Source organism: Adiantum capillus-veneris, chromosome 4 (assembly GCF_014529385.1).
Source record: "Adiantum capillus-veneris isolate H3 chromosome 4, ASM1452938v2, whole genome shotgun sequence".
NCBI classification, from domain to species: Eukaryota; Viridiplantae; Streptophyta; class Polypodiopsida; order Polypodiales; family Pteridaceae; genus Adiantum; species Adiantum capillus-veneris.
Genome location: NC_140934.1, coordinates 158,756,956 through 158,829,044, shown reverse-complemented (window position 1 = coordinate 158,829,044; position 72,089 = coordinate 158,756,956). Strand labels below are relative to the sequence as shown.

The window sequence follows — 72,089 nt, the reverse complement described above, 5'->3', positions numbered from 1 at the left end:
CACAATTTCATATCTATGGAGTTAGCCACCAAGCTAGGCATACAATCCTACGAGATGGGAGATATCCTACCCGCAGACAGTGCCTTCAAGGGGCAAGAAGCTTCAGTCACTCCCTTAATCGGGAAATTGAGGCTTCATGTCCAAGGCTATGTGGACAAAGAGGACTTCTTTATCTCTCCTCTCAAGCATGAGGATGTAATCCTAGGGGCACCATGGTTTGACCGCCTGGCTGCCCATGTTAAATTTCCTGAAAGGAGAATCTCCTTTAAGTTCAGGGAAAAGGACATGTATATAGATGCTAAGGAGATGGGTAACACCATCCCCATTGTACATACACCAGCTTTCAACAAGTCAATAAAGAGCTCTATTTCCGTGTACATGATTTTTGTTAAAGATTCTCAAAATGAACCTAATGCTTTAGCAAAAGAAAATAAAAGCAACCAAAAGGAATTAGAGTTATCCAATTTTCTCAAGGGGTTTCAAGATGTCTTTATTGACGACATCCCTTGTGAGCTACCTCCTAAACGAGGTAATGACGACCATGCAATTGAACTTCTTCCAGGAAGTTCACCGCCTAACAAACCTCCTTATAGAGTTTCTCAAGCTCAACAAGAGGAGATTATGCGGCAAGTGCATGAGTTAATTGAGAAGGGCATGGTTAGGCCTAGCTCATCTCCATTTTGCTCACCTGTGCTATTAGTGCAAAAGAAAGACGGCACATATCGTATGTGTGTCGACTATAGAGCACTAAATAGGATCACTATCAAGAATAGGTTTCCCGTTCCACGGGTAGAAGACCTATTTGATAAGCTACAAGGATCGACCTACTTCAGTAGGATTGACCTAAAAAGTGGCTATCATCAAATAAGGATAGTTGATCAAGACATTGTAAAGACCGCATTTCGTACTACATTTGGTCTTTACGAATACATTGTCATGCCTTTTGGCTTGACTAATGCACCAGCCACATTCAACCGCTTGATGGAGAAGCTGTTCAGGCCTCATCGAACCTTCACTGGAGTGTTCTTTGATGATATTATCATCTACTCTAATTCATTGGAGGAACACAAGCAACACCTCCAGGTAATATTTCAAGTTTTAAGAGAGAATAAATTTATGTTAATCGAAAGAAAAGTGAATTTTTCTTGCAAGAGATTCAATATTTAGGTCACATTATCTCTCAAGATGGAATCCAAATGGATCCATCCAAGTTAGAGGTAATAAAAGGATGGCCTAAACCAAGGAATCTTCATGAACTAAGAAGCTTTATAGGTATGTGTGCATACTATAGACGCTTCATAGAAAAGTTCTCACAAATTGCGGGACCATTACATGACCTAACAAAGAAAAATGTTAGGTATACGTGGTCTGCTAAGGAGAACAATGCTTTCGAAAAGCTTAAAGAAAAGCTTATCTCTCAACCTGTGCTTACACTACCGAATCTCTCAAAACCATTTGAGGTCCAATGTGATGCTTGTGGTGATTGCCTTGGGGCTGTTCTGCTCCAAGAAGGGCACGCCATAGGCTATGAGAGTCGAAGGCTCGACCCTGTTGAGCAAGCTCTAGGCATATACGAAAAAGAACTCCTTGCAGTTCTACATGCCTTAGACTCATGGAAGCACTATTTATTGGGGACTCCTTTCATTCTGCGAACGGATCACCAAAGTCTTAAGTACTTCATGACGCAGACCAAGCTCTCCGACAAACAAATGAGGTGGGCAAATTTCCTTTCGCAATTTCATTTTCATATTGCTCACATTGCTGGCAAGCATAATCAAGTAGCCGATGCACTCTCAAGACGACCGAGAGTGAATGCGGTTTCCATAGCAACTCACAATGATCTATCTTCAATGATAGATGAGTATGCTATTGATCCCGATTTTAGAGATGTGATTTCAGCCCTTGCATTAGGGAAGAAAGAAGAACCATTTACTTTACAAGATGGTTATCTTCTCTATGGCAATAGACTATGCGTTACTAACTCACTACGTGAGAAAGTAATGTATGAATCTCATGCTCCCCCATATGCGGGGCATAGAGGGATTCAGTCTACCCTAAAGGGAATTGAAACATATTTCTATTGGCCTACCATGAAAGTGAACATACACGAGTATGTTTCCAAATGTGTGGTATGTCAAAAGACAAAATTTGATAGAGGGAAGCAACTTGGATTGCTTCAACCCTTGCCAATCCCTAATTCACCTTGGGAGAGCATATCCATGGATTTTATCTTTGGATTGCCTAAGTCTATCCATGGGAATACGGGAATATGGACAATAGTAGACAGGTTCAGTAAACAAGCTCATTTTATACCTGTCAAAAAGACTATCAAAGCCCATCAAATGGCAACCCTCTTCATTTCACAAATTTTCAAGTACCGTGGCTTGCCAATGTCCATAGTGTCGGATAGAGATCCTAGAATGACCAGTAATTTCTGGAAGGGTCTCTTTGAGAATTTAGGAACAAGGCTAAACTTCTCTTCGGCCTATCATCCACAAACTGATGGCCAAAGTGAAATAGCTAACCTAACCATTCTCGATCTACTAAAAGCCTATGTAACGGAAGTAGATCAAAGATCCCAATGGGAGAAGTACTTACCCTTAGTAGAGTATGCTTACAATAACACTGTACATACTTCTACAGGAAAAGCACCTTTCGAGGTAATTGAGGGAAGATCAAAAAGTCCCTTGCTACTTAAGGTACATGGGAAGATCTTCGCTGCAGATGAGTATAGCCGAGACCTACAAGAATCTTTCCAAAAGATTAAGGATGCTATCTCTATCTCACAGCAAAGGCAAAAGGCTGCTGCTGACAAGCACAGAAAAGCCCAAGCCTTTAAAGAAAACGATTGGGTCTTGTTAAAGTTTCCCAAGGCTCGATTAAGGCACACGACGGGCAAGAATCCTACGGGCCACCAAAAGTACTATGCTAAACTAGCAAAAAGGTATTATGGTCCCTTCCAGATTCTTAGGCCAATCAATGAGATGGCCTATCAACTTAAGTTGCCCAATCATTGGCTCATACACAATGCTTTTCACGTGAGCCTCTTAAAGCCTTATAAAGGAGAGCCACCTCAAGAACCAACTATTGAAGACCCACCGGAGATCGAGGACCACGAGGAGGTGCTGCAGCCCGAGTCCATTCTCCGACATGAAGACAAGGTATTAAGAGGCGGTAAGACTATCAGACGATATCTTATTAAGTTTAAGAATTATCCTTTTGAAGATGCTAGATGGATGCAAGGCATACAATTAAAGGATAACCTAAACCTTGTCAATGCTTACAATGTTTCCCAAGAGTAAGCAAATGTACAAAATGATAAAAATGAACAAAAATTTTTGTCTTATAAGACTCTCTTTTTCTTTATTTGTGCACAAAAATGAAGTAGTATGCATGCTTAGATCAAGTTTGCGGGGACGACGTCTCCCAAACACCAAAGTAGAGCTTGTCACTCTACTATGGAAGACTGATAGGACTAATGTGCAGACATGCTTGCGGCAGCCTCAGGCTCTCAAGCGCCAAATGGACTAGTCATCCATTATGGAATGATGTCGTAGGGTAACATAGGGATCCTCTACCCGCTAAGAAAAGGACTCATGCATATGCTTTATCTTCTCTACACCATAGTCGAGGACGACTATGATTTCAAGAGAGAGGTAATGTCATAATAATCAATATCTAATTCTCCTAAATGATTTTCTCATATTAAACTGATCATTTAATGTGGGGAAGTGCCAAGGGAGAAAAAGCTAGAATATTGGTTAAGTTAGCAGACCGGCCACAGTAGGGATCCAAAGGAGGGAAAATAGGGATCCAAAGGGGGGGCCATCTGCAAAAGATCCATGTGAAACAATGGGCCAAAAAGACCCTAAGGTTCAGCCCATTAAGACTTCCAAAATGCTAAGGTTCCAAAATTCAAAGGTTGTGTCCAAAGGTCAACCCTAGGGAAAATTGGATGCTTAGTGTGTGCCCAAAAAGTCTTTCTACATCCCTACATGGGAGGGGGCGAGCCCCAAAGCTAGGGATGAGGGAGAAAGCCACACACACACACAGGCTCCCTTTACACAAAGGGAATGAGGGACACATGTCAGCTCCCTAGGCCAGATGCCCACAAGGTGTGCCCAATTCCTATTGGAAGACCCTTGAAGTGGACCAATGAGAATTAAGCTAGAGTAAATCTAGTTTAATTAACTTAAAAACATTTAATAAAAGAAACCAATGAGAATTAAGTCTCCTAGAAGACTATTGGGCAGTCTCCCAAGGGGTCCAATGAGCATTCAGGAGCCCCATGGCTTGCCTGATTCCTATTGGCCAGGAGGCAAAGGGGTCCAATGAGAGTTTAGTTTAATTATTTAATTACCTAAAGCTCTCACAAAAGGGGAAAGGGGGACACATGTCTAAAGGCTATCACTTATGCTGCTTAATTCCTATTGGCTTGACCTGGGGAGGTCCAATGAGGCAAAAGCCAGACCTATTTAGCAGCTAGGGCTCGCCCAAGAGAGAGGGGGGGCTGATTTTTGCTTGGCATTGACACACACACACTCACACTTGACCATGTGTGAAGGAAGAATACTCTATCTCCTCCCAAGCTTTAATGGAGAGCTCATCACCTACTCCAAGCTTGTGAGATAGAAGCCTACATCAACACTCTCTTGGCATGTGGATGCAAATCCAACCAAGAGCCAAGCTTCAATGCATGCTCATCTTCTCTACCAAGCTAATTACTAAGCTAAGCTATGCTAATATGAGTGATTATGTGAGGAGATGTACTTCTTTCTCGTAAGTTACTTCTTTTTCCTCTCAATCTACTCTCATACCCTGCTAGCTCTCACCATCTTCGAAGGTGTGTGAGGTCTTGGGTCTGAGAACGGGGATAATTCAAGTTGTGTTTGATTAAGTGTTTTGCTTGGTGTATGAAGCTTCCATCTTCATTGCACTAGCTAGTATTGAAGGAACACAAAGAATTGTATTGTACAATGTCTCTCTTGATGGGAGAAACCATAATACAAAGCCTTTTGGAGGGGGGACCGGCTCCATGCAAATCCGGTCCTCAACTGTTGTCAATAGCTTAATTGCTCTCTCTTTTGAAAGTATTGTCGATGCTATCTAACTAGGTGTTATGCTTTTTGTTGCTCTCTCCACCCAAGCACTCTTGTAATTCTCATTAGGAATCAACTCTAATGAAATGCTCACTATGTTCATGCTAATTTCCGCTACACATAAGATTTTAGGCCATTAAATGTTACACCTTGTCACAAAGCATACAATAATGGCTTTTGTCTATGACCTTTCAGAGAACCTTCATCCCCAAATACACAATTGATATCCAACAGCAGACATCGATATCTGCATAGGAAGCACTCATACACTCGCACTAAAAGCTCACACATACACAACACATACATATAGGCATAAGAGTGAGAGGGAAAGTGATGACGTTTGCTCAAATACCAAGAATAGGGAGACTACGACAATGCCGACTCGACTAGTTTCATTTAGAGAGTATAAAGTGATGAATGTTTTTTGGACAAACAGCCCCTTCCTTTAGCAATGCTTTCACTGGTGCTTGATGATTCATAAGCTTCATTGTAGGTGGTAACTCTTTCTCTATGCAAGATGATGGTTGCTTAATCCTCTATTATCCGAGGCTTTGGACGACCCATCCTTTTTGTCTTGTGGCTACCCCCTTCGTCGCTTGAACTGTTCATGGCCCTTTCCAACATGCAGTGCTCCCTTTGTAAGCAGCTTTAATATCCCCTCCGCTCATGACCCTCTCTCTGTAAAATAGTACTCCTCTTCAAAAACTAGCCCCTCTCATCCTTCCTCAGCCCCTTCTCATTCCCCTATCTACCTCCCTCCTTTGTAGGGCTCGCCCCCTCATTAGTAGCAAGTACTTTGAACTTGGTAAGCACAGCCCTAGCTTAAGCAAGCTGCCCCCTTGCCTGCTTGGACCTTAGTGACTTAAAGAGTAAAAATTCAAAGACTATGCCTTAAGGCTTTTAACACTTACCTTTGGAGGCTTTAATAAATACAACCCTAAGGTCTTTTGCTCCATTGGTTAACCTTGCTCTTTGATAGACCTTTTCTCATTTGGGGCCCTTTACTATTGGCCCCATGGTGAAATAGATCTATAAGCACATCTATATCTTAACCCTTGTTCCCATTTATTCTCCCACATTAAGTGATCAGTTTAATATGAGAAAATCATTTGGATTGGTCAGATATTAGATTTTATGACATTACCTCTCTCTTGAAATCATAGTCATCCTCGACTATGAGGTAGAAGAGATAAAGTCGTAGTCATTAGTCAATTTTACTTAGCGGGTAGAGGATCCCTTTTTACCCTATGATATTTTTCCAAGATGTAGGACTAATCTATTTGGTGCTTGGGAGACATAGCTGCTGCAAGCATGTCTTCTCTTTAGTCCATTTCATTCTCCCAAAGTAGAGTGAAAAATTCTACTTGGTGTTTGAGAGACGTTGTCCTCACAAACATGATTCTAAGCATGCATACTATTTAAATTTGTGCACAATAAAAAGATAATTAGTCTTATAAGACAAAAACATGAGTCATTTAAAGGAAATTTGTACATTTTCTTATTGTAATGTAGCATTGTAAACACTGACAAGGTTCATACTATCCTTAAGCTGTATTCCTTGCATCCATCTAGCATCTTCAAAAGGATAATTTTTTGAATTTAATAAGATACCGTCGGATAATCTTGCCATGTCTTAGTACCTTGTCTTCATGCCGAAGGATAGCTTCGGGTTGTAGCACCTCTTCTTGGTATTCAACTTTGGATGGATCTTCAATAATTGGTTCACTTGGTGGCTCTCCTTTGTAGGGCTTAAGTAGGCTCATTGTGTATCAGCCAATGGTTGGGCAATTTGAGTTTGTAAGCCGTCTCATTGATAGGCTTCAATATTTGAAAAGGACCATAGTATCTTTTTGCTAGCTTAGGGTAATACTTTTGATGGCCCATAGGATTTTTGCTCGTCGTTTGCCTTAATCGAGCCTTAGGAAACTTAAGTAAGACCCAATCATTTTCCTAGAATGTTAAGGCCCTTTTGTGCTTGTCAGCAGCAACTTTTTGCCTATGATACCAATGTAATGGAATTAACCTTTTAACTTGAGTTGGAGCGGAAAGTGAATAACATATTGAGCATTTCCTTGAGCATTCCTTTGTGTTAAGGCGGTTACGCCGCTAGCGGAAGCTAAATAGCGAGAACTCAACCAACAACAGAATTTGTCAGACGAGGACGGAGCTTGACCCGCAGGCACATGGAAACAACTAGGTGGGTGTCAAATCACCTACTCGACCTTCTAATGACAATCACTACTAAGGAAATCAAATCTAAGTTCTAGAATATGCAAGTGACTGAAATCCGTACTACGAACGAATGCTATACGAAACAGGATCTAGAATCATTGAATCGATCTCAAACTCAAGGGGAAGTCTATACACTAGGTAAGAACAACACCCTAAAGACTTGAACTGCAAAATCAACCTATAACCACTCCGTGCGGCAAACGCGTATGAAGACAGGCCAAAAAATACAGGTGACCGAAACTTGACCCCGATGGTACTAATGTGTAGCTCTACTCGTTGTGGTTCTATAGATATGCTGCACGCTCTATTCCGACACACGAGTTGGAAGAAAACTCACACCGAAGCTCGTAGGAACTTACCACACGTAGAAGCCGATAGCGCGCACTCTTGGTATCTGTGTGTAGCTCTCACCGTTGCTAACACAATGGCGGTGTCACTTCTCCAATGGCGGCCCCGTAGCTCGCATAGCAAGAAGATAAGACTCTCTCTCTCTCTCTCTCTCTCTCTCTCTCTCTCTCTCTCTCTCTCTCTCTCTCTCTCTCTCTCTCAGACACAGTCACGGCCCTCAAAAACTCCCTTTGATTAATAATTGAATCTCCTTTAGGTTACAAAACTTTGGCTTATATACCTCAGCCTTGGAGGTGAGAACATCTCTAAATATTTACATCAACAGGTGAAATTACTTCGGGATTACAAGCTGGAAACTCAATTGAGTCTCGTTACTTAATGAATGGCTCAAATCAAAATTAATGTCGGAAAGACATTTATTACAATCAATGGTTACAAAATGATGGGTGTGAGCAAAAATGTGGGTGTGATCCTCTGCTGGCTCAACACTCCCCCCCTCCGCGTTCATGTCGTCCCTGACATGACTTTTAGGCTTGGTCAATAGAGTCCTGTCGTCTTGAGCATCTGCAAATGTGATTCGTAGCGTAGGTTGCCGATGGTCAAGGTTGGGCCGAATATTTTGCTTTCGTGAGTGAAAAAGCCGGTGTAGAAAGCTTCTTCGAATGTTTGCATGTGGAAGCTAGGCAAAAACATAATCCTCTGGTATAGGAGGTGTAACACCTTTGGTGATGGCTGCAATGAAAGATCATACATCATATCCGTCACTGTGTCGGCCGTCGATAGTAGACTCGAGGTCGTGGCTTTATCTGGCGCGAACACTTCAATGCATGCTAAGAGAGTCCTGCAGATTTTCTTTAGCATCTGACACGAAAGGTCAGGAGAGCCAGTAAAGAGTTTGATGGTGCCCGTTAGGGTTTTCACCATGTAGGCTTTACCTATTCTCTCTCCTTCCTTTGGTCCTGGCATCCTGGGATAATTAAGCCAATTTGGCTTCTTTTCTGCAATCCTGCCATGCTCTTTCCAGTTTCTGACTCTTGGCACCGGGCAGAAGGTTGCATCCTCCCGAATCTCCTTTGGAGCCTCTACCAAGTAGATGAGGTAGGCTGGGTATTTGTTCAGCCAACCTTTCCTCCATCTAGGTTGAGAATCTACAATCTTCTTTGATTGTTCATCCTTTGTGATGTCGCCTTCGTAAAGAGCGACATACTGCTCCTCCTCTATTCTCTGTTTCGTCTTTATCACTTCAAATTTCATCAGAGGGAAAGGCAGGCTGGGTTGCATCCACTCTTCATGGAGCACTTTTGTGTCTAAACCTTGAAGTCTAATGGAGATGAGGAGTCTCCTTTCCCATTCCATTTCCGCCTTGGCACTTTTCTCTGTTGACTTTTCTATGTGGTCCTGGAGCCTTTGTTCTTCTTCTTCAGAGATTCCTGAAGTTGAGGCCACTTCTTGAACTGGGGCTGGATCTTCAATTGTGGTTGCCTCTCCAGTTTCTGGTAGCTCTATGGCTGCTCCCCCTGCTTCTTCTTGTGGTGTCTCTGTTTCTCTTCTTTGTTGCTCTTGGAGGTCTTGGAGCTGTTTGCGGAGGGCCTCATTTTCTGTCCTTAGTGTTTGGTTTTCTGATGTGAGCCTCTCCTCTACAGCCAATGATCCCTCCGCCATGTGCAATCTTTGCACTTGCTCTAACCTTAGCTCTCTTTGCAAACTTCTGACCTGATCTTCTAGAGCTGGTACGAGGGCTCCCTCTTGTTCTGTTCCTGCTCTGCTAGCTCTAGGGGTGGTCCTGAGTCTTGTGATTGTCCTTTCTTGAATTTCGACTCTTTCCCTTAGCTCAATGAGCTCATCCTTGGCTGCCTCCAGCTCATCTTCTATTCGCTCCTTTGCTTCCTGTGAACTTGTTACCTCTCTTGAAGCTTCGGCTAGTTGGAGTATCAAGCCGTCTCTCTCGTTTTCTGCGTCGTAGAGTGATGCTTTATGACTTTCAGATTCAGTCATAGCATTCTCTAACTTCTTCTGCAACTCTGCTTCCTTTTGTTTTGCTGTCTCAATTGCTACTTCCTTTGCTCTGGATCTTTCTTTAATCTTGCTGAGCAGTTCATGCACCATGTGCATGTCTTTTTCATCTTCATCTGTCAACTTGACAGCTCTTTCTGCCACCACCTCCAATGGCTTCGGCTCTTCTAGTATGTTCTGTTCGTCCATTTTCTCTTCACTCTCCATTGTACCCTTTGTCTTTTCCTTTGTCCCTTTCCGATCATCTTGTTTTCATAGGGATATCCCATAAACTGCCTCCAGGGCCTCTTCTTCACTGTATCCGATCGCTACCAGATCCTCATAATCATCTTTCTTTTGCTGAACTGGATCTATCTCCTTTTCCTTGGTCCCGGCCTGCGGCTTTTCCATAACTTCTGTTTCTATTTCTATTGTGGTCTCCTCCACAATAATTTCCGTCTTCTTCGGGCTTGGTACATCAGTAAAGGAGGGCTGATTGTCCTCAGTCATCTTGGCTTTCCCTTTGTTTGCTTGCCCGTCTTTCTCTCGAAGTTCAGTAGACTCATCTACTTCCTTCTTCTCCTTGTCGTCCTTTTCCAGCTCAGCTTTTAAAAGCTGTACTTCCTCTTCAGTATAAGGCTCGACAGGTTGCTGCTCAATTATGGCCTCCGACTCCTCATAAGCTCTAATATATTGATCATATTGATCAACATGTGGCCTGGCTGAGCTGGTTCCGACTTTAGTGGGGTCTGGCACCCACATTTCTTCAAAGTCCCCCTTTAGAGCTCTTTCCGCTCTGAACTGCTCCACCAGCCTTTCCATTCTTGCGGCTTTTTGACTTTTGGTTTGCTTGGGATCAGCCTTCTTCTTCGCTTTCTTCTTGAGCGGCTCGTCCACAGCCTCTTCAGGTTCTGAAACTATTTCTAGTTTTCGGCGTGCTCTTGTGGACGCCCTCTTGGATACTTCTTGCTGTTCTTCCTCTTCATCGGCTTCTCTAAGCCACTCATTCTGGGAGGGAACCCGTGGCCCTTGATCTCTGGCTCCAATAGCTTCATAAGCTATTCTTGTCAGAACTTCAGCTCCTCCTATATACTTTGGCTTCTCGTTGTGCATGGCAATTACTTGCTCGTGGATGTATTGAGCATAATTCACCTCTTTTGGCATGTTGCTCTTCAGTGCCCATGTGATGGTAGTTGCAATGGCATGGGGCGGTGTCGTATACTTTTGCGGTCTTTTACTGCAAATATGGAGAAATTGGTTGTACAATCGGCAAAGGGTTGCCGCTCTTTGGTCTGCCATATCTCCATAAGTTGCATTCTGTTTCTTGGACCCATAAACCTCTATAGCCTCCCTTCTTTCCCTGACAGAGCTCCCTTTGTTGTTCAACTTCAATGCATCTGCAATGAGCTGTGGAGTGATCTGTACTTCTACTTTCTCTCCATCCATGGCTGTCAATGTGGCTTTCCCATCCTTCTGAATGGATGTTGCCAACTCGTACACTCTTCTTGTATCCACACCTGATGGTCTCGAGGTGAAGAACCTGTGTAAGTCAGCCCTTTCCAGGTATCTGCTGATGTTCTCTGATCTGCTATAATCCACTAATTCTCGTGGGATCATAGGTACATCGACCGATTGCCCTTGAGGATCTCTGAAAGTCCCCTGGTAGATCTTTATTCCCTCTTTTTCTAGTACTGCTTCCTCCACCCAAGTCTTGGTTGGCTTGAGGGTTTCTGTTGGAATATCAAAAGGTTCTGCTTCTGCAAGAGCATCCTTGATGGTTGGTCTTTTTCTCTTACTTGCCGATGACTTAGCGGAATCCATGGATCCTGTAACTCCAATTTCAGAAGTTAGCGTCTTTTTAGTACTGAAAGCCGAAATGAAGCTTTTAACTATTCAAATGACTTGAAAATTGAAACATGAGCTATTCAGGGCCTAAGGGTGCAATGTAGGTGAAAAAATATGCAAACTGGGCTCAAAAACATGCTTGAGACATCATACGCGTATGATGTCTTTTGTGTCAGAATGACTTCATATTGGTTGTGCTTGTAACTGATAGTGTATACATGAGTATCATATGCTTGGATTTGAGTTTGGATCCCATTTGGTCAAGTTTTGGCCAGTTTAGTCCGGTTCAGGCTCTTGGCAAAATTTTGAAAGGGAATTGGATTTTATGATCCAAATTGGGTAAAACTTGGTGGATTACTTTCAAATGGCATGTAGAACACTTCTGTTTGGTGGTTGAAGCCCTGAGGTGCCAAAATCACATAGTGAGACATCATACGCGTATGATGTCTATTAGTGCATTTTTGGACCAATTTTCTCTATAAGCTTGGTTTTGGCTTTAGATAGGCTTATTCAGTGGATTTATCAAGTGGATAGAATTTGGACTAAAAATGGCTCTGGAGACATCATACGCGTATGATGTCTTTTTCATCAATTTTTCATGGGATTGGTTCTGTGGACTCTCCATGTGCTAGTGAAGGACTGTTTATACTCAAATCTTGGTTTGGACTTGAATATGTTGGATTTGGGACAAAAACAGGCTTTGTATGAAGGATTTTCTCTTAATTGGGCTAATGGGGTGATCCACTTGACCAAATGGTTCCAAACTTCATATGTAGCATGTATTAGATATATATAATGGATGTATGATGACAAATGAGCATTTTTGGCTCTGTAAGTGCAAATAGACATCATACGCGTATGATGTCTTTTGTGTCAAAATGGTGCTCTTTGGTTCCAGATAGCTTGTAGATGTGTTAATTAACAATCCTACAAAGTTTCAATGAGTTTGGAGTTATTTTGACAAAATTAGGACCAAAAATCAATTTTATGGCCTACTTTGCGTCTTTTTGGTTTTCCTTGGGTTTTCTAACTCCAATTCTCATGATACTTGGTTCATAGGATGTGATTAACATGTGGAATGAGGCTATGCACTCAAATGTTGAAATGGATGTGAAAATCATGCTGTGAGACATCATACGCGTATGATGTCTTTTCTTGAAATGTCGGTCTTTTTATGCAAAGAATGCTTTATGCTAGTGCCCTAAGCCCTGCTAACTAGTTTTCAACTTAAAAAGTCATCAGTTTAGCTAAAAAGCCCCCTTATAGGCATTTCAGTCTCCGAAGTCGTCTTTTTGCCTTGGAGTTGAATTTCTTCAACTTTTCTTCTCGAGAGTTGCATTTCCCGCTCATTGGATATGTTGTGAAGCCACCTATTTGGGTGAACTTGACTTTGGCTCCCCGTTCTCCATCTTTCTCCATTTGGTTGCCCGAAAGCTTCTTTTTCACCATCGGTAAGTGAATCAGCTTTCTTTTGGGTTTTGCTTGCAAACATAAGTCATCCATGTATATTTGAAGCTGCTTGTGAAGTTTCATGTAATTTGGTCGTCAATTTTAGCCGTTATGCCAAAATGACGCTTTGTGTGTCCGCCGCCGAATCGGTTGTTCCGACCTACTTTTGGTGATCCAAACCCGGAGATACTCCAAGGTTGCATTGCCCTCGATGTTGTTAAGCTTCCTGAGAAGTTTTGTGTCGTTCCGACAACTTTTTTCTGTTTGCCTCTTGCAGGCTCTGTTGACCTAGGGTTTTTCCAGTCGTTCTTTCTCGAGCTTTGAGTGCTAGAAAATCATCTCCTATACTAGGGTAACCCACCTCTAAGTTCTTGCAAGGTTTGGTTAGGCGGTTGTGCCCCTACCTAGCGTTCCTCCCCATTCCCCGTCTGCTCTTGTTTCTTGGTTTTGGTGAGTTTTCGCGACAAAAGTTAACGATAAGCATCAAAAGCTTATGGCAACGAGTCTACCTCTCATGTCTGGTGTCCTCTGAGCTCTCGTAGCAGTCGTAGAAGGCGGTAGAAGGTCGGATGCTCCTGTGTGCTCTTTGCTCTCTCCAAGAAGGTAATAGTGGAAATGAGCTTGATAGTGAAGTGAAAAATACTTAACTTCGGGCTTCCCGGATCACTTGTTACCAAATTTGACATGTGCTCCTATCTCGTCGTGAAATGCACTTTAGGATTTGAAATTTCTCAATTTGGACTCCGTTTGACCTGTTTCTGAGAAATCTGTCAACTTTGGCAAAATTCTGTCATTTCGGGCTTTCCGCAACTTTTTCAGAATTGTACCCCATTTTTACCATGGGTTGCCCTTGTCATTAGGATCATCACCGTCTATTCTTTTCTTTTTTTCGATCTCATTTCACCTGCTTTTTTATTTTTCTTTTATTTTTATTAAGAAAATCATAAAAAATAAGTACACATACACCTAAACTATGACATCACACACACACACATAAGCTTGATAATGAAAGAGTGTAAGAGAGTAAGAGAGGAGATGTAGACTTGAGTAGGGAGTACACATCATAGCATAACATAGTATAAGAGAGAGAAGGGGAAAAATGAGAGCATCTACACAAGAAAGCCCTAAATATTGTAGTCCCAAACTCCATGACACCTCTTGTGGAGTTTGGTATCTATAATTTAAGATTATTTGTTGGTGTGAAAAAATGGAGGCCCCTCTTTTACACTTATACCACTTTAGTTATGAGTGGAGCATATCACTTATTGCATGACCCTCTTAGGGTGAGCTCTCACTATTCTATTTACAAAGCAGCCATAATGGCTTATTGATAAAAGATCTAAAACACTATGCAAATATAAAATGGCCGATGAATTTATTTATCGTCGACGCCTTCTCCTCAACTCCCAGAACTCCAATCTACAATTTATTAACTCACCATTAGTAAAAATAAAAGGATAGCACATTAATTATCCACCATTACGCCCAGATATCCCAATTATAGTTAACCACATACAAAAGGAGGGTTCCCAGTCTCGTAACACGTTGCATGAAGTGTTAGATAAGCAATAGTTGCTTGAGTTGCACTTGAAATGGATGCAAGCTTTTGTGGCGTGCGTTATACCGTTCAATGCTATGCACAATCTCATATTTTAAGATGCTTTGATGAACACATTCAAAAAGCGCCTGTGCTTCCTAATTACAACAAGATGCGCACTGAGTATCTACATAAAATGAAAGACAATACTGAAGCCATCCTCAAACGCACATTAGTAGACTTTGTTCTTGCATATGGTTGCACCATAGCATTAGATGGATGGACTAATTGTCAGAAGAAGCCGATGCTCAATCTGATGCTTATCAACCCTAGAGGGTCCATGTTCATAAAAGCTATTGACAGCTCATTGAAAGAGAAGATGAGCAACTATGTGGCAAGGGTGTACGAGCGTGCAATAGCAAGGGTAGGTTACCAAAGCATGTAACTACTATCATCACAGAAAATGCATCCAACTATAAGGTTGTAGAAAAGGCTATCCAAGCTAAGTATCCAGAAACTACTTGGGTGCCATGTGCTTTGCTTCCAAAGGACATTGGTAAAATGGCTTGCATAAAACAAACTCTATTGGATGCAAACCAATTGGTAAAATTTATCAAAAAGTATCAATTTTTGTATGCTCTTTTTCGAACAGTCACCCAATAAAACTTTACATATATTTTGTGTGACAAGGTTTGCTACCGCATTCTATGTTCTTGTCACCTTTCAAGAAGTGAAGTCTACATTGATTGAAACTATAGATGATAAATGATCGGATGCATGGCTCAGTTATAAGTATCCTAGCTATCAAGATGCATCTACAAGATGTGCACAGCTTTGTAATGTGGAGAAGATTGTCACTTTGGCAAAATCATTTGTAGATCTTTTGCAAACTATTGATAAAGACTCCTTTATCTTTGGCCGAATTTATTGGTATATATTAGAGGCACCTTACACAAGGTAAGAGAGTATGTTGGCTTTGGTGCAAAGGACAGACCTGCCATAATCATAGCTGCCAACAAGCGATGGGTGTAGTATCAGAGGTCATTGCATGGCGCAACATTTGTATTGGATCCTAAATTCCAAAGGCATCAACATTTTGTCAATAAAGAGGTCATGACCAACTTCAAAACAGTGTGATCCCAACTCGTGGGACATGAGGATGTTGATTATGCTAACAGTTTCAGGATCCATGGCATATAGATGCCATTACCAAAACAAGTGCACCTCTATGGTGGAAGGAGTATGGCAGGGACAAGGTAAAGCTACAACACATTACAGTAGGGGTAATCAGTTGCTACATCAAGTGGAAGCTGTGAGAGGAATTGACCGGCATTTGACTTTATGCATACCAAAAAATAAAATCGGCTACATTCTAAATGGGCTGCTAATTTGGTGTATGTTGTCTGCAATATGAGACTTATTCATAAGCCCCAAAACATTGCAACAAGAGCAACACAAAATCACTACGGTGTCTTCCAAACCCATGAACCTATCACTTGGCTATCTCTACAGAAGTTGATGACGATGATGATATGGAATGGGAGATAGCCTCAGAATGCTCATATATGGATGAAATAGATGATATGGTTGGTGTGTTTGACGACGACGATGATTTGTGACTTAAGCCTTGTAACTTTTGCTCATTCTATTCTATGCTACTTGATGTTCTCTCTCTCTCTCTCTCTCTCTCTCTCTCTCTCTCTCTCTCTCTCTCTCTCTCTCTCTCTCTCTCTCTCTCTCTCTCTCTCTCTCTCTCTCTCTCTCAAGTTTTACAAACAATTTTGTAAAAAGATTCGCAATTATAGTGTGCGCATCTATCGCACGTGTCAATGCAAGGGTCTTGTTGTACACTATGTGCAAGCCACAAATGGCTGCAAGTGCACAACCAGAATAATCTAGCAAGCTCAAGAGAGCAAGGTTGTGTCACTCACTGCCCTATGCTCGTCTTCGTGGAGTATTCTTCTCCCTAAAGAAGAGGGAGCTACCGATGTGTCGCGCTCAACCACCTCGCCATCGTCGTGCCTTAATAATGCTCTCTCTCTCTCTCTCTCTCTCTCTCTCTCTCTCTCTCTCTCTCTCTCTCTCTCTCTCTCTCTCTCTCTCTCTCTCAAGTTTCACAAACAATTTTGTAATAAGATTCGCAATTATAGTGTGAGCATATGTCGCACGTGTCAGTGCAAGGGTCATGCCATACACTACGTGCGAACCACAAATGGCTACAAGCGCACAACTAGACTAATCTAGCAAGCTCAAGAAAGCAAGGGTGTGTCATTCACCGCCCTACGCTCCCCTTCGTGGAGGATTCCTCGCCGCGAAGAAGAGGGACCTACCGCAGTGTCACACTCAACTGCCTCGCCACCTTCATGCCTTCGTAATGCTCTCTCTCTCTCTCTCTCTCGTATACATGTTAAGTATGGAGCCTGATTTACCCTTGTAATTTTTTGTGGTAAAAGCGCACATTTGTAAGGCCCCCATTATGAGGAGAATCCATCGTGCGTGAAGGAAAATCACTCACCGAAAACCAAAATTTTCACAGCCAAGAATCAGGGGCAACTTTACGGGGCCCTGAGACTTTTTTTTCCCTCGCCGGAATATTCCTTTTTGCCGGAATATTATGGCCGGACGGCGGCCGGAAAGTGGTCGGAAAACAACCGTCGGTTGGCCGGTAGCCGAATTCAATGGCCGATGGCCGAATTCAAAACCGGACTTGTCTTCTCAAGGGTGGCCACACATGGGTGGATTGGAGGGTCCGATTTGGACTTATTCGCACAAGGGCAGCTACACATGGCTGCCTCTCATAAGAGAGGGCAGCCCTTTTGGCCTATAAAAGGAGGCCATTTCTACACACATTTCATAGTGTGAAGTTGATGCATCAAGGTGAGTGTGAGGTGGTGAGAGTGAAGCAAGGCGGGAGCTCTATTAAGGGTTTAATCCCTTTGTAAACTACTTCTTCTTTTGAAGTGCTAAAGCCATTGAGTGGCTGCTTTTCCGTGGACGTAGCCCACATTGGGTGAACCACGTATATCATGTGTACTCTCTCTCTCTCTCTCTCTCTCTCTCTCTCTCTCTCTCTACTCTATAATCTCTTGTGTGTGAAATCTATCTCTCTCCATTAAGTAATCTACTCAAATATCTATTTAGCTACGTCTTATTTCCTAACAATTGGTATCAGAGCAAGGTTTGCTCGTAGCTAAGTTATCTCAAGGAAAGGATTCCTTGAATTGAGTGGAAGTTATGGCAGAGGAAGGGAAGCTCAAGATTGAGAAGTTCAACGGCAAGAACTACCAACATTGGAAGATGCAGATTGAAGACTATCTCTACCAGAAGGACCTCTATTTGCCACTAGGCGGTCTTGCAAAGAAGCCCGCAACGATGGCAGATGAAGCATGGATTTTCCTTGATCGAAAGGCACTAGGAACAATCCGATTAAGCTTAGCGTCAATGGTGGCCTTCAATGTTTCGGAGATGAAGACCACGGAGGACTTGATGAAGTCACTTGACGACTTCTACGAGAAACCATCAGCATCCAATAAGGTATTTCTTATGAAGCGCTTGTTCAATCTAAAGATGGCAGAGAATGGTTCAGTTGCAGGACACCTAAATGAATTTAACACAAACATAAGTCAACTTCGATCGATGAAAATCAATTTCGATGACGAAGTGTGAGCTCTCCTTATACTATCATCTCTACCGGATAGTTGGGACAGCCTTGTGATGGCTGTCAGTAATTCTATTTCTGGCACAAATACTCTTAAGTTTGATGATGTTGTGGGTGTTCTCCTAAGTGAGGAAATACAAAGGAGAATCACAGGAGAATCATCAAGTGCTGCACTATCAGTAGAAACAAGAGGAAGGCCTAAGGAGAGGTTCAAAAACCAAAAGGGTCGTGATCGCTCAAGACGGAGCAAGTCACGCACAAAGTCAGTTCTTGAATGTTGGAACTGCGACAAGAAGGGCCATGTCAAGAAGGATTGTTGGTCCAAGAAGAAGAAGGAGACAAAGTCTCAAGACAACAAGCCAACATCGGAGGCGAATGTGGCAGGTAAAGTAGAGCAAGATGCTCTAATTCTCTCATTAGACAATGTGTCTAATTCTTGGATAGTAGATTCTGGGGCTTCATTCCATGCGACACCACACAAGCAACATTTCCAAGACTACACCAAAGGTAATTTTGGGTATTTATTCTTGGGAGATGATGAAGCTTGTGAGATTGTTGGCAAAGGAACAATTTCTATCAAAACTGTTAACGGAAATGAATGGAAGCTTAAAGATGTTAAGCATGTTTCTTCTCTTCGCAAAAATTTGATCTCGGATGATGAAGGTCACAACATTGCATTCGGAAACAAATGGTGGAAGATCTCAAAGGGATCTTTGGTGGTTTCCAAGGGAGAAAAGGTCGGTACACTTTACTTGTGTACTGTTAGCACGCAACCTTCAGCTTGTGCAGCAAGTACAGAAGTTGACAGTGCGGTGTGGCACTACCGGCTTGGGCATATGAGTGCCAAAGGAATGCAAATCCTTCAAACAAAGAAGCTTCTACCAGGTTTGAAAGAAGTGGACTTAGAGTTCTGTGAAGATTGTGTTTATGGTAAACAAAAGAGGGTAAAATTTCAAAAATCAGGAAATGAAAGAAAAAATAAAAAACTTAAGTTGGTTCATTCTGATGTTTGGGGTCCTTCAAGTACGCCATCACTTGGTGACTCATTGTACTATGTAACATTCATAGACGATGCGACTAGAAAAACATGGGTTTATGTCATGAAGAATAAATCCGATGTATTTTCCGTATTTCAAAGGTGGAAAGCCTTTGTGGACAATGAAACAGGTACCAAGGTTAAATGCTTCACATCCGACAATGGAGGTGAATATTGCAGCCAAGCTTTTGAAAGCTTTTGTGCTAGCAATGGCATTCGGAGGCAAAGGACAACCCCAAGGACACCTCAACAAAATGGGATTTTGGAAAGCATGAACAGGACAATCATGGAGCGAGCACGAAGCATGCGGCTACATGCTAGCCTACCGCTTGAGCTTTGGGCGGAAGTTGTAAGTACGTCTGTGTACTTAATCAATCGGTCACCCTCAACGGCATTGGATGGGGGAGTTCCAGAAGAGGCATGGACAGGTAAACAGGTGAATTATGCATTTCTCAAAGTGTTTGGGTGTGAGGCTTTCATGCACATAGATAGAAGCCTAAGATCAAAGCTAGATGCAAAGTCCAAAAAGTGTTTCTTCATTGGCTATGGAGAAGGTGACTTTGGGTATCGCCTATGGAATCCTGAAGATGATAAAATCTTAAGGAGTAGGGATGTAATTTTTAACGAACAAAATATGTACAAAGATTACTTGGAAAGAAATCAAACAAAAGAAACAGGTGATGAGTACATGGAGCTTGAGGACGGTTAAGACTCAAGGACTGCAAACGGTGACAATGTGCAACAACGCCAACCAAATGAGGAGCCTCAACCTATTCCCCAAAGATCTACAAAAGCAAGTAGACCTCCAGAAAGGTTTGTTCCTTCCTTCAACCATCTCTTGATCTCAAATTCTGGAGAGCGGAAATCATACGAAGAAGCTATGCAACATGAATCCAAAGAAGAATGGACGAAGAGCATGCAAGTGGAGATGGACTCACTATATCGCAACCAAACATGGGAATTGGTTGAGTTGCCTAAAGGTAAGCGGGCACTTCAAAACAAATGGGTGTACAAGGTGAAGGAAGAAGAAGGTGGGAAGAAAAGGTACAAGTCTAGGCTTGTGGTAAAAGGTTTTTCTCAAAAGAAAGGTATTGACTTCAATGAAATATTTTCTCCTGTTGTAAAAATGAACTCAATTAGGCTTGTCTTAAGCCTTGTGGCTGCTCATGATCTAAATCTTAAGTAAATGGATGTAAATACAGCATTCCCTCACGGTGACTTAGAGGAGGAAATCTACATGCTTCAACCAAAGGGGTATGAAGTAAAAGGTAAGGAGAAAATGGTTTGCAGATTAAAGAAGAGCTTGTATGGTTTAAAGCAAGCATCAAGACAATGGTACTTGAAGTTTGATCGATGGATGTTGGATCATGGATTCACAAGATGCAACTCGGATCACTACATCTACACGAGGAATTTGGGAGATGGGAAATTCATCATCCTAATGTTGTATGTTGATGACATGCTGATTGCAAGTGCTAACATGCAGGACATCAAAGACCTAAAAGAGGAGCTGTCTAAATCTTTTTCAATGAAAGATTTAGGTGCTGCAAAGAGGATACTTGGTATGAAAATATCAAGGGACAGGATGAAGAAGACAATAAAGCTATCTCAAGAAGATTACATCAAGAAGGTACTAGAAAGGTTTGCAATGCAAAATGCAAAACCAGTTTCTACACCTTTGGCTGGTCATTTTAAACTAACGAAGGATATGTGTACAAAGACACAAGAGGAGATAGCCTATATGTCTAAAGTTCCATATGCTGCAGCGGTAGGTTCTCTAATGTATGCTATGGTCTAGACAAGGCCAAACATTGCACATGCAGTGGGAGTTGTGAGTAGGTTCATGGACAACTCAGGTAAAGAGCATTGGCAAGCTGTGAAGTGGATGCTTAGGTATCTAAAAGGGACAACAACAAATGCTTTGTATTTTGGAGGAACTGATATTTTTCTAGAAGGGTATGCTGATGCAGATATGGCAGGTGACAAAGATACTCGAAGGAGCACTACTGTCTATGTGTTCACGGTTGGAGGCACAGCAGTAAGCTGGGCTTCAAAGCTGCAAAAAGTGGTTTCACTTTCTACCACGGAAGCAGAGTATGTAGCAATGACGGAGGCAAGCAAAGAAATTATGTGGCTTCACAGATTCTTAGAAGAGCTTGGATTCAAACAAGACAATTGTGTCTTGTACAGTGATAGCCAAAGCGCTATCCATCTTGTGAAGAACTCAACCTTTCATTCAAGGACAAAGCACATTGAGGTGAGATATCACTTCATACGCACTCTTTTGGAAGAGGGACAGCTAAAGCTAGGAAAGGTGCATACAAGTGAAAATCCTGCAGACATGTTTACAAAGGTGGTCAACAAGGAGAAGTTGAGCTTTTGCTCATCTTCAATCGGCATTCAAGGATAAGAAGCCGGAATGGAAAGCAGTCACAGGTTTGGTTTGGAGATCAGTCTCCAAGTGGGAGATTGTTAAGTATGGAGCCTGATTTACCCTTGTAATTTTCTATCGTAAAAGCGCACATTTGTAAGTCCCCCATTATGAGGAGAAGCCATCGTGCGTGAAGGAAAATCACTCACCGGAAACCAAAATTTTCACGGCCAAGAATTAGGGGTAACTTTAGGGGCCTCGGGGGCGAAAGCCCCCGATACTTTTTTTTTTTTTCCTCGCCGGAATATTATGGCCGGCGGACGGTAGTCGGAAAACAACCGTCGGTTGGCCGGTGGCCGTAGTCAATGGCCGGTGGCCGGTGGTTGGAAGTCAATGGCCGGTGTCCGGTGGCCGAATTCAAAAGCGGACTTGTCTTCTCAAGGGCGGACACACATGGGCGGATTGGAGGGTCCGATTTGGACTTATTTGCACAAGGGCAGCTACACATGGCTGTCTCTCATAAGAGAGGGCAGCCCTTTTGGCCTATAAAAGGAGGCCATTTCTACACACATTTCATAGTGTGAAGTTGATGCAACAAGATGAGTGTGAGGTTGTTGGAGGATCGACTCACACACCCATGTAGTGCATGCAAACACTACCTAGATCAACATAATGTCAATCGAGGACACAGATGACACGATAGGTACACGGAGGAAATCTCTTTAGCTTGTCAGGCTGAGACCATCCTACACATACAACACTCTGGAAGGCCAACTATACCACAATCAAGAACCTCACTACTCTCAACTACACCACCTAGCCACATACACACATACATTAGGTAACTCACCTAATCATGCCAGATTCGTACGAAACTTAAGGAACACCATCCCCTTACTAGGATACACCTGTCCCTAAGCTTCTACACTCAAAACCCTCACTCTAAACCCATCTGCGGAAAACGCGTAGGATGACAGCTGAATTTTGAAAGTGCCCGAAACTGAAATTTATGAGTACCTATGCGTAGCTTATGTCGCCACGATTCTATAGACTACTAGCACGCAGAAAACAAACATCGTTTGATACACTTATTGCCACAAATAGCTCGTAGATGCGTCGGCGTGTGCGCTTCGTCTCGCATGGAATGCTTGGCGTTGTCGCGTAGCTCTCCTCGAGCCTACAGCAATGGTGTAGTCGGATCTCCAATATGTTGAGCGAGCCGGGCATAGCGAGAGGATGAAGCTCACGCTCACTCTCTTTCTCTCTCACACACAGTAGACGGCAGCGCTCAAGTTTTGATTATGATTAAAGTCTTTTTCTTTACAAAATGACCTAGGTACCTTATATACTTAGGCTACCTTAGGTTTAACCAAAAATGGGGTTGAAAGGTTCAAATGGCTTTGTATTTACAATCTGGAAGTGCCATTGCACCCCGGCTTCTGAAACTAGAATAACTACTCATTACAAATGACGTTTATAGCCATAATCCGCAGCATTTCATAACTCGCAAAAGATAAGACTTTGGTACGAAACTTGAGTTATGTTGTGTTGTTGACCCAGCGGTCAACAGAGGTGGTGAGAATGAAGCAAGGCTGGAGCTCTATTAAGGGTTTAATCCCTTTGTAAACTACTTTTTCTTTTGAAGTGCTAAAGCCATTGAGTGGCTGCTTTCCCGTGGACGTAGCCCACATTGGGTGAACCACGTATATCGTGTGTACTCTCTCTCTCTCTCTCTCTCTCTCTCTCTCTCTCTCTCTCTCTCTCTCTCTCTCTAATCTCTTATGTGTGAAATCTATCTCTCTCCATTAAGTAATCTACTCAAATATCTATTTAGCTACGTCTTATTTCCTAACAATACACACACACAAGGAGAAGAAGAAGAAGATGGAGATGGAGCAAGAGCACTCTTCAATTGCACAAATGAGAGAATGAGTGATTTTTAGGTTTAGGTGACTTTTATATGAGCTCGCCCATTCACACTTGGGTGCCCATGCTTAGCCAACTAACCTTTGAATGTTCCACTTAGAGTGCAACTCTCATCGGCGATCACTCTTACCTTTTTCCTATTGGATCGACAAGACCTGTCCCTGACTCAACACAATGTAATGTCCGTGGATGTTTATTGGGCCGATGCCCATTTGCCAAGGTCAGTACCAAGCGATAGGTGGCGTTGGGTAGTCCCCAAGCCTCATATTCGCCTGATGTTGACTTCACTCTCGCATCAAGGTCAACACCAAGCGATAGGTGGCATTGGACAGTCCCCAAGCCTCCTATTCGCCTAGTATTGACTCAACTGCCTCTTGTAATGACTTTAACACCAAGGTCAGCACTAAGCGATAGGGAGCATTGGGCAATCCCCAAGCTTCCTATTTGCCCACTATTGACTCCTCTGCATGAAATATAGTCACATCACCAAAAGGGTCTCCATCATCCAGTTACACCAAGGTCAACACCAAGCAATAGGGAGCGTTGGGCAGTCCCCAAGCTTCCTATTTGCCCAGTGCTGACTCCGATGTCTGACTTGTCGGTTAACATGCCCCCTTTCTGATGTAGATTCCATCCTCGAAATCTATTGTGTTGAAGCTCGGTCTTCAAGGTGGAAGAGCATTTGAGATGAATGTCCTTAGCCTTCTTCAGTCACTACAAAATCAAACAACATTGGCATAGTAATTGCATTTTCATATACAATTAAAAAGCATATGCAGTTGTAGGCAGACAAATTGACTGGTAACAAAATTTTAAACAATTTGTCAGCCATAACATTAAATCGTAATATAATCAAACGCCTAAACAGTTGTAAAGGTCAAAAACTAAACAAGTCTGGGTCGCTAATTTAACAATCGAAAGGCACTAGAGATCAACTATTAATACCATGGGCAAGCTTCTCAATTTTCTCTGGTCAATTAAGTTGTTTAATCGCGAGAGCCAAGTTTTTCATGTCTGAGGGCTGACTAGAGGCTATACCTAGAAGACCTTGACAGTGATTCAATTTTGATGTGTGTACTTATTTTGTATGCCTTGGGTTTTTTGCTTTTCAAGGAAAAGCACCCACATTGGGAAGCTCTAGGGCTCTAGTAGCATAGTCGATACATGTGAGTGAAGTACCAAATCAAGCTGAGATTTCTCTTCTCGCTTAAGATTTTACATTGTGGCACTTTAATTTTTTTGTTTGTTCATTTTCAGCATTTTAATTTTGTAACTTTGGGGGGTCATATAACAATGTTACCCTCCCCATGCTCATCACATTCATCAAAATTCCTCTCACATGCTAGCGTACCTACCAAATCCCATTCACAGGCAAGCACGGAAAGACCAAGTGAAATACTTGTGAAAAGTAACGAGGGTATCTCTCACCCAAGGCAGGAGTGGATGACTCTAGCATACTAGCCGTATCTGTACACATAGATAGATAATGATTAGAGTGCAAATATTATATGGGTCGTGTCTAAAGGCCGTTGCCAGAACTCATAGGTTTCCAGATTTTTGTTTGGTGGCTCTTGCTCTTTTACTTTTTTATATTGTTTTTGTGAGTATAAGGCTTTATATATACATTCCCTAAGATTGGAGATTAAGAGGTCAGGGAGGAAGGTTGAGAGGGAAGCAAGTGAATGATGGATGTCAGCAAACACTCCCCCTTCCTTGGATAGATCATACCTTTTGGAATGATGTCATCATCTTTTGAAACCAATTATTCCAAGTTGTATGGGTGAAGACTTTGACCAATAGTTTTCGACCACCCTAGGCATTTCATCTAGTTGCAAGGGTGGTAAGGTACTCTCCCATGATTTTATTTGCAACATTGTTGTAGGTGGTGAACTTACAATGGGAGGTGCAAATTCTTCCTTGTTTGTATGGATATGTACAATGGTAGGTGGAGGTTGTATCGAAGCTTTTATTTTTATATACGAACTACATGAAGAGCAAGAAGCTTCATTTGACTTCCTTGTTCCTGAGCTAGGTGGAACAAATCGTTCTTTCTTCGGTACCCAAACTAACTCTGGAGCGGGTGTGTAGCATTCCGTGATTTTTTCCATTCCGCAATCTTCAATTTGTTTTGGAGCTACAAGATTGGGCTCACATGGGCCAGGTGACAAGTAAGAGCACAATTTACGTTTTGGCACCCAAATTTGATCATTTCCTTCATAGTAGCCTTGGGCTTCCAACAGTTTTTTAGGAATCCAACGCAACGTTTCTTTACATTTCTTGGGGAAAGTGGACGTCTCTTACCAGGCTCCCGTCTTTTAGCACTAGCTATGGTCGCTAAAGAAGCTTTAGGGACCCACTAGTATGTTTTCTTTGTTATATTAGGATGGGTCTTATGTGTCTCAATCTTTATTTCAACTACAGCAATTGAAGCTCTAGAGAGTTGGGCTATGGAGACATTTGGTTCAACCTCTTAGACATGCAATGTTTTGGGTTTTATTTTGTTAAGAGGCAATATCTCAGGGACTATGGCTTGAGTGACAGAGCTAAGATTTGTTTTCTGCATTGTGACACCCCCAGTCTCCCAATCAACAGTGCATTTAGTGGCTATCACTGTTAGCAGCAAGCTAACGCGGACACCATTTTTCGGAGTTCTCCTTGTAAAACATTTCTTATTTTGATGAATCGGGCATATTGTAACTCCTATTTTCTCGAATAAACCTTGTAATTAATGAGCCGGGGCTACAAGCTTCCAGATTGTATCAGCCAGTCATTTTCCAGCTTGGTAGAACTCCATATTTTTAGTTTTGACCACCCAAAAACCTTGGCAAAGGTATAAAAGACAATTTTTTGTAAGTTTTTTATAAGCTTTTGGATAATAAATACACAGTGTGAGCTAATGGTGCTCACTTCTCTCCTTCTCGCGCTTCCTACTTCCTCTCCGGTTGTCACATTGCGATTGTGTTTGTTGCATTGCAACTGCAGGTAAGAGCTCTACGCATTGACGTAAGTCATTCACAATATTTCGTAGCTTTTGGCATCGCCGACCCGGGGCCTAATTTCATCATAACTAAGAATTTACACTTTTAAATCGAAAACTAAACATAGGCGGGGTATTGGGGCATCATTGCTAAGCATTTAGATGCATTCTGGGTCGAAAACTACTAGGTCAAAAATCCACACTGCTGTTAATAATCGCGATTTTGGAACTTGACCTAAAGTGGGGTTTGAGATCTTAGGCATGCGTGCTTAGGTCTTATAAACTTGTCTTAGAAGTTTTGCTACATCTAGATGTCATTTGATGCTGTAACGGATGTGATTTGCTTGCCGAAGAGCGATTGGCTTTTGGTGATTTCAATCACGTGAGTGTAGCTTTGTTGTTTTTTGAGAGATTGACAACCTCTTGTAGCCTCTATGCACTAGTCGAGTCAGCTTCGTCCCATGGTTTGACAAATTAATCGTGGTTCTCGCTAATACTGCAATAAGATAGGATGGTGAGGTTAGACATGCGTTCCACATTTGGCGCCGCTGTCGGGGATCGAAGAGACCTAAACTAGGGAAAAACACGAGCATCTTGTGTAGTTGTCCTTTAACTTCCTCTAGGTTTGCTTAGAGTTCAAAAGTTTCTTTTGATAACCGCATAGCTTAAGATTGTCGTCTTTTGCTGTGTAGAGGTAGCTTGGAAGTAATCGTACTTGCTGAGTACCTTTAGGACTGTAGGATTGTAGATTTAGATTAGGATTTGGAGAATGATTGGTAGACGAGACAAGTCTTAAGATCAAGACTCTGAAAAACATAAAAAACACAAGAAAACGAGTGTTTGTGGACACTTTCCACAACCCCATTGCATGAGAATCTAGGAGTAGGGTAAGTAGGATCCGAGGTGGATTTCAGAACATTGCTCTCTCTGAAAGAATCAAGTGTGAGTTGTTATTGGAAGTTGTAGAATTTCAGGTCTACGGCTAGAAATAGCTCGAAAAGACTCAAATCCACTCAATCCGACTGGAGAGTAAGCATAAGAGTTGTCTGAACCAGTTGGTAATCTCAAAGACACTTCGAGGTAAAAAATTTCATGAGTTGACCAAAACTCAGATTATTTACTTGTTCTTGACATTTTAAGTTTTGGCTTGATTCATAGGCTTAAAATAGCTCATATGAAGACTGTCCTTGAGAAAATTGCAAAAAATTGCTCATTTCAAGCCTAAAGTTAATAATCGTGATTATTAACTTTCTGCTCTAAATTAGCCAAGATTCATACCATTGACTCATTGCATGTATACAAACAACTTTTGTAAAGGCCCAAAAGATTTGGATCACTAAATTAGCAAAAAATTGGGTAAAAACTAAAGTTTGTACTGACTTTTTGAATCTTGAGTATAAATTGAGGGAAAATTTATCCAAACTTGTTGAAATTTGATTCATAGGCTTATGTTGATGTAGACCTCACAAATCCATTTTGGTGAAATTTGGATCCCAAAAGTGAGACTTAACCTAGATTCTCGAAATCAGAGTCTATGGACACAAAACTGTTGATAAACTTGATTCAAATTTGTCCAAACTTGTTGAAACTTGTCCAAAGACTCTAACAAGTTGTATACTTGCCAAACCTATCAAAAAAGTGAAAGAAACTGACAAAAGTAAATAATCGTGATTATTTACTTCTGTTATCCAGACACATCAATTTTGACATTTGAACTTATACAGTGAGATAGACCAACATAATATAGAGCCACGGGGCAATTTTGGGGTTCAATCGGATTGAAATTGATACATGTACACATAGTTTTCAGGTTGCAGATCAAACCTTTGATTTTTGCTAAAGTCAAATCTAAAAGTCAAATTTTTTACTCTCGTAGCTCGATTTGAAGTGATACACAGAGACCAATCACGAGAATAGCAAAAACTCTACTGTCTTTATATAAGAATAGCTAACTTGGTCAATTTTGTACAGGAATCAGGTTGCAGACGAGGAATCCGTGGCTTGACAGAAAGTTGCAATTGACTCAAGTGGACATTGACGACAAGTCGATCCAAAGGTGAGTCTCTATACAGGGCTTCATAAGTCTACACGAACCTAGATCTGGTCGTATACTAGGAAATCAAGGCATACTCGGACAAACCTCCAATAGAGTATCTACCGAAGAAAGCGTGAATCAAGGCAATTCCTTGCACACAATTCCTAAAGAAGTCTCGGACACTTTTTCAGATTCAACATCCAAAATGTCTTCTAACTCGACTCACGCGAAAATCGGAACGACAGTGCGCTATAAGCATATACTATCTTTTTACAAGACTAACCGTCATGGAGCCCATGTTTACTTGGACCCTAATGAGGAGTATGCTATTTGCATTGATGACCATGGTATTGAGTTCGAAGAAGAGGTTAGGGCAAACAAACAAGGAAAAATGTACATGGATCGAAATGGAACTCAATATTTACAGGTCGAAAACCCTGATGTGAGAGACAAATGGGGGTTAGAAGTAAAGCTATAATCCCAGATATGACAGCAAAAGAAGGACCACCAACTTTAGAATTCGAGGGATATGATCAGGTAGACTTGAAGCCTTTGAAATGGCTTAGAACGGATAATCCTAGGATCGGAGTTTATTGTTGGAAAGATAGAACATAAAAGATCTTCTATGGACTTCTCATGCCAAACCAGGACAATTAACGGCCATGAAGATCGTCTATATCTTTAAGATCAAAGATAAGGGATCAGTAGACCTACCAACCTACCTGTTTAGGGATTTTTATAACAACAACTTTGTTATGATGACTCCTGAGGAGGTAGAACAAACCAAATACCAAGGGTGTTCCATCCGAGATTGGATATTAGGGCAAGGACCAGAAACAATTCCAAGGGATGAACACCGTGAGAGATCATCTGAGAGTAATGTGAAGAAACCAGAAACCACCTCATCACGTAGAAAACCGGGTGATACTAAGGCTAGTCCAGGGCTACATGAGTCACCATTTCCAACAGACTAGTTTGAAGGACTTAGAACAGGACCAAGTCCCAGAAGACCTGGAGTTGAACCAAAAAGACGTGTCAGACCATCTGATTTTCAAAAATGGGTCAAAAAATACAGTGGATCAGGGGATCCATACAACCACTTAGCAAGCTTTAAGCAAGTGCTAAGAGCAGAGCGTATATTCGATTTCCATACTCAATTAGAAGGGTTTGGAATGACATTAGAAGAAAAAGCTTTGACATGGTTCCAAAACATTCCACCAAGGTCAATCATGGACTTGAACACATTAGCTCAAGGATTTGTAGCTGCTTGTTCCAAAACGGGGATCAAACATAATACGGTAGCTCAAATCTACAGCTTTAAACAGAAACATGGTGAGTCTGTTAGGGATTGTGCAACTCGAATGAAACAATACATTGCCAGATGCCCAGAGAAGGAGATACCTACAGAAGAACGACTAGTATCTTTGTTTCCGGAGGGACTCCTAAACAAAGAACTTCATGCTATACTCTATAGTAAAAAGCATACAACCCTAGAAGCGTGTGTCTGATGCTATTGACCTAGGAGACAATTGCAAAATTTTCAACGAAGAAGATGTACCTAAGGATAACCAAAGTGAGAAAACAGCATCCACAAAACCAACACAAGTGGGAACGGCTACTGCGGCACCACTCTCAGCCATAGAATATATGCTAAAAAGGATGAACGACATGATGAACAATATGCAAAAAGCACCTATGAGAGGACCAGGACAAGGGATACCTCCACAGGGACAACCAATTAGGCCACAAAAATGGTGTGCAATCGAGGGTAAATGGACCAACCATGAGACCCATGAGTGCTACTTCAGACCAAAGTATGATGGGAATGTTCAGTACGTGTCCATGAGGCCACAAGGACACAACCCATGTACAGACATCAGCCTAATATGGCCCAAGCTCAAAGACCACCAATGGGTATGGAAAGACCTCAACCTGTGTTGGGACAACAACTTCCGTATCCATGACATAATGCAGTGCCTGTAAAGTACATGCACTCTGAAGGAGTCATAGATGAACAAGCATTACTGCCTGTTACACCCTATGCAGAGCCTAGTCCATCTACAATAATGGTAGAAGGGGATTGGTATAGTCCACATCCACCACCAATGGAAGAAACCGTGACTTATACTCCACTAGAGCTCGCACCAATGTATTATGTAGCTAATCAAGGTGTCAGACCTCCCATGGGAAGACCCATGATGAAGCCTAGAGCAAAAAATTGTCATAAATGTGGTGTTGATGACCATTGGAAAAACGAATGTCCAGAGCCTGACAAAAACCTCAAACCAATTGAAGCCTATTGCATACAATGTTGCAAAAAGGGGGGACACTTTTCGGAATATTGTCCAAAAAATCCTTTGAACAAGGGTAAAACCGTATTAAACGTAGTTCAAGTGATGCCTAGTAGCTCATCAAAGAGTGAACCGATTGTTCCAATCAAGGTAATCACTAGAGCCCAGGCAAAGAAAAAGAAACACAACTCCTTTGATGATTCAAAAAACACAAAAATTTCTTTTCAAAGAATCAAAAGGAGCAGAAGCAAAAGATATGAGATGAGAAAACAAAAACAATGGGTTGAAATCGAAGAGAAATAAAAAATGCTAGCCCAGGACAAGTTGAAAGAAACTGGCAGTGAATTCAAGGAAACAACCGTGAAATCTGGAGGATCCATTCTGGTTGATAAAATTTTTGAGCCTATTAATGCCACCTTGGAAGCCTACCAAGCAGGACTTAAAGTAGGCCAAAACATGGAAAACAAGTGGAAAAACTATCCATTTCCAGACATGGAAGCAGCTAAGCTGGAAGCTTATCAAAATTTGGTAAGAATCACGCAAGAAATGCTGGAAAAACAAAAATCCAAGCTTGAAAGAATTGCAAAACCTGAAGAGCTTGTGGTAGAAGAAACGAAAGCAAAATCCGATGTGATGGCAGAACCCCACCTTGAAACAAATGAACCAGAGCTTATAGTGCCGGACAGTGAAGATGCCTTGGACGGAATTCCATTTGTAGAGGAAGACTGGCTAGGACACTTATGGTAAAAAGTGAGAGAGATCAATGATGGGAGCCTAACTTTAAAGTCAACTCCTATAGAGGAAGTCTGGTTGGATAACCTACCTTCTGATATGAACATGGATTTACAATCCTTGTACGAGGATTGCGGAACGGAAGCTTCAGGAATGTCGAAACCATTGACATTAAAAACATTACCTTCTTACTTGGGAGATAACGAAGATGAATCCATCGTGTGCAAGACCGCTCAAGTAAAAAGAGTTGATCAGACCCTAGAAGTAGATAACATTCATTCAATCATGTCTACACCCATCCAATGCACTCTTACCTTGGGAGAACTGTTAAAATTCAGACCATACTTGTGGAATGATTTACAGAAAACCGTAGAGAAGGTGGGGATAACGGGGTTAATCTCGAAGAATTTGGAAAATTTGAAAAATGAAATGGAAAACAAAGAGATTCGATCAGTTTCATGAACAAAGTCGGAGAATATTATGAAGGGGAAGAAGGAAACACCACCCTCCTAGTGAAATATAATGACATTGAAACCATGGCGATATTGTATAGTGGAGCTGGCATAGCCATAGCCACTAAAGAAGTATGGGAATCCTGGGGACAACCAACCATCAGACAAACTCGAATGAAATTGCAGTTGGCTGACAGACACATTGAGAGACCATTAGGGCTGCTTGAAAAAGTGATAGTCAATTCCTGTGGAATTGAATATCAACACACCTTTGTCATAGTAGACTTTGGAAAAAAACTCAACTATGAAATCATATTGGGAAGACCTTTCATGCGACAGGTACAGCTTATCCAAAATTGGGGAAACAACTATCTGTACTTCAAGTAAGTGGGATCTATAACAAGAGTCAATCTAAAAGATCACACTTATAGAGATGTCTTGAAAACACCCATCCAAGAGTTTGATTCAGTCTCTTCGGTTGAAATTAAACTCGCATCCTGGTTAAACAAAGACACTCCTATTTGGATGTGCGGAGCTTCAGAAAACGAAAGCTTAAGACGAGAAGAATGTATCCTAGAAAGGGACTGCACATACGAAGCCTACGTACCTGAACCCTTTCTAGAGCATTTATTTGTGCCATTCGAGTGGACTCAAATTTTAGCGGCAATGGATGTATGCGTGAATATGTCTATGCCTACTCAATTTTACAATGAGGATGGCTACGACATAATTCCCATCCAAATGATTTCAATCCTTAACATTGAAAATGAAGATGAGGAACCCAAGGACTTAATGAAAGCTCAACAAGTCTTTTCAGACCTCTATTATGACGCAAGTGATGAGTTAGATGAATACTCAACTACCTCAGAGGATTCGGGGTCAGAAAAAGAGCATACGAGAGCTAAGTTACTCTTAAAGGGAGGGGAGGAAAAGTTTTTTGACTTTCCAAACCAAAAATCAAGAAGACAAAAATGGTATAGACAAAAGAGGGACACCGGAATTGAGAAAACATGACCTATGCCATCAGTCTCCAGTAAAACACAATTCCTGATGCAGATAGATGCTAATGATTGTGTCAAGGACAAAATAACTGGCAGATATCCTTCAAACAACAACTCAAAAATGTCTCAGACATCGAGAAAAACAAGGAAGGGTACTCAAGAAAAATCACACGATAAGAAACCACTCATGACCAGAGTCGAGCGAAAAAAGAAATATCAAGAGTTGAAAAAATCTCTAAAGAAGGTATACACAACCGAAATGGAAACCATGGAAGAAGATGGTAAGGATGCAATGCATGTTCCATCCCATTACAAAAAGTATACTCTCCAAGATCGGAATATCATAATTGAACAACCTGTTAGGATACGATGGAAAGAAGGTGAATCTTACGAAGGGCCTGAAAACGCTAAAAGGGTAGACTTGGCTGAACCACGAGAAGAGCCTAGACCTACTTACATTGCGAATGACCTAACAAAAGAAGAAGAAAAGCTTTTGCTGAGCTTGTTAAAGGAATATCGAGATATCTTCGCTTGGTCTTACAAGGATCTCAAGGGTGTTGATCCAGAAATCTGTCAACATACTATACCCATGAGAGATGATGCGAAACCAAGTAGACAGAGACCATACACGTATAATGAAACAATTGCCAGAAAGATAAAAGAAGAGATTAAAAAACTAAAGAAAGTCGAGTTCATTTACAAAATTGAACACACAGATTAGGTGTCCCCAATTGTGGTAGTACCCAAGAAGAATGGGAAATTACGAGTGTGCGTTAATCTAAAAAAGGTGAATGCAGCTACCATTAAAGACAACTTTTCTCTTCCAATAACTGAGCATGTATTAGAACAAGTTGCAAGAAAAGAAGCTTACAGCTTCTTAGACAGCTTTTCGGGATACAATCAACTTTTGGCTGACCCAAAAGATCAGCATAAAACTGCTTTTGCAACAGAATGGGGTATATTTGCCTATCGGGTTATGCCGTTTTGGTTAACTAATACTCCAACCACGTTTCAATATCTTAGGAACTTCTTAGAAGTATATATGGATGATCTATGTGTACATTCATCAATCCAGGTTGATCATTTTGAACACCTCAAAAAGGTATTCGAAAAATGTAGACTTTATAGGATTTTCTTAAATCTTGAAAAGTGCACATTCATGGGAAGACAAGGAAAAACTCTTGGACATATAGTGTCTAAAAATGGCATAGCTACTTATATTGAGAAGATTCATGTCATTGCTGATTTGCCTAGACCAACAACAGTCAAGGGGTACAAGCCTTCATGGGACATTGTGGATATTACCGACGATTCATCTACATATATGCTATAATTGCAAAACCCATGTATAGCTTGATTACGCACTTTGAATGGACCGAGGCATGTGAAGAATCCTTCATGAAGCTTAAGCAAGCTCTCACCTCAGGTCCAATATTGAAGGCACCAAATTGGGATAAGGTATTCCATGTACATGTAGATGCTTCTATTTTTGCTATCGTTTGTATACTAGCTCAACCAGGAGACAGGAAAATTGACTTTCCTATTTCTTATGCTAGCCGACAATTGAACATGGCAGAAAATAATTACACCACCACAGAAAGACAAGGAATAGGAATGATCTATGCCGTTAAAAAGTATAGACATTACCTATTAACCAACAAGTTTGTGTTTTTTGTGGACAACCAAGCTTTGTTGTATTTGGTCAACAAGCCATGCATCACAGGGAGAATAGTGAGATGGTTCATCATTCTTCTCGAATTTGATTTCAATGTGGTTGTAAAAAAAGGCACTACACATCAACAAGCAGATCATTTGTCAAGGATTGTTTCAGGGGAATTACCTAAGGGGGTAGACGATGACTTACCAGATGCCTATTTGTTCTCCGTGGAAATGATACCTAGATGGTCGGAAAACATTGTGTCATTGATGACAATAGCTCAAGTGGATTCACAAATACCACTTCCTATCACAATCGGATTAATCGAGCAATTGGCTATGTATCAATTACTAGCTGGAAGGCTATACAAAAGAAATCAAGACGGGATATTGCTCTTATGCATTAACCCAGAAGAAAAATAACAGTATCTAAGTCAAGCACGTGTTACCATAGTAGGACTTCACTTTGCGGAAGACCAAACTATGCAACGAATCTTGAGACTTGGAGTATTTTGGCTGACTATGAGGAGAGATGTTAGATCTTTTGTAAAGGATTGCCCTCAATGTCAAAAACAAACACCCATTCCTCATGTAACATTGTTTCAAATGTCACTTGTTCCTAAGTGGAGTAATTATCTGGTTACTTACTTATCGAGCCGAACATTTCTTGAGGATATGAGTAAACGTCGTCAAAGAGAAATTGAAACTGAAGCAAGAGACTATGCTCTTATTGGGAACCAATTGTATTGGAGAGGTAAAGATCAATATTTGCATCTTTGTGCAAATGAAAACGAGTATATTCCGATTATAGAACAAGCACATGCTGGATTAGCTGGAGGTCAATTTTCTAGTGAGACCACTACAAGAGCAATCTTGATGGCAGGCATATGGTGGCTAACACTTTTTGCAGATGCCAAAGAATATGTTCGAAGGTGTGATGCTTGTCAATGAGCAAAAATGCCAACACGAGTAGATAGCATGCCCTTAAGACCAATGCTTAATGAGTTTATGGTCATCCATAACAAATCAGCTCCCTATCACCCACAAGCAAGCGGACAAGCTGAGCATACGAATAAAATTCTTAGCTCGGTGCTGACTAAAGTGGTTATTTCAGGGAGGATGGACTGGGAAATGGATCTCTATGCTGCTCTATGGGCTTATCGAGTTTCATACAAAACAGCTCTAAATGTTACACCGTTTAGCCTTGTTTATGGTCTTGATGCCATACTGTCAATAGAATTTCTATTGCCAACATTAAGGGTAGCACATAGTCTTGAGTGGACTGGACATGAATTGTCAAAAAGACTTGAAGATTTGGAAAAGCTAGACGAGCAAAGGCTAACTGTTGTAGCTCATATCTATGCACAAAAGCGAAAACAAAAACATTTTTTTGATTCCCACTTAATCACAAAAATCTTCAAGAAAGGGGACTTAGTTCTAGTCTATTCCCTTAAGCAACACATTCCCAGGTTTAAGAAAAAGAGAACGGACCATTTATCATTGAAGATGTATCTCCAAGTGGAGCAGTAAAATTGTCCACCCTAGATGGTGAACCAATGGCTAATTGGATTAGTGGATGTCGTTTAAAGAAATATAATTTTCCATTAACCAATAAATTTCTAGAAAGAGTGCATGCAGCCAAACAAAGGAAGATCAAACGACAGCAGGTTATTGATGAAGCCCAAGAGGAAGCTAGGCTTTGGGTACTCAAGCGGAAAGCTGCTCTCAAGAATCAGCAGATACCGATTCCCATCAACACTTTGGAAATAGATGATCGACATTGGGAGTTACCTAAATACGCAGTTTCAACAGATGATGATTGGTTAGATGGAATGGACCTGCGCATCAAGGTACAGCTCAACAATCATAGCACCAATGCTTTGGTCGACACAGGAGCTAGAGTAAATGCAATCAGCTATTCCACATACAAGAAGGAAACAAGTCAAGCATTGACGGCAGGAATAGCGACAATCAAAGGATGCAACAAGAAGGATGTTCATGTCCTCATCATTTTGTATGCTTGCCAGATGAACACATGAATGGACGATGATTCTTGGAATTCCCTAGATACGTACATACAAAGCAATACCAGATTGGGATACGAATCAGCTAAAGTTGTCACCTAAAGGAGGGCAACTCACTGTTCCAATTGCACCAAGCAGGGAGGAATGGAAAAGAAGCAATCAGCAGACCAATCCACATAGTCAATTTTCTCCATCCCCTCGACAATCAAATGCTACATGTCGCATGCAAGGAGTCATGAAAATTTGGGTACCAAAAGCACAGCTTAAGGATAAACCGATTCAGATCTGGGTGCCTAAAACTTCACCGACGAAACAAAAGAAGGTTCCACGGGTTCGAACACCAAGACGAGCATCTTCGAGCAAGGAACCTAACATGAAAATGGTTTGGAAGAAAAGGGAGCACTTATCTTCTCCACGACCCGCGAAACCAATCAGGCAATGGCGAGTTAAGTCTCAACAGACTCCACCACACCATGTAGCACCAAGCCGACCGAGCTACCAATGGAGAGAAAAAGCTCGACAACATACGAAAGTTCTACCAACAATTCAAGCAATTAGTGTGCTAAAGCACCCTGATGATATAATCAAACAGAGCACACAAGCTACAAGATTTGCTCTTTGGAAGACATCAGCAGCAAACCTCGACATCGGAAACCCTTGAGTTAATTACTCAAGACCCAGCTCTTGCACAGAGTATTGGTTGAAGTGCATTGATCTTCATATCATGGTAGAGCCAACCAGAGATATGCATAGACATTGTTGTTCAACCCATGCACATAGTCGTCCTCGAGTACGCCATCTAGGAGGGGTGGAAGGGCACTAAGTACTAATAATTAAGGGCAATGTTTGAAGGAGAGGAAAAAGTTTGATGTTAACATGTGATTTTTTTGCAAAGTTACCTAATAATTCCCTTATAATTCATCATCAAGGGAAAATTTCACTGATAATATCTTCCCGATGAGTATAAATAGTATATATACGATCAGAAAATCATCAAAAATAGTCCTTTTTTGAGTATTTTTCATCATTTTTGTTGATAATGAAGCTTAAAAATGGAGAAATCCAACAAAAAACAATAAAGATGTGTTTTTCAAGGGATTTTCTTAATTATTGGATTTTTACTTTATTGTTTTATAATATTTTGCTATTTTCTTTTATTTTTTCAAATAAACAGGTCAAAATTAATAATAAATAGCAGGGAAGCTCATATAGAAAAATGGAAGACACGATGGTGATCAGAAAGACAAGGTGGACAAGCACAAAAATTTTCAATGAAACCAGAAGATGGAAGCGGAGAGCCTAAATTAAGCGGCCAAGCCTACTTTTGCAAAATTCTTGCAGAATGAGCTACAGGAATCCGATCAGGGAAATTTTTGAGTCTAACATAGATTTCATAGCCTAGTAGGACTAACGGGGTATTTGGGGAAAATTGGTTCGGGAAGTCCGGGTATAGATATCCATGCTAGGCTAAAACCACCTCATTTCCACTTGGAGCCTTTGCAAAGAGAGATTTCGGCCTCTTTCGCGGGACTTTTCCGGAGCCCACAGTTAACTATTTTCAGCGCCGTCTCACACGAGACATGAGGGGTAAGTTCTTTACTCGACGATGATCCATTTTGTACATACGGTAGCTAATCTAAAGCCCTAGAAAAAACCCTAGAAACCGAGCAGTGCACGAAGACCTACGACCTAAAACTGACCATAGTGACCTACCAGCTTGACCAAATCGGATGGGATTTGAACCATAGCATGCTCTAACATAATAGAACCTTTCTATACCATCAGATGACCATTCAACTGGGGTAAAGGGGGTCCCCAGTAGAAAAGTTAGGTTTTTGGCAAATGCCAGACTTCCGACTTGACTCCACAAATGGCTTGCTTATGAGGTCCATATACAATGTATATGATTGGTTTGGTGAAATCCATAAAGCAAAGCCCTCGAAAAGCAGAAAATGGCTCGAAGGTTACATACTGTCAAATTCAACATACGAGGTCAAACTGACTCCAAATGGGCCAGAATTGGACAGGTTGCTTCACGACTATGTTACAGACAAGTCCAAAGCCTCAAAGTTGACCGACCAACCCAACAGACAAAGTAGTCACAAAAAACGGTGATTTCAGAGTCAACAGAGCACAAAGTGATGCCGGCATGACCAAACTTCACCAAATTCAATTCAGGACTTGTATTTGGTGTACGAAACATGTCTAGGTCAGAATTTGTAGGTTTTGCAAAGTTTTTGTCACTGTTGTAAATAATCGTGATTATTTACTTTTGCATCAATTTTGCTTGGAAATTGCCAAATCACCTCACCTATCATGTGTACACACCTATTACATGCCAAAAATCAAATATGAGCCAAAATGACCACCCATTACTTGTAAAATTGCCAAAAAAATGCAAAGAAGTCTTTGCAAGCCAAAATTTGGATTATGGACAACATTTCTTGATCCAAATCACTTCATATCTCGTATACAAGGTCTATACAATACGTAGAACCAATCTGTACCAAAAAATGTCAATTTTGGAAGAAAAGTTAATAATCGCAATTATTTACTTTTAGGTCAAAATTGGGGAATTTGGATATCTTGTCATCATACATCCAAAGTACATGAAGTGTTAAGCCCACTAGCCAATTTTGAATCAATTTGGAGTTCAAAATCTCAAATTTCCTTTATATCTACTGTTTCAGAGACCTAAAGCCAAAATCTGGTACCATTTTCACCCCGTGCATCCAAATGAGCCTATATTTCACTCAAAGCATGTATTTGGTATATACTTCAAGCTTACAAAGCCAAGTTTGCAAAAAGTTAGAAATTTTCCTCAGCTGTAAATCATCACGATTATTTACTTTGGTTGCAAATTTTTGTTTTGACCATACAGTTTTGTTCCTTGCATGTTTTTATACATCTTTGCTTATTCAAAAATTGATTTGAAGCAAAGTGGACCAAATTGTCAGCATTTCAGTCCAAAAGGACATTCCAGAGAAAAATCCGACAAATTTGCTGACTTTGCACTCTATTCACTGAACAGGAGCAATGCAAGCAGCGGAGAGGGCCAAGAAGAAGCTAAACCAAAAAGAGAAACTACAAGAACTACCCACGTATCAACTAGACCCCGAGTCGGTCAAAGCAAGGCATCCTACCTTTCTAGAGAATAGTTGGAAGAGCACCACACAGCGGTCTTCACTGGCAGGTTCAAGACCCGTTCAAGAGTGAAGAGGGGTATCAGGTGGAGTAGCAACTCCTGCCCAAAGAGGTCTATGATGTAGCTGCCAAGCCAGAGACAAAAGAGGCTAATCGCAGGTTGGGGCTCAGGCATTTCTACGAACAAGAGCCTTGCGGAGTGGACTTTCAAAAAGCTTACAAGCTTCCATCCACCATCAAAGAAGACAGAACCGCACAGATATCAGATACCCAAGGGAACAAGGTCGAGGTAGTGATCACAAAAGAGATAGTGGCAAAGACACTCAGACTGCCCACTAAAGGAATGACCATGCGGGCAAGAGACAGAAAAACCACAGGCACATTTACCAAAGAGACAACCGTGGCTACATTCGTTGATCTTATCCACAAACAAGTGGAAGATCCAGCCCATTTGTACCATCAACACTTCCATTTTCTGGCAAAAAGGCCACCAAGGTACACTACACCAAATCATGTCGTGGCCACCATCTTCACTCAGGTTCTCAAGTCGACGACAAGGAAACTAGTGGACCACGCGTAGTATGTCTTGACAACCTTGAAGGACACCAAGAAGGAAGTCAAAATCACGTGCTTGGGTGCACCAGAGGTGTTGACTAGAATAGCATATCATGCCATCGGCATAGCCGACAACCTACTGCTTGCCCCTGATCAAAATACATGGATCTTGGCAGCACAACCCTCTCCACGAGCTACAAGGTCAGGTAAAATGTCACATAAATCAGATGATGAGTTAGTTGACAGCTCGCCGGAATGGCATAGCAGTGAGAGCTCTGACAACGAAGAAAAGAGAGCTCGGAGAGAAGAGATGAAAAGGAAAGTTGTGGCCGCACACCAAGAAGAGCCAACTCAAAAACAAGCACGATTTGAAAGAGAGAAACAGGCTTACCAACACAATAGGCAAGCACAAGGGAAGGACCCAGAAAGTGGGTACCTGCAAGACTTAAAGGCCCTCGAACAAAGCATCATACAAGAAAGGAGGCGGATGATCCAACAAAATATTTAGAAAGAATGTACCAAGAGGCTAAAGCCCTAAAGCTGAAAGAGGCAGAGGAAGCTGCAAAGAAAGCCAAGGAAGCGGAAGCCGATGAGATGGCTAGCCAAGAGCAATGTCATGGATCTCCCTGACCCATCTCACCACCTCCAGAACAACAAGACCATCCCATGCCTAGCCCACCACCATCACTTGCAGGCAAAGACACCAATGAAGAAGCAGAGTCTGACAAAGAGAAACATTCTGAGTCCACCCAACAAACAGAATCTGCACAAGAAGCTGACCACCTCGACGGACAAAAAGAAAAAGAAGCCTAGCCGGAATAGGAGAAGGCAGATGAAGAGACTCAAAAGCCAAAAGAGGAACAGGTAAGTAGATCTGAACAAGAGACTAATAAGAAAGAAGATGCAGAAAAAGAGCCTACCACTGCACATGAGATAGAACCTGAGCCAGAAAAAGAAGAAAGGCCGGCACCTGAAGAGACAGCAAGGTTAGAGACAACACCATCCACTTCTACTCAGCCATAAACTACCAAGGCATCAAAGCCTCGGGATGGCCAAGAAGAAGACCGACCATCTACCTCCACACAAGAACCCCCAGCAATTACGACGCAGCAAGAAGCAATACACGAGGCTGCATGCACATCCCAACTAGCACAACAGGAGGAGTGGCAGACAAATGATGAAGTAATATTACAGGTCAATGAATATGCACGGCAGATGTAGGAAATGACGGAGAGACTCCGTTCAGCAGCTTTAAACCGCAGCCAAAAAGGCCAAGGAACTGCAAATGGTGATCGACGCTCTTCAAGGAGAGCTAGAAGACAGGATGAATGTCATCACTGATGTCCAAAGACAAGTGCAAGAGCTGAAGGCAGAAGCAGAACAACATCAGTTAGCCAGAGATAGGCAACAAAAAGAAATGGGGGAGTTAGGTGATTTACTCACCAAATTATCTGATTCTTGCAAAGCAAAAGACGAGCAGCTGACAGAAGTTACAAATGAACTTCTTACGACCTCTCTATCAGCTCAAAAAATTTAGGTGCAGTTAGATGTTGAGAATGCTTCTCTGCAATATTCTGAACAGAGGATCAATGATCAGGCCATTTTCTTACGGCAAATCAGAGAAAACCTAGCCGTGGCCTCGATCAAAGGAACTGATGAAGTGTACAAGGCACTTGAAAAGAAAAACAAAGACCTAGAATTGGAATTAAAGTTAGAACAATCACAGTGTAGGGACCTGGCACTGATGCGGGTTCAAAGAGAGGAGGAGCTCCTAAAGGAGATAGCATAACTCAAACGGATAAATCAACTCCTCAGAGATGGAAAACCAGACACGCAGGAAGAGGCACGCACTTCAGAGCCGCCACAGATAGACATACCCTCGGTCTCTTTTGCTAAGTTTGAGACGCAGTCCACAGCAGAGCCGAGTGGTGATGAAGATTTTCAGGTTCACATCACAGATGCAGACACAGTGCCAATGGTCCAACTGTCAAAAGCTGAAGAAGACGCACTGAAGGAGAAGATCACCCTAGGCGTTGTGAGCAGTGGAAAGCCGCTATGGATTGGGAGTTGAGAGTCTTACACTCTGTCAACATCACTCAACTCACTCCCAATCAGATCAATGCCACCAGTCCCTGTCGTACCCTCTCATCAAAGTAGAACTATTACATGTAAAAGAAAGGTTGTACAAGGATATGCAAGAAGATGGTGCAGATAAAGACCACCCAAAGTGGAGGTTAAGCTGGCTGAACAAGAATCCAAGATACCTGATTTTGTTCACAAGAGCACCTGCAACCCTACAAAGAGATCCAAAATTTTGTCATGTACCCAAGCGCATGAAGCACTACAAAAGAAGAGGCCAACTTGGCTCAACTTCCCCAGGCTACCAGCTCCAGAGAGAGGCCAAGCGACAGAGGAATACATGGTGAAAACCCTAACGGGTGCCATGTCTTTCTTCAAGAGTCTGCCAGATCTCTCCTGTGCCATGTTATGTAAGATCTGCAGAATGCTGCTCACATGTATACAAGTTTTTAATGAGCCTGAGCAAACAGGATCCCCATGGCTATCATTCTTGGAAGGAAACAAAGGCTTATGCTTCGATGTGAGTGGGCAACCTTCAGAGGAGGTCCTTTACGGATTCTATGCCAGATGCAAGTTCCTGCCATCGAATAATATGCTAGCCTTTGAAGAAGCATTCTACACTGGATTCTTCACCTAGCGAACGAAGGTATTTGCACCGGTGATCAGCAACCTAACATCCAGGTTTGTAGGCTACTCAGTGGTGGAGCTAAAGAATCAAGTCACAATGCAATTTCTGCAAGTACCCGACAAAGAACGAAGAATCAGATACCAGAAGGCATTGGACACACTTAAAGACCGCCTCGCCAGTCGTCAACCCGAAGACTATTTCAGCCCATAAAGTTGTGTCAAGGGACGACACAGGCGAGGAGGTGGGGAATGTTAGCAGCAAGCTAATGCGGACACCATTTTTCGCAGTTCTCCTTGTAAAACATTTATTATTTTGATGAATCGAGAATATTCTAACTCCTATTTTCTCGGATAAACCTTGTAATTAATGAGCCGGGGCTACAAGCTTCCAGATTGGATCAACCAGTCATTTCCCAGCTTTGGTAGAACTCCAGATTATTAGTTTTGACCACCCAAAAACCTTGGTAAAGGTATAAAAGCCAATTTTTTGTAAGTTTTTTATAAGTTTTTGGATAAGAAATACACAGCGTGAGCTAACGGCGCTCACTTCTCTTCTTCTCGCGCTTCCTACTCCCTCTCCGGTTGTCACATTGCGATTGCGTTTGTTGCATTGCAACTGCAGGTAAGAGCTCTACGCATTGACATAAGCCATTCACAGTATTTTGTAGCTTTTGGCGTCGCCGATCCGTGGCCTATGATCCGTGGCCTAATTTCATCATAACTAAGAATTTACACTTTTAAATCAAAAACTAAGCATAGGCACGGTATTGGGGCATCATTGCTAAGCATTTAGATGCATTCTGGGTCAAAAACAACTAGGTCAAAAATCCACAGCTGTTAATAATAGCGATTTTGGAACTTGATCTAAAGTGGGGTTTGAGACCTTAGGCATGCGTGCTTAGGTCTTATAAGCTTGTCCTAGAAGTTTCGTTACGTTTGGATGTCATTTGATGCTGTAACATATGTGATTTGCTTGCCGATGAGCGATTGGCTTTTGGTGATTTCAGTCACTTGAGTGTAGCGTGAGTTAGATGTGAGTTGTTAGTTGTTTTCCGAGAGATTGACAACCTCTTGTAGCCTCTATGCACTAGTCGAGTCAGCTTCGTCCCATGGTTTGACAAATTAATTGTGGTTCTCGCTAATACTGCAATAAGATAGAATGGTGAGCTTAGACATGCGTCCCACAATCATCCATGTGCATCCTAGGTTTATATTACCCTACATACTTCCAGCAGGCATGACTAAAAAGTCTTGAGCTACAACCCCACTGTCATAACCGATAGAAGTGTGCCAAATTTCAAAAACTGTAATTTTTTTCTTGTTGACACCCCTCACTTGGATAATACTCTCAGATAGAGATCGCTTTCCTAACTGACACCACACCCCATATGATAGTAGATTATACTTAGCACCCGTGTCCAATAAGGCATTATATAGCACTTTCCATAGGTTCTATTTAGCTCAATAGGGTATTGTAGAGTTGTGTCAGAGTCAAACCAATCATCCTCTATTTCAAAGTGGAATGCATGTGTAACTCCAAGGTTGGCCTCTCGTTGGCGTCTTATGTGTTGTTGTCGCTCTTTAGCCTCAGCTTGAGCTTGTATCTTCTTCAATTCTGTTTGTGCCTTGGCTGCCTTTTTTTAATGGATGGCACGTAGCTCCTCTTGGCTTAAAGGATCATAATATCTTTTAAATTTCTACCATTGAGGAATTCGATGGTTTCAACTCCATCAAAAGTCTCCTCATGAATGGTTCCTTGTAGGGTGATTTCACATACTTTATATGGTCCTTTTCCCGCATATTTTAACTTTTTCTTTTCGTTACGCACTCCATACATAAGGACTTTATCACCAACATTGATATCCTTGTTCTTTAGATGACGTTCAAACAATTTCTTCATTCTATCTCCACAAGTGCATTTTGCATAGCCAATTGTCTTTCTTCATCTAACCTCTCAAGGATGTATAAGCACTCAACTAAAGGGTTACCATCCCAACCTTCTTGTGAAGCTACATGCAGACTAGGAATTACAAACTCCCATGGCATAACTGCTTCTTGGCCATATATCATTTTGAATGGTGTACAATTAATAGCCACTTTGTAAGAAGTACAATAAGCCCATAGGGCTGAAGTCAGCTTCAAATCCCAATCTGTGCGATGAGCTTCCACTGTTTTGGTCAAGATAGAGATTAAGGTCTTGTTGGTGCTCTCAGCTTGGCCATTTGCTTGTGGATAACAAGGTGTGGACTTATAGTGAGCTATCATGAAGTTGGTAGTGAGTTCTTTTATCACTCCATTTATAAAATGAGTACCATTGTCATTCACAATCTCAAAGGGACAACCAAATCTTGTAATAATGTTCTCAAAGAGAAACTTGGTAGTTGATCTTGCATCAGCCTTATGTGTTGCCCTGGCTTCCGCCGACTTTGTCACATAGTCAGTGGCAACGATAATATATCAAGATTGAGTGCTACGAGCTGCCGGACTAATTGGCCCTACAAAGTCTAAACCCCATTTTTCAAATGGTTGAGTCACTTTAACAGGATGTAAGGGCATCTTATCCTTTCGTTGTGTGATCTTGTAACGTTGGCATTCATCACAATCTTTTGCAAAAAGTGATGCATCCTTGAATAAGGTAGGCCACCAATAGCCTGATTGCAACACCTTTCTAGCTGTTAGTTTCCGTGAGAAATGTCCTCCGGCTATACCCATGTGGGCTTCTTGCAGTATGTATAAATACTCATTCTCACGGGCACAACGTCTAAGAATATCATCCTTCCCTAGCCTCTAGAGAGTTCTTGTGATGAGAGAATAAGGTTCACACTCTTTTAACAGTTTTCGAGCTATGGTCCTTACGAAGCTCTTTGGGTGGAAAACCGTTAACTAAAAAGTTCGCAATCTTCTCACTCCATTCAAGTATGGTCTCGACTAGGAATAGAGAAGTATCAGGCAATTCATCATCGACTCTAGTAGGGGCTTCACCATTGGGTATGCGAGACAAATGATTTGCCATGACATATCTTTTACCAGGTCTCACCACAACGGTAAAATCAAACTCAAGGAGAATTAACAACCATCGTGTAATTCTTCCCATGGAACAAGGTTTATTTACTAGATACAACAAGGCTTGATGATCCACATAGAAAACAAACTTGTTAGCAAGAAGGTAGTACGGAATTTCTTTGCTGCATAAATCATAGCTAAACCTTCTTGCTCTGTAGTGGTGTATTTTCTCTCGGCATCATTCAATTGACGACTTGTAAAGCTAATGGGGTAGTACAGTTTATGTTCTCCTAGTTGAGCTAGAACACACCCAATAGCAAAGTTCGATGCATCAATATGCACATGGAAAATTACATTCCAATCGGGCACTCATAAAATGGGAGCGCTTGCCAAGGTCTTTTTCAATGACTCATAAGCATGGTCACACTCTGTGGTCTAGTCGAACTCAATAAGAAGCTGTACAAAGGACGAGCTATCTCGACAAAGTTTAAAATAAATCATCGGTAATAACCAACATGGTCCATGAACCTTTGAACTCCTTTATAGTTTGTAGGTGGTGGAAATTCAGCAATGGCTTTAATTTTGCTCTCATTTGTGGAAATCCCCTTTTTGGACACTATGTGCCCTAAAATGACTCCATGTTTAACCCAAAATTGGCATTTGAAAGGGTTTAAAAAGATGCGATACAATCTGCACTTCTCAAACAGTTTTTGTAAGCATGATAGATGTTCTTTTCAAGAGGAATAAACACAAAGGTAATCTAACAAAGCTTCGCAAAACTCCCTCAAATATTCGCTAAAATTAATCTTTGAAAGGTAGCAGGGGCATTGGTTAAGCCAAAATCCATAACACGAAATGCGAACACTCCAAATTCGGTTATAAAGGCTATTTTAGCTTGGTCTTCTAACGCAATTGTGATTTGATTGTATCCAAAGTACCCATCTAAAAAGCTATAAGCTTCCTACCCTGCAACTCTTTCAAGCACATGTTTTGAATATGGCAACGGGTAATGGTCCCTCCTAGTGGTGGCATTGACCTTCTTGAGATCCACGCACACTTTGAGTTTCCCATTCTTTTTTGGTACAATCACTATTGGAGACACCCATTCTGATGCTCAATAGTGTATATGAATCCGCATTCCACAAGCTTTTCAATCTCTTCTTGAATGATCTTTGCATATTTAGGATTCATTGGGTAGGGTCATTGCTGAACTGGTTTAGCCATGCTATTCATGGGGATTGTGTGTTGCACCACGAAAGGTGGAACACCTGTCATATCATGATATGTCCAAGCAAATATATCCCTAATTCCTTGAGAATTTCTTTAAGTACACACTCCTCAATCTCTGTCAGATCTTGGGCAATGAAGACAGGTTTGGACTCTTCTCCTAGTCTGCTAACTCTATTTCCTTAACTATCGCGTGACCGTCATAAACTCCATTTCTTCCATCGATAGATTTTCTTTGAGCCTTTGTATACACAACCTTACGTTCCTCTGTGGTGTAGGATTTGAAATGTTTAGGTGCAGGGTGTAAGTCTGTGGGGTCATGTTGTTCTGTTGACTGTGATTTCACTTCCGATTTCTTTTGTTGTTGAGCTAACTCTCAATTTTGTCGTCTCCTTACGATACGGCTCAACTTTGGCTTCTCTGTAGCCTCTAGTTGTGCGATGTCAATGGGTTGTGGACTACACCAGCATCCAATATAATTTTGAACAAACTGCAACGCTCATGGCCACCTGTTGCAAAGAGCGTGTGCTGAATGCTCTGGATAGCCAGCTCGCGAAGGTTTTAGTGGCACGTAGGTACTGAAAACCACGCAGTTCTGAAGTTCGTGCATGGTGGTCGTAGGTGGCACCGCGGGGCCACACAATGGCAAGAGGTGGTGTTGCACAACGACAATGGGCTGCACAACAGCGGGTGGGGCTGCACAGTGGTAGGGGATGTATAACGCTTTGAAGGTATTCACCCCAGTTATCTACCAACTTCTAATGAGCATCATAAGCCCCTTTCTTTTCCTTTATTCTTGTACACACATTTTCTCGATCTCTTTGCCTCTTATATCTCTTACTCTTTTTGTATAGTTTTTTATTACGACAGATCTCTAGTGAAGAGTCACTGGATGAATCGCTACTTGTGTCTTTTGATCCCTTGGATAGATTGTCATCTAGAGTACCACTGGGCCCTGAATGATTTGTCCCCACATTTGCACTAAGATTTTAACTCAGATTCTTCGTCCTCAAAGTTAATTTCAATTGATGATTCTGACCCTAAATTGTGTGGGCTATAGCCTTCTGAGACGTTAGTGGTTCCAATGCCATTCAGACCTTCATCTTGTAGGTCATCAGAAGCTACATGCATTGCTTCTAGCATATTTAAGGGTACGAGTGGTGGCATTTCATCCCCCTCGGGTGTTACCCAGTTCGTCCCCCTGTTCCCCAAGTGTCTATGGTTGCTGCTAGGTGGACCCAATCCACATTGTCCAACTCAATCATCCCAGGTAGTACATCCATATAAAGAGAATCTTCCCCAACATCAGTGTCTGCTTTACACGTGTAACAATAATGCAATGGGGCCGAGTGAACTGTGGTGTCAGATCTATGATCAATTATAAACCTGTTTCCTAGAGGATGTGTTCAACCAGTTACAAGATCCACTCGAATGACAGAATCTTGGAACTGCAAGTAGACATGGTTTTTAGACCAATCATGCACCATTTTTGCTTCCCTCATGAAAGGACGTCCTAAGATCATCTCAAATGCTATAGTGTGCTTGGAGAAATCCATAACTTGAAAGTAATTCTTATTTTATGTCCAAAGACCTTGATCTTGAGATCTTCTAGCATCCCAATAGCCCAAAAGGTTTAACAATAGACCCATTGGCCATCTTTACTACTATGGTTGTGGTCCCAAGGTGAGGTCTTTCCATAGTTCCCCAGCAATTTTTAGTCACAATGCTAACCCCAGCACCACCACAAGGATTCTCTTCACAGTTAATCCCTTGGTAGTGATTGGTATGGTTGCATTGGATTCATCGCCCTCAAAGTATTGTCCCAACTTGATAACATGTATTTCTACAATAAGGTTCTTATCTAGGTCGGGTTGTGGATCTAAGTGTCCCTCCTCTATTGGCATCTCCCTAGCTCCAACCATCTATGCAAATTGTGGTAGCCCGACCTTCAGTTCTCCATTGAGGAAAGCTCGAAGAGCTAAGAATAGCTCAAGGTCTCCATATAGTTTGGACATGATGGTGGTTCTAACCTCTGAAGCCATGAAATCCATCAATTTGGTAATATTTAACGACACCTTTTGGACTTCAATCCCTTGACGTGGGGAAGATGGGATCTCCATTTCTTTGATAGGATCGGGTAGTCCCTCTGTAAACATTCTTTTCAACAAGAAGTGAGTATGCCCACTTTCCCATGACTTTAACTCACTTTCTTCTTGGATGACACTAGGTATGGCTAGGGGTCAATGGACTTTCTGAGGTTGTTATTGCGTAGGGAACACTGTGTCTATAATATGGATCTACCTAGGTGCTGGTTCTAGATCCCTTTGGGTATCTTCTACCAAACTCCTTAATTTCTTAACTCGCTCGATCTCCTCTATAGGGTTTGGATAAGTTCCTATCTTTTTCTTGGATCCTGGCCATTGTGGCTCATGACGATCTTCCTTGCTCGTTTCTTTCTTAGTGGTTGTTTTAGTCTCACGGTTTCACCTGAATCAGAATCCTCTTCAATGTCGTTCATATATACAGGGTCGTCATCAGTCCCTATGTTGGTTTTTGAATTGGGGTCTGACTTCGCTGCTTTTTGCGATCTCTTCCTTCGTGTTTTCTTCTTCTTCTGAGATTGGGCAATTGATGTCGTGTCTCTTTCCTCAAGAATATAATTTTGTTTTTGGAGCATTGATCGTGTGAGTACGTTTACTGGTACCGCACATACGTACTTTGTGATGGCTCCTCGGTAACCTCAATCAAGTTTAATGGCATGATCTTCGGTGCATTTGGATTATTCGGACATTGGGCAATCAAATGATCTATGCCACATCGATTACACATGAGTATCGGCATTCTAGACGTGCTCGCTTGATTGGTTTGCATTAGTGTGGTGTTCTTTTGTAGCCTAATAGGACACTCGTCCACACAATGTGTACCTCCACACTCATAGCATTGAAGAGGTGGTCTCTTGGTAGTGTAATTGATATTTTGGCCTCTTGCAACAAGAGCAGCTACTTGATAGACAGGTTTGACTTGTCCCCAATAGTCCTCCATGTAGTATTGTGGACTTTCTTCAAGCGCATCAATCCCATAGGCAATATTAGGGCCTATATCCTCCTCACAGCCTTCCAAACAAGCAATAGATGACTCACAACCCACTTGATTCACATAATTGATTCTTAGATGTGGTGGTTGCGGTCCTAGCACTGGAGGTGGTAAGGGTGTTGTTTGAACAACATTTTGGGCCCTAGGGACCATGTGTTGTGATGTTTGTTCAAGAGGTGGAGCCGGCATCACTGCAGGCACTCGCGGTGTGTGTCCATGCTAAGGTTGGTCTATTGGTCATCGCGAGCTTAAATACTATGCAATCCTTAGCTTGATGACCATACCTCCCATAGGAATTGCAATTCCCATTGAATTTTACTCTAAAAGTAGGGCATTCACTGGTACTATGCAGACCATAGCATACTGAGCTCCATTGTTGCTCCCTTCTTGGATACATACGATTGTTTTGCGGAGCATGATTGTCTCTAAGACTCTCTTGAATGGCATTGGTGAAATCTGCTAAAGTCATCTCAGATATCTTTGGCTCCTTAGCAATAGGCTTTAGGATCATCAACTGATGTCCCAATGCTTGCGAGCTAGTAGATTTAGGCTCAACAGACACTCTTTCTCCTTGAATCATTAAATTATCCTCCAATTGGATCGCATTGGTGGTGACTGCTTCCCAAGTGGTGATACCTCTAATGACTAGGCCATTGTAGATATCCTCATGTCGTAATTCCCTAATGAATATATCAAGAAATTGATTATTATTGAAGCGCTCATTTGGATTACAACAAGAATTCAAATGCTTTAAGCGACTGATAAAGTCTCTCACCGACTCTCCTTCCTCTCGTTGGGCTTTCTGGAGCTGAGAGGCTACACCCCAAAGCACTCACTCTCGTATGTATTCTTTTAAGAACATTCTCCTAAGAGTAGGGTAAATCATTTTTCTTCCACCGTTAGGGTTCTATACCAATCCCCAGCCTTCTCACTTAAGGTTAGGCTTAAAGCATTACTCTTATGCAGGTCATTGTGTTCTCCTAGAGAATCGCATATTTGTTCAAACACTTCGATATGCTTTCTCACATCCCCGTCTCCACTAAATTTTTGTGTGAGCTTGTCTATTTGTACTTCCTTACTTCTAGGTTCTCTATCAGTAATGTTATGCATATTCTTAGCAATAGATCGACCGATAGCTTGAGCAAATGTTGCCAAGTCACCTAAGTGAGCAGGCACAGTGGGTGAAGGTGCTCCAGAGACTACATGTGGAGTAGGTATTGGCATTGGGCTTGGCACATAGGAAGCCCTTGGGTTCCACGTTTGGTACGGTGTTGTTCCATGTGGCAGACCAAAGTTCATATGTGTGGCCCTAGGCATAGCAAACATCGGATGTGACATGCTAATGCTAGCCGGTATGGTCCCATGGAAATAAGAGCCTTGGATGTTGTGGTTGTGGAGCATAAGTTGTTGAAACAATGGGAGGGGTAGGGGCTACATGAGCACGAGGACCCATAGGTGTATACGATTGGTACACACTTGTAGGTATTGTTGCAGACATTGAGCTACCATGTAGTGGTGCGTTACTAACAAATGGGGTCCATGGTGTGTTTCTTGGCATGCCCATCATTGGGGTAGGCATGGTAGTTGTGGTGTCATCAAGGGAAAGAGGAGCTAGACTTGGAAAGGTAAAGCTATCACTTGTGAGCTCAGATTGCACTTAGACCCCTAGCGAAACAACATATGGAGGATCCATCAGACTTACCAAGGGAGTCTCTATTCGCGATAAGGTTGGTTGTTTAGTCTTCCTTGTATCCAAGAATCTCATGAGACCCGTCGAAAGCATGTGGATCCCCTTGTTCTGTCTCTCTAGCTCAATAACCCTATGGATGACCTCACAAACTCTTTGTTGTTGATCCTCTACACTAGTAGCACCCGTTGTGGATTGTAGGACATCTAATCAACCCACGTGATAGGTGTGACATGTGTATACTTCGTTTAGAGTTTTCGTTTGTGGTTCGTACTCCCAGTTCTCATTTAGGATTGCTCCATCTAGGATTGAGGTGCTAGGGGTGTCCTTTGAACTAGATGCAATGTGGCTCTCTATGGGTTGACCCTTAGTGGTCACTAATTCAGGAGCACTTGATTGCTCTCCTAGCAAGGATATTGACATAGGGGATTTCGCTTTTAACTCTCTTTGTTGCTCTGCCTTGTGTAAGCTCTCGATTTCCTTTTCCCTAGCTGCAATGATATATCACTCAACCTCTTGCACTTGGGCAAGGCTTCTACCATCAGGTAATATAACCTCAGAGGGGAATAGCTCTGAAGAGTCAGAGGGTGCAATGAATGAAGTATTCACGTGCGCACTCTCTAAGAGTATGGGATCTACGTTGGTCATGAATGGCAAATTTGCTTCCCCACCCCCCTCATTTACATCGTTAGCTCCATGTTCGGAGCGAGTGGCTCTACTAAAGGTTTCCTTCAAGCGGCTAAGCACGCTCTGCCCGGACCGTGGGCCCAATGCATGCATATCTTGGCTTGAGCTATCAAGATTAGGAATTGGGTAACCCTCCATGATGTCGTAGTCAGAGGAAGAGTCATTGGATGCAATATGTGGGTCCTGAGTGGTACTACCTTGGGTCCCTGCCGAGGGCCCGGAACCTAAGGTAGGCGGGTATTGAGAACCCGCGTAAGTCAAAGTACTCGCTAGTTGCTCGGCCTCTAGCACACGACTAGAGTGCAGATGCATGTGCCTTTGGCACCCTATAAGCGTTGGCGAATACCCTCGAAGTTTAACCGCTTTATTTTTTAGGCGTTTTGCACCCCATTTTCACTCGTTTTTGGATGTTTTTTAATGTCTTTTTACGATTGGTTTTTGGATTAGAGCGCGTGATAGCTCGAAATGAGCGTATCGTTCAAGGGATCGTGGTGTGCTTTATAGCACAGCGTTTGGTTACCCAAAGCTCCGTTGGTCCTCAAAAGGGTCGATTTTTACTTAGGCGTGAGGCTAAAATAAGTAATTCTAAAGGGTAACTGAGGTCTGAGCCTAAGCGTGAGCTTGGGCTTGGGCCTAGGAAATATTCCCGATCCTAGTCCTACCTTTATTTTATATATATATATATATTTTTGGATAAGGTCGCCGCGGCCGCGCGCGCGAGCGCACACACACACCTAACCTACCTACTTACAACTACAAAGCTACTGCTACATACTAACATAATACTACAGTAACTAATTAATTAACAGATCTACTTATTGTACCTTACAAAACTAACATTATAGATCTACTACCTTAATTCTAACACCTTATGAACAGAAAACACAGTACATTGCAACACCTTATTAACAAAAATAGTACGCTGCAGCAAAACAAAGGTCACAAATCCTTCTCAACAAGCCACACTCCTTCTTTCTCTACCTTTCCTACATTTCATAATGCACCACAAAGCAACATAGAGTGCTATTCAAGCTTAGTGCACGGAATTTCCCCGGCAGCGGCACCAAAAATGTGCACATTTGTCGCACGTATCAATGCAAGGGACTTGTCGTACACTGTGTGCGAGCCACAAATGACTGCAAGCACACCTAGACTAATCTAGCAAGCTCAAGAGAGCAAGGGTGTGACACGCATGGCCCTACGCTCGCCTTCATGGAGGATTCCTCGCCGCGAAGAAGAGGGAGCTACCGTCGTGCCATGCTCAACTGCCTCGCCATCGTAGTGCCTTTGTAATGCTCTCTCTCTCTCTCTCTCTCTCTCTCTCTCTCTCTCTCTCGCATACACACACACGCACACACAAAGAGAAGAAGAAGAAGATGGAGATGGAGCAAGAGCACTCTTCAATTGCACAAATGAGAGAATGAGTGATTTTTAAGTTTAGGTGACTTTTATATGAGCTCGCCCATTCACACTTGGGCGCCCATGCTTAGCCAACTAACCCTTGAATGTTCCAGTTAGAGTGCGCCTCTCATTGGCGATCACTCTTACCCTTTTCCTATTGGACCGACAAGCCCGGTCCCTGACTCAACACAATATAATGTCCGTGGATGTTTACTGGGTCGACGCCCATTTGCCAAGGTCAGTACCAAGCTGTAGGTGGCGTTGGGCAGTCCCCAAGTCTCATATTCACCTGGTGTTGACTTCATTGTCGTACCAAGGTAAACACCAAGCGATAGGTGGCGTTGGGCAGTCCCCAAGCCTCCTATTCGCCCAGTATTGACTCAACTGCCTCTTGTAATGACTTTAACATTAAGGTCAACACCAAGCGATAGGGAGCGTTGGGCAATCCCCAAGCTTCTTATTTGCCCAGTATTAACTCCTCTGCATGAATTGTAATCACATCACCAAAAGGGTCTCCATCGTCCGGTTACACCAAGGTCAACACCAAGCAATAGGGAGCGTTGGGCAGTCCCCAAGCTTCCTATTGGCCCAGTGCTGACTCCATTGTCTGACTTGTCGGTTAACATATAGTTTAATATAACACAATGTATCTCCGAAAATACAAATAGGGGGAGATGACAAGGCAAAGTGTAGTTTTGAGATTACAAAAAAATTGATACAACACATTGGCTTCTTGAGAAAATAGACAAGTTGAAGTGAGGGGATGACTTAAGCTAATAATTGCACCAGTTCGTCCAATAGGTCATCTGTCTGGAAGGAGTATGGCGAGGAGAAGGTGGAGCTTTTTGGTTTCTATCTGCAAATCATGGAGAGGGGGAAAGTGGACTGTTGTTTTTGTTTTGTACATGAACCCCAATCCACAATGCATGCGGAGACGCACTTCTACCCAAAATGGATCTTCATGTTGCGAGAGTGTAGATCATTATGGAGGTAGTCATGCACATGCAAATACTTCAGGGTTTGAAGAAGAGCTAAATAATTTGCAAAATGCTATTTTGGAATAGCTCTATTGTTTTGTTAGTAATTACGTAATCGCAATTGGCTTGACTACCATTTGCATTGTAGTATTTTATCCACTACTCTACATGGCCGCCATTTGCATTGCACTCTTTTCTCCACTACTCTACATGGATAAAAGAGTGCTATTTGCATTGCACTCTTTTATCCACTGCTCTACATGGCCGCCATTCCAAAAATTTGAAATGAGAATTGGACGCTCCACATGACGAACCATGGCAAGTGGATAAATATTCCACAGTGGGCGATGTCCAAAATTGTAGCTTCTTCTTTGACTTGTTGATCCACCACGGGTCCATGCAAAGTGGACTATGAAATTTTTTGTAGCATACAGAAGGATCTTTAAAGGTAGGATGGGTGACACCCACATGCTTCACGCGTGCCCATCTTCCCTCTCCCAACTGCAGAGCCTATATGTTGAAGATATCAGTATTTGTGTAGCCAAAAATACTCTGCTATGATTGCAAACCAAACATTATACAATGAATCATTAAAAGTCTAAAGACAGCAAAGCATGCGACGCGCACATAGACACACACACACACACACACACACACACACACACTTTGTTACTTGCCTTTATGTTTTCAGCATATTAGAAAAGCTATACGAACCCCTAAATGTTGTCATTTTGGCTATATATCTCCACTATAGCCCTACACTTTTCCTTGTTACACTGAGTCGGTATCTACCATGGGATAGAACCCTTGACACTAGGTTGGTAATGGGACACTTTTATGTCCTGTTAAGTGACCATTTTCCTTGAATTATGTCAAGAGTTTCAAAATGGATTTTGAGGTGCTATCTATCTAGAAAGTTGTCTCATGAGCTGAAAAAAACTCGACATTTTTTTGGAATATCAATTCCATCTTTAACCTTGTCCTTGCACAACATTTCACAACCTAAACTGTGTGAAAAAATGGGTCCTGTTTTTGGCTTTTTTCAACTTTTTGCAACTATACCACTCTAGAATTCATGTTTGTGAAGTCTATAATGCTAGAGAACTATCTTTAGTAGTCCTCAACATGTCCTGATGCTTCTAGGGAGAAATAAATGTTAAAGTTGTAAGTTATGACCAAATTACAAAAATAGTCGAATCCTGTTTTTTAGCCAATTTTAGCTCTTCTATGATTTTTTTGGTGGCTTTCATGATATCCAAATGCAGTTTTGATTTTCTATGTCGCATATTGTGACATAAAGCTAATATTCCTTGAGTTTTGGGGCCCCTAATACCCTATTTTGCATAGTAGACAACAATGGTTGATTTTTTCAATTATAGAAGAAAACGAAACATTCTAGTATATCAGGTATAGCTTTTTCAATATTGTTAGTTTCTTGTGACAACTACATGCATTTTGTAGGTAGTAACCATATCTAGTCATAAGGATCAAATTTGGCTAGATATTGAATAGTTTCTATGGGATTATACAACTCATAATGTTGAACCCAGTTTTTTCATGTTTGCTGTATTTAGCACTTCATCTTTGTCGCCAAGATTCCCCTTGGTAAGAGATGTATTATTCTTTTGACATGCTCCATGGCTCCTTATGAACCCAAAGGACAATAGGGAACTAAGAAAACATGCATATATTATTTGTATTGAGCGTGGCTATAGAAACTTTGATGATAGGTTTGCAGAATGGTGAAAATTCAACTTTTTTGTACCTATTTCTTTTGGAAAAACAAAAAATAGTGAGTGAGAAGCAATCATATGTTCTGATCACCAACCCATTGAAGTTAACTAGGGAATTTATCTCAAGTCCTACAAAAATCCCTAATCTTAGTTTTATGCAACAAAACGTAAGAAATGACTGTTTTGATGAAAATGTACTGGTCCATCAACTTTGGAGGCTTGGTGTGACCAAAAGACGAGAAATTTTACAAGTTTCTTATTTTTTCCATGTGTAGTAGGCCTTGAACTATAACCTCATGAAAGGATTTTACAAAATGAGTGGATCTACTATGGTTTTGGAGGTTTTTTTCAAAACCCTGAAAGGACACTTTTATGTCCTGTTAGGTTACCAACCTAGTGTTAAAGGGTCATAATGGTCGCAAGACCCTAGTTGGCAACTAAATAACGTGGTTAAGAAAATTTTGGGCCTCATCTACCATGTCGTGAGGCACAGTGATGGCTCTGCTCTACTGTGTTGGACCGCATCAGAGGCGGCTACTCGTTTTTGGTTCCCTAGGAGGAGCGTGCTCTACTCAGTGCTCTCTACACGCTACACGCCATGAGTAATGGTGGTCTTCCTTCTTCTATTTAAAGAGGTGAGGGCGTATTCTGCCCCACTTAGCCTTGTCTGTGTTCTACTTGCATAAAGAGATAGGACTATGTGTTTGTTTATTCTTTGTTGCACCAAACAAACGGCTATGGTAATCACTGTCGCTCAAAGCCTGGTAAGGCCCAAATGTATGGGTTGGCTATACCTAACAATACATTGGATTGTTTAATACACATGTGGCAAACTAATGATCCCGCTACTGGGTTTCGGTTCTGAGTAACCCTACGTAATACAGTTCAATGGTTTAAGATACTCCTTAAATAATTGGGATGTGGCTTAAGGATTGTCGACCGCTTGACTTATCAAAACTCTGATTTTTGGCTACTCTGCGTTAACTGTTCATTTGGTTTAAAAATATTGGGGTATGTTGTAAATAACCGTTGCCACTCGGCTTGGCAATGTAGGGCTCTGTTGTTGATGGACGTACTAATGGTGCATAAAAATCTATGGGATGGGGGGTATACCCCGCGTGTTTACTGGTTTTTTGACTTGTTACTGTTAGAGGTTGCAGGTCACGCAAAATTACTAGCCAAATTGAGTAGTGGGCTTTTGGCCCGACTGCGTACTGTTATTGGATTTTTTATACATAATGATTGAGGGTTTTTTTTTGGGGATTGCCCCGACTGCATACAAACACTAAACTTGTTCAAATTAAATATTTTGGGATGGGGGGTATACCCCGGGTGTTTATTGGTTTTAGACTTGTTATTGGTAGTGGTTACAAATCGCATAAAATACTGGCTAATTGTATATTGGGGGTTTGGCTCGGTAGCCGACAAATGTTGGATTGTTTATAGTTGGTTGGGGTTTTTTTGGGGGTATGCCCTTGCTGCATAATGATACTGGACTTGTTCATTACTGGTTGTTTTGATAAGATGTTACAATACTTTTGCATTCACATGGTCGGGTATAGTTGGAAAATAAACCCATAAAGGCATATATTCCTTTTACTTCATGGTTTGACATTCGGTCTAGCTGGATACCGCAAGGGTTCTCTGCCACTTGGTTTGCTAAGAGATGTATAATTAAAGTAAGTGACATACAAACTGGGGAAAGGATTGGTTTCCATGAACCCTAATGGGCATAAAATCGTATCTGTCGTGAATAAACAAAAACAAGTTTGATATTCTTGAACTTTAAATGGAATTTTTAAGGCTTCTTTTATGGCTTCATGTGGTGGAGCTTCACTAATCAAGAAAAGTAAAAACTCAAAAAAGACTGATAAAGATGTTGATGGTGGAATAAGACACTTGGATTAGAAGGGGTTATGCCCTTCTAATCAGAATACTATTTCTGCTAAAATATCAACTTTGGGTTTTAAAAAAAGAACATTTGTTTTGGAACACTTAAATACTTTGGACTAAACTTGTAAGTTTAAAAAAAGTTGTAAGATGGACATGGATAACAACTGGTATAGTCCATTGGTACCTGTAAAACACATCCAAGGCTAACGTATCTATTGTCTTGTTTGGATGGATGCAGGTAAGAACTCTACCTTATCTTGGAAGTTTTTTTTGGCTTAAAGCGGTTGTTCACACATGATTATACATACACCTAATGCAGGGGAAGTACTTCTGATATCTATATACTGGAATGAGGCTTCATTCTTATAAATATTGTACAAAGATAATTCTAAGACTGAGTTGTTTTTGTACTTATCATTTCCCTTTCTCTAGAGCCAGCTGTCTTTTGAATATAAAAGTTCAATTATGTCTTATTATTTATGTTAAAACAGCTACACACACACACACACACACACACACACACACACACAGAGTAGAAGGCGAGGACAGTCCCAACAGGCGGAAACTGCTCCTTAGAAGGCCGACCAGTGGGAACAGCTACACCGGCAATAATTAGAGTAGTTACTACAGTAACTCTGTAAGCCTATAAATAGGAGCCGCTACATTGTATCTGGGGCTTTTTGGGCCTTTTTGGACTTTTGGCTTACGGGCTCTTGCTTCTAGACTTTTAGCTTCATAAGCTTTTGGATTTCAACTTTGTAATCACTTACTCTTGTAATCAATCCTCAGACTTTATCTGAGCTTAAGCCTATTGTACACTATATTGATTATCTTTGTACTATTGATCTGAATCTATAATACCATTCCTAGTCTTCTAGTTTTTCCATTTCAGTACATTATTCCAGTTCAGTTCTTTGTTTCAGTCCAATACTTAATTCCAATCCTCACTAACTGAACCGCCTAGATAATCAGTAGCTCTGAATTCTAACACTAGAATAGCTGTCTAAAGAGACCAGCTCTTGTTCCATTTTGGCAATCACGGTGGCTAGAGCTGATTGCTCTTAGACCGGTGAGCTCTGTCTCCCAATTAGAACTCTTAGCTACAAACATGCCACCCAGAGTCAGTGTGGTCAAAAATTGTCAACCCGATTTCGCCTTGATTCTACACGAGTCGAACCTATTCCAAAAGTGTCAACAAGAGAGTCTGATAATGAGAGGGACCTCGAGAGTGAGACTGAGGCTAAGGAGGAGCATAGTAATGCTGAAGAGGCGAGAGACTCTCGGCATTCCAGTGACTCAAGGAGGAGGAGGGCTGAGCATGAGGAACGTAAAACCAAGACTCAAGGTTCTCGGTCCACACACAAGACAGTTGAGGCCAAGGGTAGCAAAGGCAATCATCATAGTACAAGTAGAAAGGCCAAGGTAGAGACTGAGACGGAAACTAAAAAGGAAGGTCACTGGGCTGCCAACACTGATCATTACAGGAAGTCATCCAGATGCAGTCAGTCTACCAAGACCAGAGAAACCAAAGAGGATACAGTCAGGCATAATTACACTGCTTCCTTAAAGATCATTTTTCCAGTTTTCAAAGGTGTGAAAAAAGACGATGTTGATGTCCACATTCAACCCTTTCAGCAATATGCTGAATTAAAGCATATCGACGAAGATGAATGGGGAGAGTATTTTCCTCAAACACTGAAGGATGCGGCAAGAAAATGGTATTGATGAAATTAGCCGGACCAGACCACCTGTGAGGAAGATGGAAACCTGGTGCTCTAAATGTGAATCGAGAGATCATGTTTCCAACGAATGCCCACAATGCACATATTGCAAAGCGTATGGCCATATGTGGAATAACTATGGCATTCGAATCCATCATTTCAAGAAAGGTAAGGATCTGTCTCTAATTGCATTTACAAATGCTGAATCAGCTAAGGTAAAGACGACCAATGGACCTAAAGAGAAAATTTCAGGTACCAGTGGGACTGATACTGGGCACGACAGATATCAAGGAGGTACTGGCCGAGGCCGAGGTCGTGGTAATTTCCAGAAGCAAAGTATTAATTGCCATAGTTGTGGGAAATATGGGCACTTTGCAGCTCAGTATCCAGATGCACCCAGTACTGAGGCTACTGAGGCAAATGTGCCGAAACCAGTTCCAGTACGGGCAATCACTCGCAGTATGACAAACCAGTGTCGGTAACAGAGCCAATGGAGTTTCAAAATCAGTACCAATTTCTATGGGGAAAAGGGCCAATTGAAATAAATGTGTTAATCATTAAGGAGATTATTGAACAAAATGGCCAATGCATGTGTGCCACATCACCATCGGTGCACATAACTCTAGGAATGGTAAGTAGTGGAGCTTTTATGGTGCGTACACGTATAATAGTGAGGCATGTGGGCACTCTTCCTCACAAGTCTCTTGCGCGACGACTACCTGTTGTCACGCACTTGCCATTGCCAAGATCTGAGAACACTTCATTCCAACCTGAAACCTCCTCGTCGATAGATCTGCTTGTCCCTATCCGACACTACCTAATACACCTCGCTGCGGGTTAGGATACACAAGTAAGTCTTCTTCCTCTACAGATTCACAATCATCGAAGTGTATGGGTCCCAAGAAAATGTCAAAGAAGATGAAGGACACAATGGTTGAGATTGCAGTAGTCATTACTTCTATTCACATCTCCCTACCACTCATTCCATACAGCAAGATACACAGATATGTGTTTAATGAGCAGGCAGAATCGTTGCTGCAATTATGGGATCTGCATGTGGTAGTACAGGCTACAAAGTTTGATTTTGATGCAACCATTATTACACAGGTCCTCGATTCTTTTGATGTTGATGAAGGCAATGCCACGCTTAACGGAATTAAAATAACAGTGACACCTAAAGATACTGCTTATACCTTTAGATTGCCCAATGAGAAAAAGCCCAGCACAGCATCTGCATACCAGATCACTCTGGCTCTTAAGGAAGATGAAGCAGCTAGAAAGAAAAGGAAGATGAAGGACAATGCTGGCACTGGGACTTCTGAAGCACCAAAGAAGAAGAAGGGCAAGAGGAAGCGGGTTCAATGGAAGGATACTGGGTAGTTCCATCTCAGAATCAGACAGTGAATTTTCCTAGCTACCCAATAGGCACTGGAATCTCCTTGGATGGGTACCCTTGGAATTACAACCATATGGGTGTCAAGCACTCAACAAGCATGGAGTATGGCATAAAGCTGGCAAAACCAAAAGAGTACTATCATGAGGAACATCGGCCAACTCAAAAAACCAGACTGGTTTTCTCAACAACAAATCTGAATCAGGCGGTGGATTTTTTTTTCCAGTCAGAAGGAAATTTTGGTTTATACCAAAATTCAAGAAAGGAGGGAAGGTTGTAGAAGGCGAGGACAGTCCTAGCAGGCAGGAACTGCTCCTTAGAAGGCCGACCAATGGGAACAGCTACACCAAAAGTAATTACAATAGTTACTATAGTAACTTTGTAAGCCTATAAATAGGGCCCACTACATTGTATCTGGGGCTTTTTGGACTTTTGGCTTACGGGCTCTTGCTTCTAGACTTTTAGCTTCATAAGCTTTTGGCTTTCAACTCTGTAATCACTTACTCCTGTAATCAATCCTCAGACTTCATCTGAGCTTAAGCCTGTTGTACACTGTACCGATTATCTTTGTACTACTGATATGAATTTATAATACCATTCCCAGTCTTCCAGTTTGTGTCTTCCATTTCAGTACATTATTCTAGTTCAGTTCTCTGTTTCAGTCCAGTACTTAATTCTAGTCCTCACTAACTGAACCGCCTAGATAATCAGTAGCTTTGAACTCTAACACTCGAATAGCTGTCTGAAGTGACCAGCTCTCATTCCACCCACACACACACACACACACACACAAAGAGAGAGAGAGAGAGAGAGAGAGAGAGAGAGAGAGAGAGAGAGAGAGAGAGAGAGAGAGAGAGAGAGAGAGAGAGGTGAACATGCCAGGAGTGTGAGGTACACTCATCACAAGAACTGGACCCTGTTATGTGTGCAAGGGGAAGTAGAGTGATAGAGAATACACCTAAATGATCGACGGAGCGTACATGTAAACAACCTAGCTTATGTGAGGTACTCTCAACACAAGTCCTGGATGTCGCTGTAATGTTAATTGATAGTTTTATCAATCTAATCCATGATGAAGTGTGTGGAACTCACAATCACATCATCAAGGAATGGCTTAACAATTTCATATGTAGGACAACCATCACATGTATCCACATCCAAGACAACACCAAGTCATCTAGTGATGAACATTGGCGTCTCCACTCCCTGTTCGACGAGCGTCATCCTTGTGTTTCTATGTAGTACGAACGATGATGTGTTGTGATCTAAAACTGAGAACCCTATAGGTCACTCTAAAGTGAGAGGTGTGGGATCATGCCTACTGCACTCCACGAGTGGATCATTAAATTCTAACTTGGCTCTATGGTGAGAGATAAACTACTGCACCACACCAGTGAGAGAATCTAAGTTTGTCCTAAAACCCCTCCCTGGAGTGAGCCATATGGCTGCACACTACGAGAAGAGATACTAAATTCTACTCACTTCTGAAGTGAGCCGTATGGTTGCACACCACGAAGTGGCCTATAGTTTGCAAGCCAACTTTGTGGTGAGAGAGGAACTGCTACACCACACAAGTCTGGCACAACACACAAAAACAAGTTAGTACTCATAAAATCGAAGCAAAAAATTATACTTGAATATTTTTCTGGTTGCTGGTGGGCATTTGAAGCGGAGTGGGCTCTCCTGGTGGTAGTCTCTCTAAATCTCACAATGCAAGAGGCAGTTGCGGTTTCGATCAAAAGCGGCGACACCTTTTTTTTCAGTACTTCTTGATTGAAAGATCTTTCATTTGAAAGCTCTTTCGATTGATTTTTTTTTTTCCGAGTATTTGGAGATTATTTGGGATTACGACGTATAATAGCGTTTTATATGTATAATTTTTATGAAACGTACATATAAATGCAACTCAGTAACCAATAAACAACAAGCAACAAACGAAGAACAAAATACAAACAATGAACAAGATTTAGCCAATATTGAACATCAACCAGCTACCAACAACAAACAATAACAACATGGTGACAAAAAAAATATTGAACATCAACCAACTACGAACAAGACAAACAAGACAAACAACAACAAGTTCTTCATTTGTATGGGAAAGAAAATCCTTCAATCTAACAACAAAAAGAATCCCAAGCATGTGTGTGAAACACTCTTTTGCAACCTTATTACCCTCTTTGTGTGTATGGGAGGATTGTGTGTCCCTCCACCTACTCGTGTTCAAGGGAAGGATTGTGTGATAAAACCCTTTGTGTTGAGGAAGACTTGGGTGTGTACCTCACGCTTTGTGTGTTTTGAGGGGAGGTTTGTGTGAGTTCTCTATTTTCAACCAAACCCACAAGGGGAGGATTGTGTGTGCCTCTACCTACGTGTGCTAAGGGGAGCATTGTATGTCTACATCCTTTTTGCTAGGGGTGTACCCTTTTTGTGTTCCGAGGGGAGGATTGTGTGAGTGCTCTATGTTCTAGAGTGTGGGGCTTTGTTGCATTCGTGTGTAAACAACCTTTCCACCTAGATGCACCTATATGCTAAGACATGTGCTCCAACACATGTGAACAATGTATGTAAAATATGATGTATAAAGTGTCAAGTCACCTTAAGAGGTGAAAAATTAAGCACAAAGCACTGAATATGTTGTGAGAGTGTGACACATAGTTGTGCTCTCTCTTGGTCTACTTAAGAGCACACAATATACCCATAGTGGAATAATCAAGGTGTGTTGTGCATCCATCCATCTCTCGTGTATCGAGTCTCTATTAATCTGTAGATTAATCTCTATCAGTTATGCTCAAGCCATGAATGGCTCATTGAGATATCCTTCCTAATCAACCTACACTAGGCTACTTGAGGGATAGAATGTGATGGCAACTAGAGTGCTCCCGTGGGTATCAACCAATAAGAAAGAGAGTAGAGAATTTTGGTAAGAGTGGATTTTGTGGTAGAAAACAATGTTGTTAGAGTCAGTGTTGATAAGATGCAACCTGCAAAAGTCCAATACCACCACAATTGAGTGGGACTCAACTCTATAAAGAACACTCAAAGAACAAAATAATCTATATTATTATAGAAGGGAGAGGGATTCCGGTCCCCCCCCCCCCTTGGCCATGTGTCAATAGCTCCTCCATCTGGCTGCCCCTTAGGAGTGTGTGTTTTGCAACCGATGATCACACAAGAGGCAACATGCGACACACACACACACACACACACACACACACACACACACACACACACACACACACACACACACACACACACGATGATCACACAAGAGGCAACATGCGACACACACACACACACACACACATGGTCCCTCCCACTGAAGAAGTGAAGTCCTTGTAATGCCTTATGAGGTTGATTTAACTTGAGACTCGAGAGTGAGCATCCTTAGGACTAAAGGGCACGGGGTCTTTAATTAAGATCCCGTGATGGAATCTATGATAGAGAACTAGGTGTGTGCAATGCAAAGTTGGCTCAGTCGTCCGATTTTACCCAAGGTGTGCGAGTTTATCTTTTTTGTCCTAGTGTACTTCTACCCATGTCCAACTTTACTTATAATGCATTTGTTTCCCAACATGATCACCACACTCGCATGAGAGGGTTGGATAGGCCATACGCCTCGGACGTCGCCTGCCACACTGAGCGCCATATTTTTTTCAACCCTCCAACGCCTTTGAAATTCACGCATGCAGTTGCCCAGCCATCGATCCCACCGCTTCACTTTATTCAATAGCTTGTGGGCTTTAGTGTTGAGGAGTGTGCATGAGACTTGGGGTACATTCGCATGCCAAGCTGGAGGGGGTAAAGCCTATGTCAGCTGGTTTGGACGTTTCTGCCTGCAAAAGGTCCACTACCTTCTGCCATGGTGTCGCGTAAACGAAAACTCCTTGCGCTAACTTTGCCAAAAACGATAGAGTTGGCCTTGCAAAAGCTTCGTTTGGCAAATGATGACAAAAAGGCTGAGCGCATCATATCGCTGCCCTTCCCTCCGTGCGAATGTGCTCTTGAAAGTTGAGGCTAGGCTATGAGATGGAGAGAATGTTTGATTTTGCCCAAAGAGGAATCGAAAGGCTACAAGGATTTAGAGAGTCGAATAGAGAGTACACCGCAATGCGCATGAAGAGTTATGAATCTATGATGTTCGATAAACGGGTTGGCAGCAATCCTTTATTTCGATGCGTTTCGCCACTTTCCAAATTCCCTAGTTCGAACTTCGAATCCCTGCTTCAGCACTTCTGCTTCCGTCCTGTGGCTTGCTTTTGCCGCCATAGCCACCTGAAGGTTTCCGACTTACCCGCCTCGAGAGGGACTCCTTCGCGGTTTCTCATTTTGCAGGCCTCATACCAGCATCAATAAGCTCCAGATTACTTCTTGCGTCGACTTCACAGCTCGTCTCCATCCTTTCTGCTGAGTAGCTCGGCTTGGCCTGCATTGCGTTTTCTTGTGTGCGTTTTTATCAACTCTCTGCATTTCTGGCGGGGTGTAGCCTTCTGCTCGTTCAAGGTATGCTTGCCATTGGAACGACGAACATGCTTGTGGTTTTGCTTTGGGCTAAAGAAAGTGTGTGAGGTTTTGAAAGATTATGTGTGCATTGAAGCATACCGTTTCTCATGTTGACAACGCAGCTGTGCGCGTGCGCGCGCGCGTGTGTGTGTTAGAGAGAGAGAGAGAGAGAGAGAGAGAGAGAGAGAGAGAGAGAGAATTGTATGGCAGCCAAAGAAAACATGAGCGCGTACCATATTTTATTCGCTAAAGAAAGTCCACTCTCACATGCAGGGAGCAAGGGTTTGCACACATGAACTTCGACCTGCAACGAACTGGAGAAGATAGCGAAACTTGCTTCTTGCTACCACAGAATACTGGGGATAGCGGGAGCATGTCACCTAGCATATCCTTTTTTGCTGAAGGGAATGGCAACTCTGCTGTCTCCTCTACACCTGCTCAACATGTGCCCTCGAATGCCGACCTCTCCCTCAGTATTGTACCGTGCACCAGCCTTGATGTTGCTGAGTTTGCAAACATAGCTCGCAGTTGTATGCCTAGCACCACGCTTCCTGCTAGTGGATCAAGACTTATTCCTGCCACCACTGGGCCAAGTCAGTGTGCTTTTCCCATTGAGTCCTTGTCGCCTTACTCACAGCAAGGTATGCTGACGTCTTGGAGTTCAGCATTGTAGGATGTCGTTTTATAACCAGAAATCACAGGCATCTGTATGATCTGCAATGCAGATGATACGAATATGGCCAGACCTGGATCATGTAATCAGTTCGCTAGAGAGCAGGAATTTATTTTTTCAGCACCATTGCATAGTGTACGGCATAAGGTGAAAAAAAAGCAAGAAAGAAGAGGATTTCTATTACCAGATTCTTTTGCCAGAAGCTTTGATGCTTCAGAGATGGACAAGATTGCGCAGACAATTGTGAGGGTGAATAGATATGGATCATCCAATACGGAAAATGGGGTTCACAAGTCGGGGCACACCATGCCTAGGGTGTTACCTTCTGTTGGAGCTTTCACAGTACAATGTGCAAATTGCTTCAAGTGGAGGCTTATCCCTTCGAAGGAGCAATATGAGCAAATAAGGCAAAACGTTTTAGAAAAGCCATTCTTTTGCACTAGCTGGCGGCCAGGGGCTTCTTGTGATGACCCTCCTGAGCTCAGTGAAGACTCCAAACTTTTGTGGGCCATCGACAAGCCAAATATTCCCCTTCCTCCTGATGGTTGGGAGCGCTTGGTTGTAATCAGGGGGGAAGGTTGTTCCAAGTTTGCAGACATGTAAGTATGGACAGCTTGTTTGTTTCACATGTTTTGTAATTCTGCGGATAGATATCATAGAAGGGTATTGGCTTTGTCTTCACCTCACAGTTTTCTAGCATAGCCATTTTACCGAGCGTGACACTTTTGAATTGGATTTTCCAGATATTATGTGTCTCCCTTTGGCAAGAAACTGCGCTCCATGCCTGAAGTAGAGCGGTATGAAAAGTTGGCTTTTTGTAGCATAAATTTTACAGATGCCTTACTAAATGATATCGATGACCCTGTGGCAAGCTTTCGTAAGCGAAGCTAATAGTTTGTCTTACAGGTATCTGTTAGAGAATCCTGAGCTTGTCAATGGTGGAGCGAGTTTGAGTCAGTTTTCCTTCGCATCTCCAAGATCTCTGGATGAGAATTACTGTAGGAAAAGGCCTACTACTGTGATGAGGGGAAGCATAAGCATGATCTCAACAAACAATTCAGGGGTAAGCTTTCAGTCTACCCTCTTCAAGTTAATCTTCGAACAGAACACTTCAAGCTCGTCATGTCTGTTGCTCAGGTAGGGCAGCCTCAAGGCGAACAAAGGTTCGTGAGCTTTATTGAGAATGCTCCAATAGCTGTCGAACCTTTACGGGCATGGGATCCCAATTCTCATGCTTTGATGATATGCCACCATCCAGAGCTGGAGGGTTCAGGGAACATCTAAGGCAACTTCCTGGGTTCTATGTTGACAGAAACGCTGCGATGGTTAGCTCAGACTTGAGATGGACAGGCATTTTAGAGCTGGGCAAAGAGTGTTCCCTTTTCTGTTGAGCCTTTGAAGGCATGGGGCCTTCAACATTGTGCTCTGATGGGTGATAGGTCACAAAGTGGCAGAGCCTGTGGATTTAGTGTGCACGTGTAATTTTTTGTCGTACCTCTCTGATATGCCTCCATTTTGTGATTTTTGCCAAGTTCCCAAAAGAAGTTTATACGTGGATGACAGCGCTTCTTTCTGTCATTTGGAAGCCGCCAAAATTGTGGTTGAGGATGGAGTGCGCAGTTTACTTGCATTCATCATAAGGTCTCTACGAAACCTTAACCTGTACCTCATCCTTGAATTCGTTTGCAACCGGTCTCAACGATTCCAAACTTCTGATGTTCTACCCAACTGATGATCTACCCAACTTTATAGTTGTGAATGGGCATGTGATTGCTGCTGCACATTTCTAGCACTCTGCTTATGCTGTTTTGGAGTACCTTGTGCTCTGCATGTGCTAGGGGGATTTGCACTTGGTGCTTATGGTTAAGGGTTGAAGTTCCCTTGGCGGTATGGTTATGGTTGTGATAGCCGCCGGATGTGACTCTTGGAGACTGGCATGGATCAGGCTAACTTATAAGCCTTCTATCTTGCCATTTACAAGTGTATGCCTTCTCTTGCCGTCTACAAGTGTATCGTTTGTTGGGATCTTCACATGGATAACTATTCTGTTTATCAATCAAGGGAATTTGGGATTCTGCATAACACAAACACTTTTGCGCCACATTGAATTTATATGCAAAATGTGGCAAGCACTGCTGTGACAAACTTTTACTACTGTATTCTGTCTGCAGATTGTCTTTTCGTTAAACAATAAGGTTGCTTAATGGACAAGTGAGTATATGGTCCTTGAAAGTCAAAGGGCAAAGTTGGTTTTCCCTTGAAGTCTATCTACGGTCTTTTCTTTTTCCTTTCTGGCTCAATGTAGTAGTGAATGTTGAGACTACTGAGAATGATTGTGTAATGTCTGTCTTCTTGCCTTGTCTTTGTCTTTGAATGCTACCACTAAATTATCAATTCCTTTTTTAGCTCCAGAGCAACTGAATTGGATTAGTTTAAAACATTGTGAGTTTGTTAGGATGTGCCTTTTTTTAAATGGCAATGATGATTTTGCGTACACTTGTCTCATCATAGTCTCCTTGCTTTTCATTATGCTGGGGTCAGTATGAGAGTTGCTATTGTAGTGGCTATTATTGATTGTGATAGTACCACACATACTGACGATACATATTCATACATAACGATGTGCATATCGATGCTTGTAGGTGAAAAAAAATAGGGGTGGTAGAGCAAGCAATCAACCTTTACCTCAATAACATGCTTCGGTTGTTGCTACCATTACCCACCAAATCTTCATGTGTGAGCTTACAAGTACACTTGTTTTAGCTTCGTGAGTACTTTGGCTTTCTTTGTATAGAGATGGGTTATGTTTGCTATGTATTGTTTGATAGTTCGCTGCAAATTCTTTTGATTGTTTACCCTAGATTCTAGAGTGTGGTACTTGCTCGTAGCATTTTCGAGTCTGGGGCACAGGTGTTGTTACGTTGGTTACGATTGCATGTAATGTTTGTTTGTCTGTTTGTGGTTATGAGAAGCGAGGATTCCATTCTCTGGACTCGTAGGTAGCTCACTAAACATCGCATGTGTTGCACAAGCATGCGAAGTTTGATGCCTCAATGTATTATTGTAGAGCTCATAGCTGCATTCTCTTTTTGTTCTATCTTTATACAACTATAGGAGCATTCCAAGAGACGATCAATTTGCATCACTCTTTGGCCTGGAGCATTCAATGTCAAATGACCTTTTTCACAAAGTCATGGTTAATAACGGCTTTCCAAGCGCATATGACCCTCCATGTCTCATAAAAGAATCAAGTTTTTTTATTTTTGGTGCGCGTAAAGTATATGTTTGTAAGGTTAAACGTGTGTAAGATTGAATCTGCAGACAATAACTTCTATATTTTATTAGTTATCCGCATTGACTCAGAACATAGTGAGAACTCAGAATGGCCTTAGAAGACATAGGAGAAAAATGAGTTTGTGCTAAAAGGATACGAAGCTACCCTATGTAAAGAGGCCATGCCATGGGGACACGAGCCGAGAGTATTTGGCTTTTAAAAGAATCTAGTAACTCACACAATCAAATACTTGAAGGAGTCCACTTCTTTTTTATCAAGCTAGTTTTGTGAAGTGGCTAAGGAGGTCTTTCTGTTTCTAAGTTTCTTTGACGATGTCGTGGATAGGGATTTCATCGGCTTGTAGACCCTCAAGCAACAATCCAAGAGACCTATTTGTTTCCTCTTGCTTTTTAGTTGAAGGATGGTCATCATCCTCAATTATTTCGATTTCATCTACAATATGATCACATATGCCCTCTTGTATGCTCGTACTCATAGGCCTCTCTAGTTACACGTCCGTAAGTGGATTTTACCATTGGATTGTTCACGATTTCTGCCTCATGGCAATTCCTAGCAAAGTGTCCAATTTTGTGATATTTATAACATGTGTTGGCAAAGGATGTAAATGCTAGCTCTAATTCGTTGCAGTTTCGGTATGAAAAGAATCCGGCCCATCATAGAGGCTATGGAGTGGACATGATGATGAAGCCAAAGAAGGAGGTTTCTTAGCATCACTCCGACATGGCAGAAATCCATAAACTCTTCATTTGGACATCCACGGCATGGCGTATGTGAAGTAGGAAGCTCCCCATTTACCTCCTCTATAACCAAATCTTCGAATGTTTGCTCAAAGTATCACAACATAGAAGCCTTTACCCATTGCTGTAAAATGGCTTATCGCATTTCTTTTGCTCAACGCCGTGGTTGCCCACTCCCACAAGCCTTAGGTGGGTAAAGCAGCACCGATTTCACGCAACATGTCTATAGGCTCTAAAGAGCTATCTCTGGACTAAAATCAACATTAATTGCGTATCCATCCAGATTCTTATTTTGGCTAAACATGATAACCCCATGAAGTAAGTTTACATTGGTGCATTTCTTGCTGTATGTCGCGAACACAAAATCTAGCTGAGGCGGAGGAAAAGCATCCGAACCCAAGTTATTCGACCCCTCTCGAAGTAGGCTAAGATTCCATCTGTGTCCGGACTCGGGTTCCATGAGGGAAAGTTAATTTAGGAACATTCCTTAAGTTAGAGGGTTCCCCCATAGGCTCTCTATATTGGAGGGCCCTTAAAACTTTTAATAGTTGCATTTTAAGAATAACACTCCCCATAGGAAGCAAATCACGTTTTGAAGGGTCCAATTTGAGAAAAGGACAATGAGAAAACAAGTGTAGGAGGTCAAAAGGTAGAGTCACCTACAATAGCAAGTCATTTCTTGAAAACAAGGGCCCTTTTGTATCTAAGGGGTGTTTGAAAGACCCCCCAACCTAAAGGCCTTTTGCAAATCCCCTACATTTTTGGAAAAAATAAAGGGTGTATGGGTCTACCTGTAGGGATTTAAAGAGCCCCTCAAAAGCACCCTTTGAGCTCTAGGGATTTAAAGAGCCCCTCAAAAGCACCCTTTGAGCACCCTTAGAGGGTCTATGGGGGAGCCCTCTTACAAAGCAGCATTGATTAGTGATTTCTCTTGCCTCTCCCCCCCCCTCAGGACTATTCGACATGGGGTCTTGAATGAAGTGTAAGCGGTGGGATCTAG

At 41.9% G+C, this 72,089-nt stretch overlaps 1 protein-coding gene and 1 long non-coding RNA gene across 5 annotated transcripts; one reads left to right on the top strand and one right to left on the bottom strand.

Moving 5' to 3' along the window:
- Positions 1 to 54,841: 54,841 nt before the first annotated feature.
- Positions 54,842 to 64,039, bottom strand: LOC147460225 (uncharacterized). Its single transcript, XR_015187950.1, has 2 exons — positions 63,515 to 64,039; positions 54,842 to 55,651 (listed from the first exon to the last, which is right to left on the bottom strand). It is a non-coding gene; the product is annotated as an uncharacterized LOC147460225 (long non-coding RNA).
- Positions 64,040 to 64,307: 268 nt separating this feature from the next.
- On the top strand, positions 64,308 to 69,261 carry LOC147460224 (uncharacterized). 4 transcript variants are annotated; one of them, XM_086511313.1, is made up of 7 exons: positions 64,813 to 66,162; positions 66,368 to 66,384; positions 66,658 to 67,025; positions 67,110 to 67,656; positions 67,801 to 67,854; positions 67,964 to 68,120; positions 68,195 to 69,261. In XM_086511313.1, the coding sequence occupies exons 1-7, from the start codon at positions 65,911 to 65,913 to the stop codon at positions 68,339 to 68,341; spliced, it is 1,542 nt and encodes a 513-aa protein (XP_086367439.1). In that variant the 5' UTR covers positions 64,813 to 65,910; the 3' UTR covers positions 68,342 to 69,261. The 4 variants fall into 4 exon arrangements, with proteins under 4 accessions (XP_086367437.1, XP_086367438.1, XP_086367436.1 ...); XM_086511311.1 differs by lacking the exons at positions 64,813 to 66,162; positions 66,368 to 66,384 and adding an exon at positions 64,308 to 64,444; XM_086511312.1 differs by lacking the exons at positions 64,813 to 66,162; positions 66,368 to 66,384 and adding an exon at positions 64,452 to 64,598.
- The last annotated feature ends 2,828 nt before the right edge of the window (positions 69,262 to 72,089 follow it).

What these genes read in the sequence shown, in the direction of transcription:
- LOC147460224 (XM_086511313.1), top strand. Translation starts at nt 65,911, where the DNA reads ATGGAGAGAATGTTTGATTTTGCCCAAAGAGGAATCGAAAGGCTACAA. An exon ending in GTCGCCTTACTCACAGCAAG is followed by an intron (nt 67,026 to 67,109) that starts GTATGCTGACGT and finishes TCTGCAATGCAG; the next exon opens with ATGATACGAATATGGCCAGA. An exon ending in TCCATGCCTGAAGTAGAGCG is followed by an intron (nt 67,855 to 67,963) that starts GTATGAAAAGTT and finishes TTTGTCTTACAG; the next exon opens with GTATCTGTTAGAGAATCCTG.